Raw genomic sequence first — 72,089 nt, 5'->3', positions numbered from 1 at the left:
GCCAATCCCGCATGCTTTTGGTAAACGCAGGAGTGAGAAGAGGTTTTAAATTAATTAGCGCCCCGGCAGCTATTCAAGGAAATACGGTAGTTGAATTGTGGAAGATTGATGAGCCTTTTGTTTGCAGTTGTGTATTGCTGCACCATGTTGGGGCCATTCGGAAGTGCCGTTGTCTGTGGCTTTATATCAATATTTGCCTGTACTTATTTGACAGGTTTTAAAAAAAATGTTAATTCATTTATTTATTATTATTATTTGTTGTTTTTTTGGTGAGGTGGCGACTTGTCCAGGGTGTACACCGCCTTCCGCCCAATTGTAGCTGAGATAGGCTCCAGCAACCCCAAAGGGAATAAGCGGTAGACAATGAATGGATGGATTTTTTTTGGGTGGGGGGAAAGAAGAACATTTGTATTGTATTGTATTGTATTTGTGTTCACTGTCTGTCCAAAAATTTTTGAAAACAAAAAAATGCTGCAGTCAGGATGATTCACCGGGTCTGTTAATCGGTAAGATATGTTTTTAATGGTTTGTTCCTCTGATTCAGTCAGGCACATCTTCTCCTTCGCACAAACTATCACAGTTCCGGTGGTTGAAGGGCAGGATTGTGTCGATTTAATTCAAAGCGAGTGATCGCCCAGGGCATGAATCTATCCAGGACCACATTTGTGTGAAAAATATCAATAAAGAAAAACTTCTAAGATTTTTGTTGAGGAAATGTATTAAAAAGTTATGATGAAGCTTCTTGACAAAACATTGTATACAGTTGGAAAGCCTGCTAATACGAAACATGCATTTGTAGGATAAGCAGCACAATTAAGTGTGTGTTACACCCTTACCCATACTTGCACCTATGCTATGTTGTGCTGACTGCTGCTCCAATAAAGTAACACCTTTATATGAAGGCAGTGTGACAGTGTTGGGCGGAACAACAGGTCTTGTTATCATTAAACGCAATCTCAATGTAGAGCAATATCAAAGTGAGATTCTGTAAAAAGGTGTGCATATCACCACGGTCTGGAACCAAACTTCATCCTCCAAGATGCCAGCACATTTGCCCCCCACAGGGTGGTGTTTATCAGAAACACTTCTAACCTCAACCCAAATGAGCTCTTGTGAAATCAAGTCCTAGTAATGCTAGTGAACAAGACAGTTGCGTTAGTGGACTTGCAACGACACCTGTATTTCACTCCTCAAAAAACCTGCTCAGTGGCCTTGTGGTTAGAGTGTCCGTCCTGAAATCGGTAGGTCGTGAGTTCAAACCCCGGCCGAGTCATACCAAGGATTATAAAAATGGGACCCATTACCTCCCTGCTTGGGCATCAAGCATCTCAGCATCAAGGGATGGAACTGGGGGTTAAATCACCAAAAATTATTCCTGGGCGTGGCCTGCTGCTCACTGCTCCCCTCACCTCCCAGGGGGGGAGGGTGATAGGTCAAATGCAGAGAATAATCTCACCACACAGTGTGTGTGACAATCATTGATACTTTAACTTTAGTGTGTGGCCAGCGTAAGTATTTAACAGTGGAAAAAGAGGGGAAATGGCGGGGAAGACCTGCAAAGGAATGAAAGTCAAGTGTGTGTGTGTGTGTGTGTGTGCTGCCACTCTTCAGGGACGGACGTGCTCTGTCACACTGGAAAAAATCCATAAATTAGCCACAACATTGTAAAAAGTGCAAGGTTCAAAGCGTAATAAAAAAGAAGTGGCTTATAGACAAAATCATGGTAAATATCTTACTAACTCAAATCTGTGTGAGTGAAGGTCTTTCAAATATGCTGCTCTCCAAGAACAGGTTGCATGCATACCACAGTTTCCATGGCAGTACAAAGACTGACCATTGGCCTGAATATTCAGTGTCAGCTCGCATCACATGCATCAAACGTGACAGCTGTTTCTTGTGTGTGTCTGTGTTCTAAAGATGAGTAATAATGGGTTAAATCAACGGGTATCCCTACATGGAGTATTTAGGCGGAAGATGCAATACATCTAAGTGTTTGGTCATAGCCAGCGGTATAAAAAACTATTCCCATCACAGCACCCATCACCATGACTTTTTTTATCGCCCCCCCCCCCAAAAAAAAGAACAAAATGCAATAAAATAAAATGCACTGTGGTTTCTTAGTGACGTAACAGGAGCGACAGTGACCTCTAGTAACATTAGAAGGCTCCATCTAGCATGCATCACTGATTCGATACTGTCTAATAAGAATAACCACCATGAAAGGCACCTTTCTTGCCACGGCACTCGGTTGGCATGCTGTGTCCTGGTCATTCATGGAGAAAGATGACAAGGACACAGAACACATGACTTCTTCCTGCACTCAGTCTGCTTGGACCTGATAAAGACAGATAATTAAACAGCTTCATTTATCTTTCAGCCTTAATTCCATCTCCCGCTTGTGATGGAGCCAACCCTTGCAGCTCAATTTCAGATAACATTGTTTCAAACATTTCATTCTGTATAGCATCATTTCAGGGAATGTGTATTGCAATAAAAAATAATTGTGTGTGTGATAGAAATGTTTGTTATTATTGGTCAGGAACTTAACACTTTTCTCCAGCCAGGATTTACATGTTTTGTCAGTGAATGGCTAATTAAAATACAGTAAATTAATTACCTATAATGTATAGTCCAAACACTACAAAACACCAAAGGTCGCTCATAACTCAGGGGCTCACTGTGACAAACATTGATTTAGTTGTATTTTGTTTGCAGAATTAATACCGATTAGAAGGAATCATACAATAAAATCTCAAATTTTAAAGCTAAGGCTCAGAAATGAGTGAAGCCACTCTTACAGACAGACCATTTCACACCATCAGCATCACTGCAAATATATTCTTCTGAAGCATGAAAAATGACATTTGCTCTGATTTCCCAAATGTCTACTGTCGTCTCCGCAGAAGATGAGTCCGTATGGAAGCCGACTGGGACATTTTCAAGGAAGCAGTGACATATTTTTTGTTACATGAGTCTCCATTGCGCTGTATATGTCATGTATCAGAGAAGGAAAGGAGGCGACAACCAGGGCAGGACTGCGGTTTTCAAGGTTTATTTTAAACCTTTGATGAATATATGGCGTGTGTATGCTACTCAAAGTGAATGAGTGTTGACTATGTGTAATATTAATAATGTAAATGTTACCATGAGTTGTTGTCAGCAAATGTTGGTTGTATCTTTCGTCGTTATCCAAAGGGGAAAGGCGAAGAGGCAGTTCATGGACAGGCAAGAGGTCGTGGGCAAGAGCAGGGCAGCGTGGTCTGGTTCCGAGCAGGGAGGTCGTGGATCGGGGAGAGCAGTCAGGAATCCGGATGGGTATCGAGTGACAAGGCACGATCACGGAGGACAGGGGAGTCACTGTGGAAATACAAAAGGGCATGAACCAGGAGGAAAACACGGAGAGATAGAGCAACCACAAGGACGAGGAAATCACCGGGAAAAGGGAATGCCAGACGTGATGCTTACTGGAAGGTTAGCGACGTTCTGGCAAAGGTTCCTCGGGTCCGCTGGTCTTTATGCCGCTCCCCCTCGTCAAGTCCAGGTGCGTTGATCATTGATTGCTTGCCCCCCCACCCCCCCTTATGCGAGGCCCCCGACGAGCGCCAGGGAGCATCAGGATTGGCATGGTAGAAATCCTCTAGAAGTGAGGGATCGGCAAGGTAGGAGGCTGGCACCCAAGATCTGTCTTCAGGTCCATATCCCTCCCAGTCGACCAGATAAACGAGCCCCCTACCTTGTCGACGGACCCTGAGGATTTCCTTAACCGTCCAAACCTGATCTCCGTTAGACAAGAACCTAGAGGGTGGGGGGGCAGGGACAGGAGGGGACAGAGCGCTCTCCGCTACCGGTTTAATCTGAGACACATGGACAACTGGATGTCGCTTGACCGAGGGTGGGAGAGACAATTTAACAGATACAGGATTTATGATCGACATGATGGAGAATGGACCAACATAACGTGGAGCCAATTTCCTTGATGGTACCTGGAGACTGAGGTCCTTAGTGAGAAGCATCACTTGTTGTCCAGGTTTATAGGATGGGGCTGGAATGCGATGACGGTTTGCGTTGCGACACATCTTCTCGGATGCCCTTTCCAAAGCTGCACGAGCGGCTCTCCACACCCTCTGACACCGTCTAATATGAGCCCTTGTTGAGGGCACAGCGATTTCCAGTTCCTGCTGGGGAAACAAGGGGGGTTGATAACCCAATGAGCACTCAAATGGAGACATACCGGTAGCGGAGCTCTTCAAGGAGTTATAGGAAAACTCCACCCAAGGCAGAAACTTGCTCCAGGATGTGGGTTGATGACTGGCGACACAGCGGAGCATGGTCTCCAAGCTTTGATTCGCCCTCTCAGCCTGCCCGTTGCTTTGGGGATGGTATACCGATGTGAGGCTGACCGAGGCCCCGATTCCCTTGCAGAAGGCTCTCCAGATGTGTGACGTAAACTGAGGGCCACGGTCAGAGACGATATCCACCGGGATACCATGTTGCTTGACGACGTGTAGATTGAGGAGATCAGAAGTCTCTGAGGCAGAAGGTAACTTGCGCAGCGGAATGAAGTGGGCTGCCTTGGAAAAACGGTCAACAATAGTTAAGATGGTGGTGTTACCTCTAGAGGCTGGAAATCCTGTGACGAAATCCAGGGCAATGTGTGACCAAGGACGGGCAGGAATGGAGAGAGGGTGAAGGAGACCAGCGGGAGGCCTGTGTGACGTCTTGCTACGGGCACAAGTAGAACAAGCAGCGATGAACTCATGAGTGTCCTTGGCCATGGATGGCCACCAAAAACGTCTTCGCAGCAGTGATAGAGTTCGTTGAAAACCTGGATGGCAAGAGAACAGGCTGGAGTGCCCCCAATCCAAGACTCTGGGCCGTAGCTCCCGATGGACAAATAGTTTGTTGGGTGGTCCACCTCCTGGTCCTGGATTGGAGCGCAGCGCAGATTTTACCAGATCCTCCACCTTCCAGGTTACCATTCCCACAATGGGAGTGGGAGGTAGGATGGGTTCCGCTACTGATGGACAAGTGGGCTCTCTTACGAATAAACGGGATAGAGCGTCAGCCTTAGTGTTCTTGGATCCTGGCCTGAAAGAGAGCACGTAATTGAAGCGGGAAAAATACTGCTGCCACCTTGCCTGGCGATTGTTGATTCTTTTGGCAGCTCGGATGTGCAGAAGGTTGCTGTGGTCAGTCAGGATCTGGAACTGGTGTCTAGCCCCTTCCAGCCAGTGTCTCCATTCCACCAGGGCCTCATGGACCGCCAATAATTCTCTATTCCCAGCATCGTAGTTTTGTTCGGCCTGAGTCAGGCGTCTAGAAAAGAAGGCAACAGGATGAATTAATTTGTCATTCTTGGATCTTTGAGAGAGAATAGCCCCAATCCCTGAGTCCGAGGCGTCCACCTCCACCAAGAAGGCAGTGTCCAAGTCAGGGTGGACCAGAATGGGGGCCGAAACAAAACGCTCCTTTAATTCCTCGAAGGCCTTCCTAGCCAAAAGAGTCCATACAAAAGGCACGTTAGTTGACGTGAGAGAATGGAGCGGTGCCGCAACCCTACTGAAGTCCTGGATGAATCGTCGGTAGAAGCCGGCGAAGCCGAGGAACCTCCGAAGTTCCGTCCTCGTGGTTGGTTGCGGCCACTTCACCACGGCCTCCACCTTCTTCGGGTCGGGTCTTATGTGACCCCTTTCGACCACAAATCCCAGGAACTCCACTGAAGAGGAGTGGAAGCAGCATTTTTCTGCATTAACAAATAGGCAATTCTCCAAAAGACGTTGCAGGACACGTCGAACATGTTGCTGGTGATCAGAGAGGTTACGGGAGAAAATCAAAATATCGTCAAGGTACACAACCACAAATTGATCCAGCATATCCCGGAGGATGTCGTTAACAAGTGTTTAAAAAACTGCAGGTGCGTTAGTAAGTCCAAAAGGCATTACCCGGTACTCGTAATGCCCCATATGGGTGTTGAAGGCCGTTTTCCACTCGTCTCCCTCTCTGATTCGTACCAGGTGATAGGCGTTACGAAGATCCAGTTTGGTGAAGATGGTTGCAGGTGCCAAGGACTCAAAGGAAGAGTTGAGTAGCGGAAGGAGGTACTTGTTTTTTATGGTAATGTTGTTAAGATGACGGTAATCAATGCAGGGTCGAAGGGACCCGTCCTTGGCCACGAAAAAGAATCCCGCCGCCAGTGGAGACTTGGACGGGGTAATGATGCCCGAGGCAAGGCCCTCTGTAATGTACTTCCTCATTGCTTCCTTCTCTGGAAGAGACAAATTGTAAAGGCGGGTGACGGCAGGGTAGCGTTAGGAAGTAGTTCAATGGCACAGTCGTAGGGTCTATGAGGGGGTAGTCCCAGAGCACGTACCTTGCTGAAGACCTCGGCTAGGTCATGGTAGCAAGCAGGAACCATGGATAGATCGGCCTGGGGAGTCGGGGTAGTGGAGTGGTGGACCGGAGGAGACGCTGACCCCAGACAATTGGCCATGCAGGGTGTGCTCCAGGCTAGGATTCTGCCGGAAGTCCAGGAAATATGGGGATTGTGGTGACGAAGCCAAGATCTTCCAAGCACAAGTGGGGCTACTGGAGCTTCCAGCACCCATAGGCTGATGGTCTCCTTGTGGTTACCAGAAATGGTCATGGAAAGGGGCTCTGTGCGGTACTTGATGGGGCCCAATGGCCGTCCATCCAGGGCCTGTGCTGACAGCGTTTTGTCCAGGGAGATCAGGGGAATGCCCATCTGCCGGGCGAATGTGTAGTCCAAAAGACTTTCGTCAGCTCCAGAGTCCACAAATGCTTGTACTTGAATGCTCCTCTTGTCCCAGGCCAGAATAGCGGGTAGCAGTATGTCGGGGTTTTCTTCATTACGGGGGAATAAAGTATGGCTCACCAGGACTGCCATAGATGTACTAGGGGAGCGGTCTGGTTCCACTTCTGCCTTGAAGGTAGGCAGAGTTTGGCTCCTAGAGGCAGCTCTCTGGTCTCGCTCTGCTGCTCGCTCACAAAGTCTTAGGTCAAATTGGAGGGCCAGTTCGATGAGATCTCTGCAGGACGTGGGTCTGTCCCTCAGTAGACCGTCCTTGATTTCCTCAGAAAGACCGCGACGGAATGCGCTTTGGAGCGCCCGGTCACCCCAACCGCTGTCTGCCGCCAAAGTCCGGAACTCTAAGGTGTAGGCTGCCACGGAGCGGGATCCCTGCGAGATGGAGTGCAGACGTCCGGCCGCGTCCCCCCCATCCTTGGGGTGATCAAAAACAGCCCGAAATTCAGCACGGAAGGCAGAATAGTCGGAGTTAAGCCCAACGGTCCTGTCGACTGCAGCTGTAGCCCACTTGAGAGCCGGACCGGAAAGTAAGGAAAAAATAAATGCTATTCTGGCGCCGTCGGAGGAATAACGGGAGGGCTGGTGACGGAAAATGAGGTCACATTGAACCAAAAACCCTCTACAAAGTTCAAAGTCCCCTTCAAAGGGTTTAGGGCTGGCAATTCTGGGCTCACGTGCAAAAATGCTGTTTTCGGGTCCAAGGACTGGAGAAGCACGAGGAGGTACCACCGGTCCAGGACTGGCCCCGGGGCACATGTTGTCCAGCCTGGGATATAGTCTGGTGAAGGCTCTCTCTAGATGATCCTCAAGGGCAGTAAACCGAACCTGATGTTCGCTAACAACGGAGCTAAGGATAGCTAGGTCGGAAGATATGGCTATCTGGGCCTGGGGCTTGCCGTTGTCGCCTGGTTCCGACATGTTGTTGGCCAGAACGTACTGTTATGTATCAGAGAAGGGAAGGAGGCGACAACCAGGGCAGGACTGCGGTTTTCAAGGTTTATTTTAAACCTTTGATGAATACGTCGCGTGTGTATGCTACTCAAAGTGAATGAGTGTTGACTATGTGTAATATTAATAATGTAAATGTTACCATGAGTTGTTGTCAGCAAATGTTGGTTGTATCTTTCGTCGTTATCCAAAGGGGAAAGGCGAAGAGGCAGTTCATGGACAGGCAAGAGGTCGTGGGCAAGAGCAGGGCAGCGTGGTCTGGTTCCGAGCAGGGAGGTCGTGGATCGGGGAGAGCAGTCAGGAATCCGGATGGGTATCGAGTGACAAGGCACGATCACGGAGGACAGGGGAGTCACTGTGGAAATACAAAAGGGCATGAACCAGGAGGAAAACACGGAGAGATAGAGCAACCACAAGGACGAGGAAATCACTGGGAAAAGGGAATGCCAGACGTGATGCTTACTGGAAGGTTAGCGACGTTCTGGCAAAGGTTCCTCGGGTCCGCTGGTCTTTATGCCGCTCCCCCTCGTCAAGTCCAGGTGCGTTGATCATTGATTGCTTGCAGGCTTGTTGCTGTGTATGGACTTGGAGAAGGCATTCGACCGTGTCCCTCGGGAAGTCCTGTGGGGAGTGCTCAGAGAGTATGGGGTATCGGACTGTCTGATTGTGGCGGTCCGCTCCCTGTACGATCAGTGTCAGAGCTTGGTCCGCATTGCCGGCAGTAAGTCGGACACGTTTCCAGTGAGGGTTGGACTCCGCCAAGGCTGCCCTTTGTCACCGATTCTGTTCATAACTTTTATGGACAGAATTTCTAGGCGCAGTCAGGGTGTTGAGGAGATCCGGTTTGGTGGCTGCAGGATTAGGTCTGCTTTTTGCAGATGATGTGGTCCTGATGGCTTCATCTGGCCAGGATCTTCAGCTCTCACTGGATCGGTTCGCAGCTGAGTGTGAGAAGCGACTGGGATGAGAATCACACCTCCAAGTCCGAGTCCATGGTTCTCGCCCGGAAAAGGGTGGAGTACCATCTCCGGGTTGGGGAGTAGACCCTGCCCCAAGTGAAGGAGTTCAAGTACCTAGGATTCTTGTTCACAAGTGAGGGAAGAGTGGATTGTGAGGTCGACAGGCGGATCAGTGTGACGTCTTCAGTAATGCGGACGCTGTATCGATCTGTTGTGGTGAAGAAGGAGCTGAGCCGCAAGGCAAAGCTCTCAATTTACCGGTCGATCTACGTTCCCATCCTCACTTATGGTCATGAACTTTGGGTTATGACCGAAAGGACAAGATCACGGGTACAAGCGGCCAAAATTAGTTTCTTCCGCCGGGTGGCGGGGCTCTCCCTTAGAGATAGGGTGAGAAGCTCTGCCATCCGGGGGGAGCTCAAGGTAAAACCGCTGCTCCTCCACATCGAGAGGAGCCAGATCAGGTGGTTCGGGCATCTGGTCAGGATGCCACCCAAATGCCTCCCTAGGGAGGTGTTTAGGGCACGTCCAACCGGTAGGAGGCCACGGGGAAGACCCAGGACACGTTGGGAAGACTATGTCTCCCGGCTGGCCTGGGAACGCCTCAGGATCCCCCGGGAAGAGCTGGACGAAGTGGCTGGGGAGAGGAAAGTCTGGGCTTCCCTCCTTAGGCTGCTGCCCCCGCGACCCGACCTCGGATAAGCGGAAGAAGATGGATGGATGGATGGATAGTTTCATGTATCGACACGAAAATCGAAGGACACGTCTATCATGACAGGACACACTTAAAAGTCTAAGGAAACATACCTGAAGGCCATCTTGGTTTTCATCTTCCATTTTTCGGCAAAAAAAGAGGTCGCACTTTAACAAACTCCTCCCAGGCACTTTGACCAAATGAGTCACGGTTAAAATAACAGATACTACACATATAGGCAATGATAAATTGAGAAAAAAAAGTCCTATGCAATACAATGTCGGCATGGTTTGGCGCCAAACTTTGGCTCTGATGGTTTTTGGCCATTTTTCAGTGCAAAAAAAGGTTGTCATTTAAGAACTCCTTCTGGGGACTTTGACAAAATCAATCGTGATTAAAATCACAGGTGGGTGGTTCACCTGTGAAGTAGGGTGGATTATTTTGGAAAATAAATGCTCACTATTACAGATTTGTGAACAATATTTGAGAGGAATAGGTCTTTTGTGTATATAGTAAGTTTTCGATCATTGAGTTAAACCAATAAAAAATGGGAGCAAAAACAAAAGTGCTTATATTTTTGTTTAGTATATATAGGTGGATGTATGGCAGCTAGAAAATGTTGGTGTCACATGATGTGACTATCAGGAGAATCATCTCTAGTTGTGCTTATTTTGTAACACACGTGATAAACAGATTAGTCATCAAATGTGATCGTAAGGTTCAACCGTACATATAGAGCGGTACTAATAGCTTTAAAAGCAGATGTGCATTAGGGTGGAATTTAATTTAAATCCAGACACGCACGGGAAGCTGTTTGCATGTTTGAACTTCCCTGCAATGCTTTGCAGAGATTCCCCAAAGAGATGACTTTTGCTTTCATTCTACAGCTGCCAGCGTGTGATTTATCTGATGGTGACTGCACTTTACAGTATGGCACTAATGAGATTTCTCTCCATCTCCATCCACCTGTGTCACTCAGTGACGTTAATGCCTCGGTTTCTTTAAACATGCAAATCTAAAACATTAATGCGGAACATGCTGGAAGAAAACTGTTCACTGTGTCGTCGCCCAAGTGCAGTTGCATGTTGTGTCAGCACTTGCAGTAATAAGTATTGTGATACACAATGATGTAGATGAACCTGATTGGATTGATAGTGTGAGACCTCACACCATGTCTGAAATGAAATGGAGGGGCGTGATCCATGAATAGAAAGTGGAGGAAGACTGCGCTCAGGAGACGCTCAGGTGTGAAATTAAACCGGAAGCAGACACAGGATTTTGCAACTCCTACTGAAGAGGACCTCCTGCATGTATAGTTAATGAAAATATCTCAAGTGTGGAGAATCATCAAGTGAATGTGATAAATATAACGTGGAATCCATTGAATGCATAATACATAAAGATTGATCTGGAACTTGTTGAACATTGAATCATATTGGTACCTCATTCACCTCAATGAGATCAACTTTAAAACAAACAACAAAAGTGAAAGAATATGTGCCGATGGCCAGCAGCAACCTAGTCCACAGCTCAGAAAGATACGAAGGAGAGAAATCACTCAGAGGGAAATGTAATCTAAAACAAAATGTAGGCAAAGTGAGCTATTAGTTGGGAAAGCCACAAAGCAAACCAGCAGCAAAGTGTGTGTGCGCGTGCGCGTGCGTTGTGTGTGTGTGTGTGTGTGTGTGTGTGTGTGTGTGTGTGTGTGTGTGTGTGTGTGTGTGTGTGTGTGTGTGTGTGTGTGTGTGTGTGTGTGTAAGAGAGAGAGAGAAATGAGGGAAACAGAGCATGTTAAATTATTGAGTTGCATTTTCACAAGCTGAAGGTCAGTGAGCTCTGAAAATATAGGAGAAAAAAAACGTGTCCGATTAAAAATATATGTTGTCCTATAGGTTACCATGCCATGTGCTATAATAAACCTCGCACAGATAATAATTCCGAGAGTCAACACTTTTCAAAATCAGCTCCCCTGAAAGAATACACATATAGGACTGATGATAGCAATAGGGGTGTATTGGATAACACGCATGACCGGGTCAACACATACAGTGGAACCACAAAGGTTGAACACAATTTCTCTTTGATTGTATTTTAAAACTAGACATAATTACCATTGAATAATTTAGTTCCAGAGTCAGCCTGTGGCCAGTATAAAACCAATAACTAAACCAAATTATTTAAGTAGCATTTAACATTGTGTATTCATAAGTTAACCAAATAAAAAAAATATCGTATTATATAAACACATGTTCAATAATATGGGCATACATTTAAGCATATTTTAAAAAATTAACCCCATATTTTTCATATATATATATCATCGGCGGTCACTCGAATGAGTATGACGATCCTCCTGGTAGGGGTGTATCCCTTTATGGAGGATGCCTGTGCGTGACTTTGTTTTACGTGGGGAGACTGGTGCACAGACAGTCACCACACAATCCTTGACAGAATCGGGTCAGGGTCCAGTGGCATGGAGTCCAAAACGACTGGGGACCCTTTTCTGCTGCAGCATTCTACTGCCATCGCAGCCGTTGTGATAGTTCTTAAATCTACCGTCTTCCGCCTGCTCCGCCGTTGAGGTCTTCACCATATCCCTGGCTAGGGGGCAGTCAGGTACTAGGCCTTTGCCAAGGGCCACCTGGGGTAACAGTAGTAAAGGGGTTGACCTCCTAGTGCCCCAAGACCCCATAGAGGAGCCTCCACTGGATGCACTTTAACGTCATGCCCAGGACACATATATATACATATAAATGTATACAGTAATTATATATACACATGTATAAATGCATATATACATTTATACATTCATGTACAGTATGTATACATACATATATTCATGTACAATATGTACAGTATTGTAAAAAAGATGATGCGGTCGTGTAAATTTGAATTAATTTTATTAGGTAAAATATAATTTCATATAAAAAAGTTTGGAATAAGATCTACTCATTGTAGTTAATAAAAACATAAGCATTATATGTATTTAGTTTTTGATAGAGAAAATATTCAGTGAAATCTAATTCATGTTATTAGTTCAATTTTAAATTAAACACACTTCCTGTCAAAGTGCACCTTTTTTAAATTCAGCAGACTATCTCGCCACAAAACATTTGAACAAGAGAGTACAGCCAATGAATGTTTGTCATCTTCCACATTGCTCATCTTGTAAAACTCGATGACTAATATAAGAAAATGGCTTTTGTTATCACTGGGCTAATAAGGAGAACGCATTTAATGGTCGGCTATTATACAATATAAAATGAGCTATCACAGAAAAAAAGAAACTATTACGGCTGCTGGTGCGCCGCGACCGCTCGCATCCCCCTATTTGTCGGGCACCAATGTGGCCATTCCGTCGTCGGCCACCTCGCCAGCTGCAGTGGCGGTCTTCTTACCGCTGCCATCTGACTCTTCCCCGCTGGCTGTGAGGACACACGGCTAGACGACCCACCGCCTTGTCCTCCCTCCTCCTTCCCGTGACTTTGGACTTTTTATGTTTTTTCTAAAACGCCTGGAATCCGTTTTGTTGGGGGGCCATTCTGTCACAAATGGTTACACCAGGCCACGCCTTATTGTGCGTTCGTTATTGTGCTCCTGTTTAGTGTGGTTCCTGTCCTGCGCTCTTATTTTGGTGGCACTTCCTGTTGGGTTGGTGTTTTTCTGTAACCGCTTCACATCTTCCTCTGAGCCATACTTGCCAACCCTCCCGAATTTTCCGGGAGACTCCCGAAATTCAGCTCCTCTCCCGAAAACCTCCCGGGACAAATATTCTCCCGAAAATCTCCCGATTTTCAGCCGGAGCTGGAGGCCACGCCCCCTCCAGCTCCATGCGGACCTGAGTGAGGACAGCCTTTTTTCACGTCCGCTTTCCCACAATATAAACAGCGTGCCTGCCCAATCACGTTATACCATACGAGGCGTCCGGTATACCGCCGATGAGCATGGTGCAGATGGAGAAGATCTTCTCTGCGTCCGTGTTGGCGCACACGTTGCCAAAGCCGACGCTGGTCAGGCTGCTGAGGGTGAAGTAGAGGGCGGCGATGTACGAGCTGCGCACCGACGGGCCGCCGACCGTGTTGTTGACGTAGGGCATCTCCAGGCATTTGCCCAGCTCATGGAGCCATCCTCGGGGAAGAGACGGGAGGACACCAGGGTGACAAGAACTAAATCATCCAGGCTATAGATACATTGTATTATTATGTTTATCTTACCTAAAAATAAATATATTTATTATTTTAAAAAATGTAAAAATAAATACATTTTTACTATACTTTGCTAAAAACATAAAAATTAATTGTATTTTTATTTGTATGTTTTCTGACTCCTTATTACATACAGCCATACATATTACATACATTAAAATAAACATATTTGAAATAATTAATTTTAAATGATCATAACAATTCATTTAAAATGACCATATTTAATTATTAAAATAATTGCTTGTTTATCAACAACTTTAGCATTTTATTCATTACATTTTGAAGCTCTCAGAAGCCAAGTTATGTTATATTCCTTAAGATTTATTTATGCAAGTTTGAAGTATCTATTATCTAAACACAGTTTTGTTTGCATATTTTCAGGATGTAGATATATATATGTATTCATATATATATATATATATATATATATATATATATATATATATATATATATATATATATATATATATATATATATATATATATATATATATGTATATATATACATATATATATATATATATATATATATATATATATATATATATATATATATATATATATATATATATATATATATATATATATATATATATATATATATATATATATATATATATATATATATATATATATATATATATATATACACACTACCGTTCAAAAGTTTGGGGTCACATTGAAATGTCGTTATTTTTGAAGGAAAAGCACTGTACTTTTCAATGAAGATAACTTTAAACTAGTCTTAACTTTAAAGAAATACACTCTATACATTGCTAATGTGGTAAATGACTATTCTAGCTGCAAATGTCTGGTTTTTGGTGCAATATCTACATAGGTGTATAGAGGCCCATTTCCAGAAACTATCACTCCAGTGTTCTAATGGTACAATGTGTTTGCTCATTGGCTCAGAAGGCTAATTGATGATTAGAAAACCCTTGTGCAATCATGTTCACACATCTGAAAACAGTTTAGCTCGTTACAGAAGCTACAAAACTGACCTTCCTTTGAGCAGATTGAGTTTCTGGAGCATCACATTTGTGGAGTCAATTAAACGCTCAAAATGGCCAGGAAAAGAGAACTTTCATCTGAAACTCGACAGTCTATTCTTGTTCTTAGAAATTAAGGCTATTCCACAAAATTGTTTGGGTGACCCCAAACTTTTGAACGGTAGTGTATATATATATATATATATATATATATATATATATATATATATATATATATATATATATATATATATATATATATATATATATATATATATATATATATATATGAAATACTGACCTGGTGAATTCTAGCTGTAAATATACTCCTCCCCACTTAACCACGCCCCCAACCACGCCCCTGCCCGTAATATCATCAAAAGGTTCCGAGAATCTGGAGAAATCACTGCACGTAGGCAGCGAGACTGAAAACCGACATTGAATGCCTGTGACCTTCGATCCCTGAGGTGGTACTGCATCAAAAAGCGACATCAGTGTGTAAAGGTTATCACCACATGGGCTCAGGAACACTTAAAAAAAAACACCGTCAGTAACTAAAGTTTGTCGCTACATCTGTAAGTGCAAGTTAAACTCTACTATGCAAAGCGAAAGTCATTTATCAACAACACCCAGAAACGCCACCGGTTTTGCTGGGCCTGAGCTCATCTAAGATGGACTGATGCAAAAGGGAAAAGTGTTCTGACAAGTCCACATTTCAAATTGTTTTTGGAAACTGTGGACGTTGTGTCCTCCGGAACAAAGAGGAAAAGAACCATCCGGATTGTTATAGGCGCAAAGTTGAAAAGCCAGCATCTGTGATGGTATAGGGGTGTATTAGTGCCCAAGGCATGGGTAACTTACACATCTGTGAAGGTACCATTAATGCTGAAAGGTACATACCGGTTTTGGAGCAACATACAGTATGTTGCCATCCAAGCAACGTTATCATGCTTATTTCAGTAAGACAATGCCAAGCCACACGTTACAACAGTGTGGCTTCATAGTAAAAGAGAGCGGGTACTAGACTGGCCTGCCTGTAGTCCAGACCTGTCTCCCTTTGAAAATGTGTGGCGCATTATGAAGCCTAAAATACGACAACGGAGACCCCGGACTGTTGAACAACTTAAGCTGTACATCAAGCAAGAATGGGAAATAATTCCACCTGAAAAGCTTCAAAAATTGGTCTCCTCAGTTCCCAAACGTTAACTGAGTGTTGTTAAAAGGAAAGGCCATGTAACACAGTGGTAAAAATGCCCCTGTGACAACTTTTTTTCAATGTCTTGGTGCCATTAAATTTTAAGTTAACTAACTAAATTCTAACTTCACTGGTTTTGTGTATACGTATATATGTGTGTGTGTGTTTATATATATTTATGTGTGTATATATATATATATTTATGTGTGTATATATATATATATATATATCAGTGACGTGCAGTCAGGAGAGGCAGGTGCCATTATGGAAAGAAAAAAAATGTAAAAAAAGAAAAAATGTATTAAATTGTTATATGTATCCAGTGATTATACTATAAAGTTATTTTCCATTTAACTTCACCAGGTTTAGATTATTTTTATTCAAAATCGCTGAATTTTCACATTTGCCGTTTAAATACTGAGAAGAGACTTGCGGTGAGTCACCAACCAGTTGAGCCTCGCCATGGATTGCGCAATGACTCGGCTAACTTACATATAGCATACTTCATATAGCATACTTCATATAGCATAATTCATATAGCAATACTAACGTATTGCTATATGAATTATATTATACATTTCCATAGTTTAGTTAGCTGAGGTATATAATGTACAGTGTATTTTGTCAACAACTGTATGTGTGTAACATATTTCTTGTGCTAAGCAATCATAAAACGGCTGCTAAAACGCACTGGCTGAGGCTCGCAGTAATCCCGCCTCCTGGTGGTAGAGGGCGGTAGTGATCCCAGAGATCATTCTTGCGACTACTCGGCTGCAGAAGAAGTGACAACAAGCAGCAACAGTTAGCTGCGATCGTTTATTTTTTCCTCTCGCCTGAACTTTTAAAATGGAGGATTACATATCTAAAATAAAACAGTTTTTGTTATGCCCGTTTGATTGTGGACTATTACTGACACCTTGTGGCGATGGGAAAATGCTGCGCGTCATCAGTTTGGGCACTTCCGGTTTAAGATGTTAGTTCAGTTCATGAGACAATAAGAAGTACACAAGTTGTGTTACGTCTTACAAGCCTTGGAAAAGATAAGTCTGTAAGTAAACTGTTTAACTTGTTTATGTGGCTCAATGTGAAGGTGGAAAGTGGCTAAATTTGATAGTAAGATGTGTATTGAAAAACGATTTTTGTGCACTAATTTAATGGATGTTTGAGGACTTAAAATGGCTGCTGGTCGTGTATTTCCACCATAGAAATAGTTTCAACACTCAGCAGTGTTTGTTTGATGGTGGTGCTGTGTATTTGTGTGGAGCTGATGTTTACATATTGTGTATTGCATTTCAGTATGTTAATTGAATCATATACTGTAGCTTATACATTGTCATTGTGTGTATTTCAGTTTTACAAAAAAATAAATAGAAGTCTAATGCAAGACAAAGCAAGATCAACAACAATAAAGAGCCTAAATGCATTCATCTGCTTAGGAACTTTATTAGAACGTCCTGGATTGGTTGTTAGCTGTCTGCCAAGCTGTATAACCTCAACACATATAGTGAGGGCAGAACAGTTTTCTAAACTGGACTTTCAATCGAAGCAGGAGGTAATAATTAAAGGAATATCTCCATCGAGACAGAGAGACTTTTAAAACTAAAGAAAGATAAGGAAGACTTCTATAAACAAGTTATCGATGCTTTGGTCATACTTGCCAACCCTCCCTGTTTTACCGGGAGACTCCCGGTATTCAGCGCCTCTCCCGATAACCTCCTGGCAGACATTTTCTACCGATAAACTCCCGGTATTCAGCCGGAGCTGGAGGCCACGCCCCCTCCAGCTCAATGCGGACCTGAGTGGGGACAGCAGCGACAGTCTGTTTTCACGTCCGCTTTCCCACAATATTAACAGCGTGCCTGCCCAATCACGTTATAACTGTAGAATGATCGAGGGCGAGTTCTTGGTTTCTCATGTGGGTTTATTGTTAGGCAGTTTCATTAACGTCCTCCCAGCGCGGTAACAACACACAACAACAGCAGTCACATTTTCGTCTACCGTAAAGTAGTTTGTCTGCCGTAAACAGCAATGTTGTGACACTCTTAAACAGGACAATACTGCCATCTACTGGATAGCCTCCAGAACACTGACATTCAAGTATTTATTTTATTTATATGTATAATAAAATAAATATATATATATATATATATATATATATATATATATATATATATATATATATATATATATATATATATATATATATATATATATATATATATATTTGCATATATTCTGAAGTATCTCTGTCTCCTGCTACACAACATGGTTAGTTACAGTATCATAATCATCTACATGAGCACCTCATAAGGTCTTTGAATAGCCAATGAGATTTATGTCTCTTGAGCAATGAAACGTCATTCCAATAACAAATCTTCCTCTGGCAGGATACATTTTTTGTGGGTTACGGTAATTGGATTATCAGTGGAAAATTTGCAGAATGACTCTGCTTTGCTACTTGTCCTTCTAATGAGCGTTGTCCTCATAAAAGTATCATGCGCCTTCTTTTATATGGCCTAACTGATATTTCATTAGAACCTTTCTATTTAGGCTCTTTTAATGGCTTGTCCTCTTACATTGGAGGGCAAAGGCTGTTACTAGCACTCGCCGGAGGTTCTATGCCAATATACTGTCAGCTTCAATGTGCCTACTGTGAGATCTAGTAAAACAAAGAAGCAGAATTTATGTTTTTACCCTTTGGAGACTGGTTTGCAAGAGTCATTAAGCAGACAATATGTCCTGTCTTTCTAGTAGAGCACATGCAGAGTATGTGTGTGAGAACTCGAGGTATCAAACTCCCTTTAGAACAACAAAAATCTTAATATCCTTTTAGGGAATCCTCTTGGCTTTCCATATGCTAAAAGACACTAAATGACACATACGGCTCATCAATGTTATATTAAGAGAGTACAGCATTCCTCCGGTAATTCCAAAGGTTTCACACTTTCTACAATTTTAAACCTGCATAATTTTATCATTACATTTAACATGGATACTCACCAGTGAATGATGACAATAATTAATTAACTGATCAGTGCTGACGACAATTAATAAATGGATGGCGAATTTCCACCTTTTTGTTGCTTTAAAAAATGTTTTACTAAAAATACGGCGTCCTTATATATTATTTTCTTCCTTCATGTAGGAAACTGAAGCTAAATGGAGCCGATAATGCTAACTGAGGCTAGTTCCTTTAGCATAGCAGCAAGGACATGCATCTTCAGTGCCAGAAGACTTAAAGACTTAAATGATAAGGCTTGAAATAAATGTGATTTTTTTTACAAAAATGTATCAAAAACACATTAACAACATTGCAATAATAGCGCTGTCAGAGAAGGCATATTTAAGGGTAGATAAGCCAATTAGCTCCCACCATACAGAACACCGTGCTCTGGTTGGTCACCTTCCACCAATAGTGTGGGCAAAATAGTGTTAGCGTTGCGTCGTAACAAAAATATATTAAAAAATTACCTATTAACAATTTAAAACTGCTATACAGTGAGACCATAATAAATAAACTGCAAAGTGGTGTGGAAACGCTCTCCATTCAAACAATGCTAAACATCTAAAGTTCCATATGGAAGAGGTGGGCCAGGACATGTCACGATTAATCATACACACACGCAATGTTGTCATTTTATTTTTCCTTTCATTTAGAAAAATCGGAAACCAGTAAGTTATCGTAAGCATGAACATGTTCATGCTTATGGCCTCATGATTGGTGAGGGGCACTGTGTTAGGATCCGCTGCTCGGATCACAGTTTGTTTACAGTTTAGTGTCACGTGTGTTTTGTTTCTGTTGCCATGACGGCAGATTTTGCTCACCTGCCTCTGGTTAGCGTTTCGGGACGCGCACCTGTTGCCCGAGCGCTAATCAGAGGGCTATTTAGTCTTCGCCCGGGCAGCACTCTGCCTGGCTTCCTAATTTGCTTTCATGCAACAAGTTACGACCACTTTGTTTCCTGCTAGCTCTCATGCTACATTATTTTGCTTGCTAGCTCCCACGCTAGTCGTTTTTGTTTTTCTCCTGTCTGATTTAGTTCTAAAATAAATCATTTTCCTACCTGCAAGCTGTGTCCGAAGCCGTCTGCATCCTTGGGAGAACACCTCGCACCACGATGCGTCCAGGTCGTCATAGTAGGAAGCCAGCAAGAAGAAGTTCTCCCGCAGCGAGCACGTCGGAGGAGCTGGACGAAGGTACGTGGGAGGTGTTGCGAGCGATGGAAGCCGAGACGCTTCGCTATTCGACGGAGGAGAGGTCGAATCTCATGTGGGGAGCTGGAGGCTCTCTTATCCCCATCGACTCCCTCTGGTCGGAAGACATCGCCGCTACACCGCAGTACCGGGCGCGCCGGCAAAGACGGAAGCCGGCCAGAAGGTCCTTCCCTCGCCGTCAAGACGCGCCGCTCCCGCAAGCTCCTCCCCCGGACCGAAGCAAGCTACAAGCTTCCCAAGCTTCCCCTCAGATGTTTGGCAACCCTATCGACCACTTTGCCAAACATTTCACCGATTGGGCTGTCAGTCAGCTGGAGACCCACACGGATGACGTCATCCCGCCCACTTTGGATGACGTCATAGACAAAGACTTTTTTAGACATTATGTCAATTCTTCCTGCCAGCCATTTTCAAGTAACCTTAACTCTGCGATTAATCATTATCAGGACATTTTTTTAAGGACTAAATCTAGTCAGTCCCAGTCTCAAGTGTGGGGTGACAATAGACAGTTTGGACAATTTAGAGGAGAGGATTCAGCCCTCCCCCCGACCTCCCTCCACCCACCCTTGAAGACGGTTCCAATCCGCAAGGAGCGCGTCTGGGATCCGCTTTTTGAGGGGGGGGCTAGTACTGGGAGCTGTGCGAGTGGGGTGGCACAACGGCGTGCTAAGCCGCAACCTCCTGCTCGGCCACCGCCACCAGTCCGACGGCCTGCTAAGCCGCAACCGCCAGCTAGGCCACCTGCACCTAAGCTAGCGCCAAGGCTAAGGCTAGCACCAGCTCCACCACAGGTACCAGTACCTGCACCTCGACTGGTTCTCACACCAGTACCTGCACCTCGGCTGGTTCCCACACCAGTACCTGCACCTCGGCTGGTTCCCACACCAGTACCTGCACCTCGGCTGGTTCCCACACCAGTACCTGCACCTCGGCTGGTTCCCGCACCAGTACCTGCACCTCGGCTGGTTCCCGCACCAGTACCTGCACCTCGGCTGGTTCCCGCACCAGTACCGGCACCTCGGCTGGTTCCCGCACCAGTACCTGCTCCACGGCTGGTCCCCGCACCAGTACCCGCACCACGGCTGGTCCCCGCACCAGTACCTGCACCACGGCTGGTCCCCGCACCAGTACCTGCACCACGACTGGTCCCCGCACCAGTACCTGCACCACGACTGGTTCTCGCACCAGTACCTGCACCACGACTGGTTCTCGCACCAGTACCTGCACCACGACTGGTTCTCGCACCAGTACCTGCACCACGACTGGTTCTCGCACCAGTACCTGCACCACGACTGGTTCTCACACCAGTACCTGCACCACAGCTGGTTCTCGCACCAGCACCGGCTGCCACGACAGCGACTCCGGCTGCCACGACAGCGACTCCTGCTGCCACGACAGCGACTCCTGCTGCCACGACAGCGACTCCTGCTGCCACGACAGCGACTCCTGCTGCCACGACAGCGACTCCTGCTGCCACGACAGCGACTCCGGCTGCCACGACAGCGACTCCGGCTGCCACGACAGCGACTCCGGCTGCCACGACAGCGACTCCGGCTGCCACGACAGCGACTCCGGCTGCCACGACAGCGACTCCTGCTGCCACGACAGCGACTCCTGCTGCCACGACAGCGACTCCGGCTGCCATGACAGCGACTCCGGCTGCCACGACAGCGACGTCGACTCCTCCGGCTGCCACGACAGCGACGTCGACACCTACGGCTGCCACGGCGACGTCTCAGCGACCTCGAGTGGTCCGGCTGCGCAAGCGGCTCACTCAGAGGTCAGGTAATGGACGCCAGTGGCGCAAACAGCAGCAACATCCAAGACTTTGTTGCAGGACTCAGAGGCTGCTGAAATTCTGGCGCCACTCACGCCCACCTTCTCGGCGGCCACGAATGTGGCCTTACCGTGGTCGCCCGCCTCGCCCGCCTCGCCAGCGGCGGCGGCGAATGGAACGCCGCCGCCACCTGACCCTTCCCCGGTGGATTCGGGGACACGTGGCCTGGCGACCCACCACCAAGTCACCCCCCCGCCCGCCCTTGACTCGTGAACTATGGCTTGTTTTTTTTTTGGGTTCCAGTTGTTTTTTTTTGTTTTCAAGGGACATCTGGAATCTGTCCTTTTAGGGGGGGGTACTGTTAGGATCCGCTGCTCGGATCACAGTTTGTTTACAGTTTAGTGTCACATGTGTTTTGTTTCTGTTGCCATGACGGCAGATTTTGCTCACCTGCCTCTGGTTAGCGTTTCGGGACGCGCACCTGTTGCCCGAGCGCTAATCAGAGGGCTATTTAGTCTTCGCCCGGGCAGCACTCTGCCTGGCTTCCTAATTTGCTTTCATGCAACAAGTTACGACCACTTTGTTTCCTGCTAGCTCTCATGCTACATTATTTTGCTTGCTAGCTCCCACGCTAGTCGTTTTTGTTTTTCTCCTGTCTGATTTAGTTCTAAAATAAATCATTTTCCTACCTGCAAGCTGTGTCCGAAGCCGTCTGCATCCTTGGGAGAACACCTCGCACCACGATGCGTCCAGGTCGTCACACACTGTTTTGAGTAAAGAAGCATTTGTAAAATGTAAATGAATGAATGACAAAGTCATGCAATTGGGGCGGTATAGCTCGGTTGGTAGAGTGGTAGTACCAGCAACTTGAGGGTTCCAGGTTCGATCCCTGCTTCCGCCATCCTAGTCACTGCCGTTGTGTCCTTGGGCAAGACACTTCACCCACCTGCTCCCAGTGCCACCCACACTGCTTTAAATGTAACTTAGATATTGGATTTCACTATGTAAAAAGCGCTTTGAGTCACTAGAGAAAAGTACTATGTAAATATAATTCACTTCACACTTCACAATTAGTCGTACAAGTTTTTGAATGTTGTAATTATGTGGAATTTGTTGTTTTGCACTGAATAAATTATAACATTAACAATTTAGTTCCCATTAATTTGTTTTAGTACAAAACATGCACTAATTTAATTCAAGTTTGATTGAAAAAGTTTTGTTTTTTTCATAAATAAAACAATTTGAAAAAAAGGTAATGTGGCCCAAAATAAAATTCTACTCAGGGCCAATTTTTCATGGAAAAACAGAAATGCAGTTGCTCCTCAGATCTTAATGATGCAGATAACTGCAACATTTCAAAATAGAAAAATTAAATATCATTGCTCAAAATAATCCGCAATTAAAACCCACAGCACACTTTCTTCAACATAAGAGCACATAATGAAGTTGTGTCTTTACAAAAATGCTATCGTTCAACCCATAATTAATTACTGATAACCACCATCTTGAACAATATAAATAACCTTAAAAGCCTACTGAAACCCACTACTACCGACCACGCAGTCTGATAGTTTATATATCAATGATGAAATCTTAACATTGCAACACATGCCAATACGGCCGGGTTAACTTATAAAGTGCAATTTTAAATTTCCCGCCACACTTCCGGTTGAAAACGTCTAGATATGATGACGTATGAGCGTGACGTCAATGGTTGATACGGAAGTATTCGGACCCATTGAATCCAATACAAAAAACCTCTGTTTTCATCCCAAAATTCCACAGTATTCTGGACATCTGTGTTGGTGAATCTTTTGCAATGTGTTTAATGAACAATGGAGACTGCAAAGAAGAAAGCTGTAGGTGCGATCGGTGTATTAGCGGCGGACTACAGCAACACAACCAGGAGGACTTTGAGATGGATAGCAGACGCGCTACCGTGAGTACAGCTTTGGCTTCCAAACATTTGATCGCTTGCCCGTACGTGCGTGTCGCTATGTGCATGTCACGTACGTAACTTTGGGGAAATATATGTTTCTTGCCGACTCTGATGGCGGCCGGGGTGTCGTCGAAAGCTACAAAGCCCGCCGCCGCCGCCGTCCCGTAGCTAAGTTAGCTTCAATGGCGTCGTTAGCAACAGCATTGTTAATCTTCGCCAAGCTGGAAATTATTAACCGTGTATTTACATGTCCATGGTTTAATAGTATTGTTGATCTTCTTTCTATCCTTCCAGTCAGGGGTTTATTTATTTTGTTTCTATCTGCATTTGAGCCCGATGCTATCACGTTAGCTCAGTAGCTAAAGAGCTTCGTCGATGTATTGTCGTGGAGATAAAAGTCACTGTGAATGTCCATTTCGAGTTCTTGACTCTCATTTTCAAGAGGATATAGTATCCGAGGTGGTTTAAAATACAAATCCGTGATCCACAATAGAAAAAGGAGAAAGTGTGGAATCCAATGAAGCCTTGTACGTAATTTACGTTCAGAGCGAAAAAAGATACGTCCTGCACTGCCTCTGTAGTCCTTCACTCTCACTTTCCTCATCCACAAATCGTTCATCCTCGCTAAAATTAATGGGGTAATCGTTGCTTTCTCGGTCCGAATCTCTCTCGCTGCATTGTAAACAATGGGGAAATGTGAGGAGTCCTTCCTCCTGTGACGTCACGCTACTTCCGTTATAGGCAAGGCTTTTTTTTATCAGCGACCAAAAGTTGCGAACTTTATCGTCGTTGTTCTCTACTAAATCCTTTCAGCAAAAATATGGCAATATCGCGAAATGATCAAGTATGACACATAGAATGGATCTGCTATCCCCGTTTAAATAAAAAAAAATCATTTCAGTAGGCCTTCTAAATATTCCACAAAGTCAATACAATTACAGTAACATAGCAGAATAGAAGTCATGGGATAAGCAAACGGGCCGAAGTACACACATATATATATATATATATATATATATATATATATATATATATATATATATATATATATATATATATATATATATATATATATATATATATATATATACTGTATATATATATATATATATATATATATATATATATATATATATATATATATATATATATATATATATATATATATATATATATGTATTTGAAAAAGCATCACAAGCCTTGACAGTACCATGTTGCTTTGCAAAGTTCTGTGGAAGTTGTTTTTGGTCCAAGTACTTGCTTCTCTTCTTATCAGAGACAGTCCTGTATAACACAGTTTTTTTGCATAGCACATGTTCTTGCTCCTGGCACTACTCTGTCTCCATCAGTCAGTGGAGTGGCCATGTCTGTCACAAACATATAATATTTTAGAGTGTTAGTTTTTTTTTGGCAAAATTGTAGCATGAATAGTTAAAAAAAAATACCAGAAGGTTTTATAAAAAAAAACACTTAACCATTAGAGATATTGATGCATGCAAGGTCAATGTCAACATTAGTCAATGGTAGACATTTAATTCCGTGCCAATCATGCAGCGTTATTTTGCATAAGTTGGAGTTGTGAATGTATTTCTTTGGCCAAATAATGCTGCAATAATCGAGATGCGACAACACCAATGATGGTAAACCTTTTTGGTTTAATAATGACTCATAAAATAGGCACATCTACCAATACCAGAAACAGTCCTGCCCATTTTGGACACAATCTTGTTTATATGACAAGACCAATTCAGTTGGTAACCCCAACAGCTCAGTTTCATGCACTTACCCCAAATAAATACCCTAATAAAATACTTATGTTATTTGAAGATACATGTAATGGAAAGTTATCTGCATACATAGTTTTAGATGCAGTCTTCTCATCAATATGTTTAACGCATATGGGACACCATTCTTCTTAAGTGAAAAAAGGTGCGCAACTGCGCATATTCTGTCTCCGTGGCATTCATCCATCCATTTTCTACCGCTTGTCCCTCTCTAGGTTGCAGGGGGTGCTGGAGTCTATCTCAGCTGCATTTGAGCGGAAGATGGGGTACACCCTGGACCTTCGTATTGTGAGGCACACGCACTAACCCCTATGCCACCGTGTTGCCCTCCGTGGCATTCAGAACCAGAAATACTTTATTATAAAAATACCTTATTCTCCCCCTCTACTTGAGTCTGTCATTTAGGGCGTTCCCTGTCAGATCTGCATTTTGCGTATTCTCCCATCGCCTTAAGTATACATATGTTCTTACGCGACACTGAGGCTGGAATAAGTCCAGCTCCTCTGAAAGGTGAAACATTACATTGCACTTGAAGTTTAGATGCAGTGTATACCACACTAAATAAAATGATAAAAACAACTTTGAGAAAACTATTAAATCTTTTCTGATCACTTTAATTGAGACACCTGGAAACATCCAATGAGATGAGAATAAAAGGACCATAGGGCCACTCTGGGTCATGTTATCATTATTTTCTACATTTAAAACACTTCCTTGTGATATAATGTGATGTAATGGTGGTTCTTTTGTGGCCGTTTTTATTTACATGGTTCTGCTTCCACGTTGTAGTTTTAGCGCTTCCATATCGAGTCTACTGACAGCTACCTTTTGTCAAAAATGGCAACAGCAATGTATGCAGGTGCATTTACTAGCCAGTCTGCCCTACAAGAAACGGATCGCAAAAAACAAGGAGCTTATTGACAACATTGACGGACTGCAAAGCACTTTGGTTTAAATTTCTACCATATAATGAGATGTCCGCTGGCATCACATTCGGAAAAAAACATTTTAGTGTTGCCAATCAACCTATCCCCAGGTGCATGTCTTTGGAGGTGGGAGGAAGTCGGAGTACTCGGAGGGGACCCACGAAGTCGCGAGAAGACTTATACAGCTTATATCAGTAGACTACAACATGGCTGCCTGGGTGAAGACGCAGTCAAAGATTGAGGCACATAAATAAGACCGCCCACAAACAGCGCATCCTGAAGAGACGGTCAGAAAGCGGCTTGAAGACTGTCTGTAAAACATCATTGATGCAAAGTTTTGACAAAAGAACCACCACTACAATTATGTAGACCACAAGGAAGCGTTTTAAATGTCTGAAAAAATCATAATATGACCCCATTAAGCACTTCTGCTGCATTTAGGCGGGGTGGGCGTATCTGCAGGCTGGAGAGGAGAATACGAATAACACAAACATGTGTAACTTCAAGTGCGTAAAAGAAGAACAATTAAGTGCAAATGGGAGAACAATTGTTTTGATTTTCATATCTTATTCAGAAATCTGATGGCGTCTTCTGCCATAAAAGGCAACCTTACTGATAACACAACTTTCTCACTGTTAATCTAAAATTCCTTCTCAGCAGGATTGCATCACGACAACTCTATTTGATGTAACGTCCCTTGTTGTGTGATATGGCATGAGCACTTGTAACCACCACCACCCAAGCCCATTCCTCCTGATCACTGCCTCTTTGCAGCTTGATGAATGCTGACGGTGGACGTGGAGCTTGTAGTCAGGGATGGATGCGGTGGCGATACGGATGGTCAAGGAGGGTGTTGAAGTGCAATGAAGGGTAACTTCTAAAGCGCTTAATAGATTAATCCTTTCAAAAGGACCCTCTGTCTCCTGCACCTTTCCTGCGCTCATGGACCGCGTGACAAGCGGCCCCAGAGTCCACTTTCTATTCCTCTACAGCGTAATTTGTTCGCTGGACGCCCACATAGAGCATTATGGCGGCGACAGCGGAAGGCTGCAGACCTCATTAGGTGTTCAGTCAGTCCTGTGAGCTCACAGATGAGTAAGAGAATGATTCAGTTCTGACAAAGTCAATCAATTGACTGATAACAAGCCTGGCTCTAAAAAAAAAAAAAAAAATTGTGTTGTTACATGCTGAGGCTGCTTTACAAATGGAGGCAAAATATTTGGTTTGAACTTGAACAGCGTGGTTGTTGGGGAGCATCCACAGTTCCAGTGCATGACGGGAGTAGAGGGTGCAAGCATGGATCAAAGCAATGAGACGTTGATGAATGTTCTTCATTAGGAGAACCCAAGTGGTTTTACGAGGGAGGACATGACAACATCACGGATGAAAGCCAAAGGAAACAGGGGGAGGGTAAAAAGATATAACTGATGTATGGCATGTGTAACACTATGCAATAATATAGCAATCTATGTTTATAGTCCTATAGATCTTTGACTTGTAGTTTGTACAGTGACCACTGGGTGGAGATATTTATCCTCCAGGTCCTCAAAGTCCAACAGTCATTGCACTTACTCAATCACCCACATTTTATTTGACCTGCCCCGTTTTTAGGAATTAATCTAAAATAAATGATTGTGTCTGAGCAGGGAGTGATGTGTTAATCTGAGGAAATGAATAAAGTGCAGTTTTTAAACACAGACATTCTGCCGAAGCCTCCTGACTGATTGGGTTATGGATGAAGGTTGACACACTACAACAGATGAACTCCACGTGTGTTCATTAATAACTACAACATGATTATGAAGTTAAACTCAAACTGTTATTACTGCATAGGAAACCTGAGGTGATTTTTCTTAGAGGGAGTGTAATGGCCGCCATGTGGAACTCGGTGGCCTAGTGGTTAAGGTGTCCGCCCTGAGACTGCAAAGTCGTGAGTTCAAAACCCGACTGAGTCATACAAAAGACTATAAAAATGGGACCCATTACCTCCCTGCTTGGCACTCAGCATCAAGGGTTGGTATTTGGGGTTAAATCACCAAAAATGATTATTGGGCGCGGCCACCACTGCTGCTCACTGCTCCCCTCACTTCCCAGGGGGTAAACAAGGGGATGGGTCAAATGCAGAGGACACATTTCACCACACCTAGTGTGTGTGTGACAATCATTGGTACTTTAACTTTAACTTTAACCTTAACTTTAACTTTAACTTTAACAATAACTTGTCGCTGATGTTTGCTGCTGTATGAATTAATTTGGCATGTTGTCCGCCTGCAGCTTTGGTAAGAATATGGAGATGTCATAAATATGTCTTTTTGAAATACCTGGTATCCAATTTAGGAGATATGAATGCCATTCTCAAATCTAAAATTAAATGGATAGTAAAGAAAATGGGTGTCTGTGCCTTTCATAAGACTACTTGGTGCTTCCATATATAGTCAATTCAATTCCACTTCCAATACTCCACTCAGGTATAGAAGTTTAGGTACATACAGGATATGTACAAATAGTACAAGAAGCTGTGGTATACATAATATCACAGTATTGTCTGTGATATGCATTGGCTAGATTATATTTTTATGACAAAAGAGGAGGGCCAGGAACACTTCTGAAGCCCAACTCTGCACCTAGTCATTTTTCTTCATATGCACAATTAATTGCAAAGTGTTTCCCCCTCCTCCTTCCTTCTTAAAGGGCATCTCATGAGTGATAAACTCTGGATGCAAAAGGGTTTTGAAATGTGCTGAAGTGGTTTGAGGGATGAAGGCACACGGGGAGGCTTGGTGATAAACTGTGCAGAGAGGTTGCAGTTGGATATGGGATAAATGCAGCGAAAAATAGGCACATAAAAGCGAGAGAGAAAATAAAGAGGGGCCACATACTGTATAACAGTTGTCTCTTAAAATATATTTGGACACTAACTTCTGGTCAGCAATATAGTAGATGGAAGTGTCATGATGAGGTGTTCTGATTGGCCTCCTGATTCTGTGTGAAAGAATAATGACAAATGGTATTATATTTCATTTCTTTCAGTGCAAAATTGTTCTAAATTACAACTTCATGCTATGGGAAAAATGCTCATTTTAAGAGTTTTACATACACGTGATTTTGCGTCACTCTGAGATGTTAACAACCCAGTCAGTCAATTTAGATCTTACATGCTGACATTCCCAAAGACACATTAATAGTTAATATGAACACTTTAAGACAGTGATTCTCAAACTGTGGTACCACTAGTCGTATGCGGACTCCATCTACGCCAAACAATCACTTGATTAAAGTACAATGTTTTATTTTCCTATATTCAAACACAGTGTAACTGTTCTAACTGTGTATGATATTGCAGTGGCCAAAAATATTAAATATACTTGTTTAAAAAAACCTTTCACTTGTTTTTATTAATACTCAGGCCTACTACGCTACTGTATTTTAATGTTGGTCATTATGGTGGGACTTGGAAAGCCAAGTGTATTCTGAGATAATACTTGGTGAAAAAGGTTTGAGAACCACTGCTTTAGGATATGTTTTCTGCATATACAGTACTTGTTCCGCCCAACAAAATTCCTCTTAATTATTACGAAATTGCCATCATTGTAGAAGTGTAATAATTCCGACTCACTTCAGACTAATCTCCAATTCCGTCCCATTGTCCCTAAATATGCGTGTTAGTTTAATCGGTGACTCTATATCAAGAATATTCCACTAAACTGTTTTGGGGGCTGAGAACTGGGGGGCCTGACTTCTCCCTTCACTATCATTCTTATTTTGTATATTATGAAGAACCAGTGATTGATTTTATTCTGGTTTATTTATTTTGTCTAAGTTACAGGAGCGCTTTGCTGGTTTTAGGAATCTGCTGCAAAAAATTCTCACAAGTTTGTTTTTAACTCGCGAGGCACCTGTGGAATAGCCCACATGACAAAAAAGAGAGGACCCAAAATGGAACTTTGAGGTTAACTAAAGAACAGCTAATGAAGGATGGTGGTTTAGATATGCTCTGTTAAAATCACCTAGAATAATGATCAGGGAGTTAGGATGTTTTTTTTCTCCAAGTCTGCAATATGGTCAGCCAGGTTTTGTAACGCCTGTGTTACGCAGGCCTGAGGTGGGTTATAATCACTGGCCATAATAAGTTAAAGTTAAAGTCCCAATGATAGTCACACACACATTAGGTGTGGTAAAATTATCCTCTGCATTTGACCCATCCCCATGTTCACCCACTGGGAGGTGAGGGGAGCAGTGAGCAGCAGAGGTGGCCATGCTCGGGAATCATTTTGGTGATTTAACCCCCAATTCCAACCCTTGATGCTGATTGCCAAGCAGGTAGGCAACGGGTCCCATTTTTATAGTCTTTGGTATGACTCGGGGTTTGAACTCACGACTTTGCAGTCTCAGGGCGGACACTCTAACCACAACTCCCGCGGTGAATAAACCGGTTTACAGTTTATTTAAAAAAAAAACTCTCCAGATGTGGGCTACACGTCTGCTTCAACACTGTTGACATCTATGTTGATGTAGAACAGGGGTCACCAACGCGGTGCCCGCGGGCACCAGGTCGCCCGTAAGGACCAGATGAGTCGCCCGCGGGCCTGTTCTAAAAAAAAAAAAAAAAAATTTTTTAAATATAAAATTTTTTTTTAAATCTACATAGAAAAAACACAAGATACACTTTCAATCAGTGCATCAACCCAAACAACCTCCCCCATGCACACTCATCCACACCCACTCACACAAAAGGGGTTATTTATTTCTGCTACCAATATTCTGGTTCCCACAACATAGACAACACATCTGCAAGGGACACAGTCCCTGAAGCACACATGATTGTATAGGCTGCTGGTCCACTAACATTTTCATTAATTACTATTTTTTATGTAATTATTTTTATATTGTTTTACTTTCTTTTGTATCCAAGAAAATGTTTTTTATTTATTTATCTTATTTTATTTTATATTTAAAAAAAGGGCCTTATCTTCAACAGACCAGGTTGTCAATGAAATTAGATTTGTTTAAAGGGTTTTTAAAACCAGGCCCAGTCCAGATAATGTCCAAGTCGGACTCAGCAACACACACCTTCATTCATGTACACAGAAAAAAATTAGGGAACACAACAGATTGCATATAATTTATAAACAAAATTACATTTTCAAAATAAGCATTTATGTACAGTCCAGATTATGTCCAGGTCACTCAAATTAGGAAACACAACAACAGATATCATATAATCTATAAACATAATTATACTTTCAAAATAAGCCTTTGAGGACTTCTCATCTTTTTTTAAATGTTTTTTGGCATCATTATCGTTTTCAACCATGTAACTTTCTAAAGTTAGAAAATACTGAATAAATGTTTTAAAGAAAGTAATACTAAGTGAATATCTGTTTTTGGCCTTAAAAATAAAAATTTTACCGAGTACTATAATTAAATTGACTAAATCATGATTGTCAATGAACTCTCCTAAAATAACAGAAACCACATTTAGCTTCATAAACAAACCAATCCTTAAACACATTTTTTCAACTTCCACCCAAAACAAAGACACAATATGACAATACCAAAACAAATGCAGGGTGGATTCAGGCTCCTGACAACAAAATCGGCAATCATCTGACTCTGTCATATTCCATAATTTTAACATTTTCCCTGTGGGTAAGAAGTTATAAATAATTTTAATTTGAAAATAACGATTTTGCACATCGATAGTAGTTTTATAGATTAGTTTGAATATGGCATCCCATGGCAACGGGCGGTCAAAAAAGTCCTCCCATTTTCCATATGTGTTGTATGAGGCAGCCTTCAAAGATTTCTTTATTAAATAAAAATTATATATTTTTCTATTTATTTTAGTTCCTTTTTGCCAACTAGAATTTCTTATTAGAGGTTTACAAACTAATAATTTAGTAGTTCCATAATTAATTATTTGTTTCCATCTTTTCCCAATTACTCCAGTTAGTTGATAAAATGAAAAGCTTGAGCAAGCATCACCATACATAGCTCTAAATTCATCATACTTCATAATTTTACCATTCTCATTGATAATACGACCGACTTACGATTCTGGATGTGGAGAGATCGGGCCATTTTGGGCTGATAGATGCGTGTACGATGGACCTGCTCGCTAGCTTGGGAATTCTTCGCGAGCTACATCCAGCAGTGGCCTTTGAAGCAGCGGCGTCGACTACCAGCGGAGACCGTCAGCGAAAGAGACGTAAGCGATGCGCTCGGAAGCAGAAGCGGGGGTGTCGGGCGGGGCTAACAACAAAGCTAAATGCTTTGTTGTTAGCGGGGCTAACGAAAAAGCTAAATGCTAATCCACAAAGAAGCGCTAATAAGGAGTCTGTTAAGCTAGAACTAGCCAGCGCCAGGCTGGATAATCCCTGCACACATAGCAATTCTTCTAGAATAATATACAACTCACATAATGTTTTTTCTGCGTCAGAGGTGGACATGCATTTTACTGAGGTGGCAAACAATCTAAAAATTCCTGTCATATCAATTCCTAGATATGGTCGAAATTATTTAAAGTGCACTATGCATAATAAACGTAACATTATTAATATTGCTACTACGGATACTTTCAACAAAAACTCCTCAAAACAGCCCACTACCTATAATATGGGCTTTTTAAACATAAGGTCATTGTCTTCCAAAACGTTATTAGTTAATGAAGTCATCAGAGACAACAATCTTGATGTCGTTGGTTTAGCCGAGACCTGGCTCAAACCAGACGAATTTTTTGCGCTGGGTGAGGCGTCTCCTCCTGGCTATGCGGGAACGCATATTGCCCGCCCCATTAAAAGGGGTGGGGGTGTTGCACTAATATACAACAAAAACTTTAGCCTTACCTCGGACCTAAATAATAAATATAACTCGTTTGAGGTGCTCACTATGAGGTTTGTCACACCGCTGCCTCTCCACCTGGCTGTCATCTACCGCCCCCCTGGGCCCTATTCGGACTTTATCAATGAATTTTCAGAGTTCGTTGCTGATCTAGTGACGCACGCCGACAATATAATCATAATGGGAGACTTTAACATCCATATGAATACCCCATCGGACCCTCCATGCGTGGCGCTCCAGACTATAATTGATAGCTGTGGTCTTACACAAATAATAAATGAACCCACGCATCGCAACGGTAATACGATAGATCTAGTGCTTGTCAGGGGTGTCACCACCTCTAAAGTTACGATACTCCCGTACACTAAAGTAATGTCCGACCATTACCTTATAAAATTCGAAGTTCTGACTCATTGTCAACAAACTAATAATAATAATAATAACTACTATAGCACCCGCAACATTAATGCTGCCACAACGACGACTCTTACTGACCTACTGCCTTCGGTAATGGCACCATTCCCAAATTATGTGGGCTCTATTGATAACCTCACTAACAACTTTAATGACGCCCTGCGCGACACCATTGATATTGTAGCACCGCTAAAGCTAAAAAGGGCCCCCAAAAGGCGTACCCCATGGTTTACAGAAGAAACTAAAGCCCAGAAATTATCATGTAGAAAGCTGGAACGCAAATGGCGTGCGACTAAACTTGAGGTTTTCCATCAAGCATGGTGTGATAGTTTAATAACTTATAAACGCATGCTTACCTCAGCTAAAGCTGAGGTATAAAATATTACTCAAATCTCATCCACCTCAACAAAAATGATCCTAAATTTTTGTTTAGTACAGTAGCATCGCTAACCCAACAAGGGACTCCTCCCAGTAGCTCCACCCACTCAGCAGATGACTTTATGAATTTCTTTAATAAGAAAATTGAAGTCATTAGAAAAGAGATTAAAGACAATGCATCTCAGCTACAACTGGGTTCTATTAACACAAATACGACTGTATATACGACGGACATTGCCCTCCAAAATAGTTTCTCTCTCTTTGATGAAATAACATTGGAGGAATTGTTAAAATGTGTAAATGGGACAAAACAAACAACATGTTTACTTGACCCAATTCCTGGGAAACTTATCAAGGAGCTTTTTGTTTTATTAGGTCCATCAGTGTTAAATATTATAAACCTATCACTTTCCTCTGGTACTGTTCCTCTAGCATTCAAAAAAGCGGTTATTCATCCTCTACTCAAAAGACCTAACCTCGATCCTGACCTCATGGTGAACTACCGGCCGGTGTCCCACCTACCGTTTATCTCGAAAATTCTCGAAAAAATTGTCGCACAGCAGCTAAATGAACACTTAGTGACTAACAATCTCTGTGAACCTTTTCAATCCGGTTTCAGGGCAAATCACTCTACGGAGACAGCCCTCGCAAAAATGACTAATGATCTATTGCTGACGATGGATTCTGATGCTTCATCTATGTTGCTGCTTCTTGATCTTAGCGCCGCTTTCGATACTGTTGATCATAATATTTTATTAGAGCGTATCAAAACGCGTATTGGGATGTCAGACTTAGCCTTGTCTTGGTTTAACTCTTATCTTACTGACAGGATGCAGTGTGTCTCCCATAACAATGTGACCTCGGACTATGTTAAGGTAACGTGCGGAGTTCCCCAGGGTTCGGTTCTTGGCCCTGCACTCTTTAGTATTTACATGCTGCCGCTAGGTGACATTATACGCAAATACGGTGTTAGCTTTCACTGTTATGCTGATGACACCCAACTCTACATGCCCCTAAAGCTGACCAACACGCCGGATTGTAGTCAGCTGGAGGCGTGTCTTAATGAAATTAAACAATGGATGTCCGCTAACTTTTTGCAACTCAACGCTAAGAAAACGGAAATGCTGATTATCGGTCCTGCTCAACACCAACATCTATTTAATAATACCACCTTAACATTTGACAACCAAACAATTAAACAAGGCGACTCGGTAAAGAATCTGGGTATTATCTTCGACCCAACTCTCTCGTTTGAGTCACACATTAAGAGTGTTACTAAAACGGCCTTCTTTCATCTCCGTAATATCGCTAAAATTCGTTCCATTTTGTCCACAAGCGATGCTGAGATCATTATCCATGCGTTCGTTACATCTCGTCTCGATTACTGTAACGTATTATTTTCGGGCCTCCCTATGTCTAGCATTAAAAGATTACAGATGGTACAAAATGCGGCTGCTAGACTTTTGACAAAAACAAGAAAGTTTGATCATATTACGCCTATACTGGCTCACTTGCACTGGCTTCCTGTGCACCTAAGATGCGACTTTAAGGTTTTACTACTTACGTATAAAATACTACACGGTCAAGCTCCTGCCTATCTTGACGATTGTATTGTACCATATGTCCCGGCAAGAAATCTGCGTTCAAAGAACTCCGGCTTATTAGTGATTCCCAGAGCCCAAAAAAAGTCTGCGGGCTATAGAGCGTTTTCTATTCGGGCTCCAATACTATGGAATGCCCTCCCGGTAAAAGTTAGAGATGCTACCTCAGTAGAAGCATTTAAGTCTCATCTTAAAACTCATTTGTATACTCTAGCCTTTAAATAGACTCCCTTTTTAGACCAGTTGATCTGCCGTTTCTTTTCTTTTCTTTTCTACTCTGCTCCGGGGTGGACCGCTAGCCTGTCCATCAGATGGGGACATCTCTACGCTGCTGACCCGTCTCCACTCGGGATGGTTCCCGCTGGCCCCACCATGGACTGGACTTTCGCTGATGTGTTGGACTTTCACAATATTATGTCAGACCCTCGACACCGAGGATGTCGTTGTGGCTTGTACAGCCCTTTGAGACACTTGTGATTTAGGGCTATATAAATAAACATTGATTGATTGATTGATTGATAATATCATTGACAAAAATGATTCCTCTTTCAAACATATTTTTCCAACAGAAAGGCTTTCCATCTATTACAATATTAGAGTTAATCCATATTATCTGCTGCAAAATATCGTCTCTTTTTTCTGGCACATCAAATTGAAAACTCCACTATGAGTGGATTGTTTCCTTTATGAATGTTTCCCAGCAGACTCTCTGGGAGGGGATCACTTGTAAAAAAGGATACAATTTCTTTTGATACAGTACATGTTTTTTGTCCAACAGGACATTTGTGTATTACCCAATGTTTAAATACATCTTTGGAACAATTGATGCTTTTAAAGACAGACACATAGCTTCAAGGTTGAGAAGTTTCAGGCCCCCATATTCATACTCATTGTACAAAACCTTTCTTTTAATATTTTCTGGTTTGCCGTTCCAGACAAAATCGATGACCCTCCGCTCATAAATCTTAAAAAAGTTTTGTGATAGAGCTGGTAATGACAAAAAAAAATAAATAAATTAAGGAATAATTAACGAGTTGGCAATAGACATTTTACCATACAAGGTTAGGGATTTCCCTTTCCATAATTGAATAATTGTGTCCAGCTTTCTTAGTCGATTATCATAATTTACTGAGCCTAGATCTTCCAGATTTTCTGGGACAACAACACCAAGTATGTTAACTGGTCCATCTGTCCACAAAACAGGCACTTTGCATTCCATTCGAAAGGACGTTCCCTTTAGATTTCCGATCCTTAACATTTTACATTTATCATAATTAAGCTTAAGGCCAGATTGCTGTGAAAATATGTCCAAAAGATTAAGAAGGTTCTGCAAACAATGAGGAAAAATCTTATCTTTGTGAATCAGCCTTTTCTGACATGAACTTCATCAAGAACAAACACAGAACACGCCTCACTGATGCACATCTGCAAGACTCACTCAGAGTTGCAGTGTCAAGTTACACACCAGAGTACAACACACTAGTTAACAGCATGCAATGCCAGGCTTCCCACTAACTGACAAAGAAACAGATAACAGATTTGGTGTCCAGTTCAAAGTGTGACATGATTTAAAAATTTGAGAGTTTACTTTTGTATTTTACATGAGTTATTATTTGTACAAACATGGTGCAAAGTAATTCATGATTTGTTAAAAAATGTTAGTGGCTAGCTAGTTAAAATGGGATATTGTGATTTCACAAGACGGTCTTAGAAGTGATCATTTGAAAATGTTCAATTTGAAAAATGTGCACTTGGAGAAAATATAAAAATAAAGTGTTGCATATTGATATTTATCTGTTTCTATATATATTTATTGTGAGAAATCATTAAGATGATCAGTGTTTCCACAAATATAAATATAATTAATTATTAATAATAACAGAGTTAAAGGTAAATTGAGCAAATTGGCTATTTCTGGCAATTTATTTAAGTGTGTATCAAACTGGTAGCCCTTCGCATTAATCAGTACCCAAGAAGTAGCTCTTGGTTTCAAAAAGGTTGGTGACCCCTGATGTAGAAGCATACAGTAGACCGCCTCCGTTCGTCTTCCCTGGGAACTATTTTACGCGGCCTGCTCTGAGGAGCTGATAGGTATAGTGAGCTATCCGGGATGTGTTCACTGAGCCATTTTTCCGTAAAACACGGGGCGGCGGGTCTGCAAAAATCTGTGATTCTGGTGTTTAGGAGCAGCAGTTTGTCCATCTTATCAGCAAGGGAGCAGACATTCGCCGGGTGAATGGATGGAAGTGCAATTGTGCGTAATCCCCGCTGCCTCAGTTTAACAAGTGCGCCTGCTGAAAGAAGTTCGAGGGAGGACTGTCCAATGTTTCAGAGTTCTTCTCTGGTTAAATGAACCAAAAAAGGGAGCAATCAACTGTAAAAATAAACAAAAACACAACTAATATTTTAATTCATTTTATTTAACACATACATAAACAGGACATATAGGCAATGAATGAGAACGTCTATATCTGTAACGACACATTTATATACCTGTATATATATAAACATAAATAACTGAGATGCATGGGAGTCCTCATGCTGCTTAAACATAAACTGCATCATTTGAATCTTCAGCACACACAAAAACAATATATGTTATTTACATGCTGCACCAAGCACACTATTCACTGTAAAAAGTAATTGTTGATCATCACAATAGAGTCCATGTCCTTGATGCCCCTCATAATTCTGCCTGGTGCAATAAAAAAGCTTTGGTCAAAGTCCAGCAGCTGGGAGCTTTTAATGCCCTCAGCAAAGTATCTAAAAATGCTGTCGGTCATTTTCTCACAAACCAACGAAATGCAGGTGTGGACGAGCCTGCTTTCACTCAATTGTTGACTTAGGCAGAAGCATGAAGTTAGTGCCTGTTTCAGCATTCTGCAAATCACACTGGGAGCCTCAGCCCTTCTTGTCAAAGGCGCTGAAGTGGGGTCCTGGCCTCTGTGCCAGTCAGCAGGTAGCTCCTGGATATTCAGGAAAACACTGACAGTATAGTTCACCACCTCTGCCAGCAAGTGGGCAGTTGCGAGTTGGAACTCAATGTACGGCATTAACTTCTCAAGCTCGAGGCCGTTGACGTTAAACAACGCCTGCAGCCCGTTGAAGAGTTGCTGCAACGACGTCTCAACAAGTCGCTCTGCTCCCGGACACATGATTGAAAAAACCAATGTTACACCTTCCAGTGTGACCTTCAAGAGAGATAAAGACAAATGAGTCGGAAAATTATTCCAGAACATTTTGATTGGACTAAACCAATAAAAAGAAAGGCAAAGAGAAATAATAACAAGTACGAAGATCAATAAAACTACAACGTAATTTGAATTATACTAGTCGTGAGTTTTATTTTGGCTTTATTTTAGCTGGACCGACCATTTCAAAGATACTTGACCAAACCAAACCTAAACATTTTAAAGAATGTTAAAAGTGACTTATTAAAGAAGATTTGTGGACTAGAGAACGACCGATGTAGGTTTTTTTCAGGGCAGATACAGATTATTAGTTGTCAAGGAGGCCGATAACCGTTATTCGATATATGGAGCCAATATTCGCAGTGAAAGTTATTCAAACATGAATAATATACATCAGTAGACAGCTGGACAAGGCTTTAAGTTTCAGTTTCAGTTTATTTTGAACATGCATACGATACAATATAATGCATCACATATTTCCAGTTGTTTTATTACAGCATGTCCGAAAAGGAGTAGGAAGAAGCAGAGTTTATTTAATTCTAACCCTTTTCATATAATAGCAGTTTTATCCCATTTCCTTGTTCTTTCTTTTGTAATAGAACAGTGAATAAATAAATAATAAGTAAACAAATATTAAATACATACGTAATCATTGTCATTTTATTTTTAAAAAGGTTCAAGATGTTCATCATAATTGTTCTTATTTGTACTTTGTGAGCACTTGTAATTTGAACAATCTCTTAAACTGAATCATATTGGTGCGTTAAATGTTTTTTAACAATATTTTTTGGGTAACGTCAAACCAGTAGCGACATCATTTTATATGCGGTGCTGATGTAATGTAGGTAATTTAACACCAAAAAACATCAGGAGAGTGTCTATTGCTGCGGGTCAGAGGAGCATCAACATTTGCATTTCGGAGTATAAAAATATAGGACTTCTTTACATCACAATAACTTGCTATCTAATGTACTCAATTGTGTTACATTTTATAGCAGTATATGAATTTAATACAATGCATGGTTTCTTTGTGCATGAGGGACCCTGAAATTTTGCAAACATTTAAATGAAACCAATTTGTGGTTCTTTCACGTAGCTTATAGGTGAGACATTTATCAAGCTGACTGACATAATTTATTCCTGGATGTTATAGAAAGTATGAGAATGTGTGAGCTGTTGCCTGCTCTTCTTTATTTGTATAATAATCTCCTATTCGTCAAGATATTTAATCAAAGTTTGGATTTTTGGTAGAGATATCTTTCTGTCGTCTTCATGTTCATCTATCTCTGATGCGTTATTTGTTTGAATCACAGAACATAAAACTCGACGCGCTCCTTTAATGAACCCACATTCCGAGTGTTGCCCATGACAAATATGATTTTGCTTATTAGTTTTGATGACCCGTCTTATCTTGCCTCTGATTGGCCAGTCCGTAATGTTTCACCATAACCTTAGCCAATTGTGACTCATCATAGGAACACCACCCAATAATCATGGATTTTCTCTGAATGTATGGATTTCATTCATCCAGGTGTTGTGAGAATTGCCTTGGTTGTCCATCCTTGGCCACCGTAGGTCACGTGAGGTGTCTGCTTCACGAGAGTTGCTAATGTTATCCAAGTTAGCTCTTGTGTTGAACTGTAAAATACTAAAATAAAAGAGTCGTGTATTAAACAAGTTCAACTTCCGCATTAACATGACACGGTGTCAGAGTTAAGGACTACACGCCTACAGTGATCAAAGAATGGCAAAGCATTGGCCCCCAGAGCTGTTTGAATTTGCCGTCCAGCGAAGGGTCCTCCATGAAGGCAGCGCTTTTGAGCCTGACAAGACATTTTGTGTCCAGTTTGAAAGACAGAGAAAGAAAATAAACGCACATAATAGCCATTTATCGATGACCGCTGATATATGTATCGACAGTTGATGATTATTATGTTTACTTTCATTTATCGTTTGATTGAATGACGTATTAACTCTCGGCCCAGTCCTACAAATGTATAACCTTTTTTTTGTTGCCTCTGGACATTGTATTTATTGCTTTTAAATGCCATTTAGGCCTTAATTTTCACAAAATCCATTTAATCAATCAATCAATCAATCAATGTTTATTTATATAGCCCTAAATCACAAGTGTCTCAAAGGGCTGTACAAGCCACAACGACATCCTCGGTACAGAGCCCACATACGACTAATAACTTTGAATACTTTTTAATGCTCCGTGGAAACCCATATATATATATTGTATCTGCTGATGTAGTGATGTTGTAGTTATATAAAAAAAGGCAAATACTAATAAAAAGATGGTCGACACCGATATATGTCAAAATGCCAAATAGGCGCCAATAATCAACCAGGCCGATAATCAGTCGATCTATAATGGACTTTGGTGACAAATGTATGACTTGCCGTGAGACAAACATTCAACAAGTGTACATAATAATTTCCTTACCCTCCTCCCAAGCAGCTGTGAAAGGTGCATCTCTTCAATGAGATCCTTATGGACTTCTTTCTCTAGCTGGTCCAGAAAGCAGAACTTTGATTTGATCCAGGCCTGTAACCAATCACTTTTTATTCTCTGGCACCTTTAAAAAAGAATGTGGATTTAGTAATTGTCACCCTTTTAAAGTCATCTGGCATTCATGGCTGTACTGTTCTCACTTGTCCAGGGAGATTATTTGAGCCAGGAGCCACTGCTTCATGTGGTCCACAGTGATATGTCCAGGAACTTTATTCCACTGCTTCATAAGCACAAACTGCCTAATATGCATCTTCTGCAAACACAAAGACAATGTCGTTTTTTTCTGTGCTCCAACAAGAGAGAAGAAATCATTTGAAATGAGGCGTGAGCATGCTGCTTACCTCTACTGTATACGGATTTTCACTAAAGAGAGAAGATAGTAATCGCTGCCAAATTTTCTCATGGATTCCATTAGTGTCATAATTGAACAGACTGCTATAGGAAAGAGAATGACAAGAGACTTAGGATGTTGGTAACATATATTTCCATGTAAAAAGATCAGCAAAATGATTGCAGCACTACTTTTGGTAATAGATATGATAAATAGATGGGACATGCTCTTTTGAGATGCGTGACTATGGCGAGCCTAATCTAGTAGGGGCAAAGTTTTAGGGCATTATTTTTTGGTTATAGAAGGCACAACAAGGAACTGAATAAAACAAGAATGCCTGCACATTGTGCTTTATACGTTTGCACACTACGCCGTTCTGTCCTGTTGAAACAAGCACGCTTTGAATAACCTTTCTTAAAAGTGTTGTGTACAACTTCCTCACTGTAACATTTTTCAAAGCAAAATAGATAACCAGAACACCACTAGCTATCTTATTTAGACTTAGACTTCCTTTACTGTCATTCAAATTTGAACTTTACAGTACAGATAAGAACAAAATTTTGTTGCATTAGCTCGTGGTAGTGCAGGATACAAGAGCAATAAGGTGCAGAGTGTTTGCATTTCCAAAATAAGGTGCAGATTTAAATAGATAGATAACTGTACAGAAATATATATATATATATATATATATATATATATATATATATATATATATATATATATATATATATATATATATATATATATGTATATATATATATATATATATATATATATATATATATATATATATGTGTATATTGCACTTTTGCATATGCATCCACGTTTACAGATGTATGTTATATTATTTTTATAGTCCAGCGAGTTAATCTGTTTTTTGGGGGGAATTGAGGGAGTTTATTGAAGGGATTATTATAATGCGTTCAAGCGTCTTTTTTATTTTGTATTTATTATATTACCATTAGTTGCCTAACAGGACACAATTGTTTGACAACTGTCTATATTTTTCACAATTACAAAGTTTATGTAATACATTTTTGTTACCGACCAAATAAAATGATTGGTGTTTACAGCTGTCACTCACCCTGTCTAGTCAACACGTATGCACAGAGAGCGTGTGCACAAATACAAAACTGAAAAGCAATCAAAGACAACCAACAGTTTGCAGTCATGTTGTTGTTATGATAGGATATACATTTAATGACCGCTAACGCTAGCTATCCAAATTGCTATTATTAACTGAAGTCAACTAAAGCTAATGTGTGTGCATGTGTTACGTACATACGTAATTACATCATTATGTAGGAGAAACCATTAGAGGGTGGGATATACTGTGCAAAATACATTGGAAAGTTGACGCCCTCTAAGCTCCTGTAAATATGTTTCAAACAGCCCCTTTAAGTAAGGAAAAAATGTTTTGTTACAATTATGTTTTTGATTATTTACAAAAATATTACATTAATCATGTATACATGCAGATGAATCACGCAATTTATTTTAACAGTACATGCTCCTTCACCTTAACTTCTGATGGTTACCTGAAAGGCGGCATGGGTTTTTATACGGTCACTGATCAGGTCAATACGTACATCAGTGCAAAGATGAGTGAGGAGACTCTGATTGGTGTGCTCACTGGAAAATTTAACTCCCCAAAACTACTTGACAAGACTTTAGAAAATACTGTGACTGTGTTTTGAGCAAAAAAATGACGTACACTCAAATCAAACATTTTAAAACTGTTTGTGATAGACATTCTGACAATAACATTGCATTTGTATCAAAATATTGGGGTCTTCTTTGAGGTCAATTTATTAAAGTGGAACTGCACTTTTTTGGAATCTTACCTATCATTCACAATGGGAGACAGAAGGACAAGAAGAATATATCTTTTTTAATGCATCTTAACTTGTAAATAAACGTAAACAAAAGTCCGCTTACAATAGAGTATATATACATACGGCCATAAAGCCCTCCATATAACCATCCAAAAAACGCCAGCAGTACTCCATTTACATCTCGTGACTGAATATTAACCAAGTATTAGTGATATTAATATTATAAGCGCTAACACAGACAAACTATTTATAGCGACACCGTGATCATAAACAGCCAACTAGCTTGTTCTGCTATGTTGACATCATTGGCTGGTGAGCTGCTTTCACCTCAGAGCTCGTGGAAGTTTATAGTAGATCATAAATAATGCCTCTTACCTTGATAGTAGAAGGATGAGGACATAATCTGATAAATTGGTACACTTTGACAGCCAATTTAGACCCGGAATTGGAAAAAAAGACACAAAAAGACGCTCGTCCACCCCTCGCCCCTTTTTTTTCTACTTTGCGACGATTAATATTATTATTCATTTAAATATAAATATATCAACATCCTATCAGCGGGCATCCCAGTGAGAGCAGACCTTATACAGTAAGTGATGTTTTAGTTATAATCAGTGATGTTGAAGAAAAAAGCAAACGGTGTGATTCATTTTTTTTTTAATTAATGAGCTGCTGTATGCTTAAAATGAGCAAAATGCGTAAATCTTAAATTTTATTATGAATGTGCCTGTTACTACATTACATATATATTTACAGCAGTTATATACAACTTTGACGGAGATGTTTTAAGGGCTTTATAGGAAGAATAGAGCAACTCCCATAAGCTCCATTGGCAGCTGATTTTTGATTGCATTTATTTATGAGTTAGAATGCATAAAAAAAGAAAAACAGTATTCGCTTGTCCCCTTTTGATTTATGTATGCAAGTAATTCACTGTGCATGATTAATCACGATGAATCGAAATTCAAAAGTGTGATTAATCCAATTTTTTTAAAATATATTTTAACAATAAAACATATTTTGACATTGGCAATAAAGTATACTGCATGAAAATCGTTTGACAAATCAGCAAGTTATGATGTATTTTTAATATACAGGTACATGCATTTACCTTTCCAATGGAAACAAAAGTGTGCCAGCAGAGGTGCCAACAGTACAATATACGTATTTGTGCAACAATTTTTACACGCTGTACAATGTACCACCCATATTCCCTCAAAATCCCAAAATGAAGGATAGTTTGACCCGTTCAACACATGGCTGGTGGCAAACAGCATAAACCCCCACATTGCGTCTGATATTGTGCATGAATTGTCTTAGCAGCCTCTTAACTGCCAGGTGGAGGCATCGTTCTGCCAGTGGCAGCTTCTCCTAAGTTTGCTGCTAGTTTATTTAAAAGTAAGACTGCACTACAAGCCACGTTATTTATATATTTACTGCAGCTGATGGACCTGTGCAACGTCAAATTGGGACAGTCCCAATTATTGGGTACCGGTATATATGATCATTTTCCTCAAACGGTTTATGCTCCGATAATTTGTCATTTACCACCTGGCAACGCTGCACCCGGGAGAGAAGCTCCCAACCGACTTGACACCGCCGAAAGGTAATGTCCACTTTGTCCATGTTTTATTACTAGTGTAGAATGGTAAAGATCCTTGTACATGCCTACCATTATACGGCTTGCTACCGACATTAAGACAAATAAGCCGTTTGTTTAACCTTCGTAGTTCACGTACAGACTCAAAGTTTATTGAATAAACTAAGTGGCATCATCATGCTAGCCGATAGCTGAATAAACTTTATTCAGCTATCGGCTAGCATGATGATGCCACTTAGCTCTAATCAGGTCACAAATTGGAAATAAATGAATACATATTAGCTCGTTATTACCGTTATTAAGCGTTTAACGACAACAATTAGTGGGCGCAAAAGTCAACCGTGTCAAATGATATGTTAAGCACACCTTCGTTCGTCCTTAGTGCGTTAAGAGCAATTTGAAATGTTCCAGCTGTACTTGGCATACAAGTACATAGTAACCGTGGATTGTAAAGGTAATAATACTAATAATACAATTGTAGAGGTAATAATACTAATAATATATTCGGTGTTAAAGGTACAACTTTTACTCAAGTAAAACTCTGCTAAGTTTTATATCTATGTTCATGATAACAGTTTGTGCTTTTTTTTTCAAATCAATAAAAGTTATGTTAAGACTTAACTCACCTGTTTGACGATGAAATCTGCATTGTTGAAGAAGTGGTGATGGATCTGATGGTGCTAATAGGATGAAACTTCTGCTCGATCGGACCTTAACTGAGTTATGGCTGGACTAGACTCAGTGTCCCAGTTTGTGACGTCAAAGGCCTCTTTTATGTCACTGGCACGTTGGACCTCTTTGATGTCTCACATCTTCCAACTGAAGATGCTCTGCTTTTGAAAAACAACAAATCGTGTCATACACGTTTTGGGTATGATAATGTAATAATAAAAAAATAAGTGGACAATTTTTTATTATTTGGGCTTTTCTCAAATTTTCACAGTCTCTTATTGAAACATAATTTCAAATCAAACATCAATTTTACTCATTTTGGACTAATTATTTGATTGCAAAGGTGATTGTTAATTGGGCTTATTTTTTTAAATTGTAACACATCCTCTAATATAATAGGGCAGCACGGTACGAGAGGGGTTAGTGACAGTGACAATACGAAGGTCCTGGGTTCGATCCTGCGCTCGGGATCTTTCTGTGTGGATTTTGCATGTTCCCCCTGTGACTGCGTGGGTTCCCCACAGTGTGAATGTGAGTGTGCATGTTGTCTGTCTATCTGTGTTGGCCCTGTGATGAGGTGGCGACTTGGCCAGGGTAAACACCGCCTTCCGCCCGAATGCAGCTGAGATAGGCTCCAGCACCCCCCATGACCCTGAAAGGGATAAGCGGTAGACAATGAATGGATCCTCTAATAAGCTTGGTTAAAATTTCCATTTGCAAGTTTCACTTTTTGATAACCATCAACAAGCTTGTGGAATAATTCAGAGTGAATATTTACTACTGAGGAGTTGCAGTGTTTATTTAAATAATTTAAATATATTACACAGACTTTCTTTCCATTGAGTTGAAGGCAAGAGTTTTTGGGAAACCATTTCAAAGGTTTAATTTCATAGAATCATATACTACTGTGATTATATGCATTGAGTGTTAATTCAAGGCCAAGACAAAATATCGAGATATATATTGTGTATCGTGACATGGCCTGAAAATATCGAGATATTAATAAAAGGCCAGCCCTACTTCCAATGTGTTTGTTACGTATTTTGTGGCTTCAAGTTGTGTGGCAGCTTTATATTATTGTTTTGTGTTGTTTGCCTTTGTTGTGGCTTTTGCATTTGTGCTGTAGCTGAAAGTTTTTGTGTTGTAATTTAAGATTTTGTCTCGTTTGCGTTTCTTGTGATCTTTCTCGACCACTGTAGCTATCCGCTATTTTTGTTTGATGACGTCACAGTAGGGCAAATAGATTTAATATTTAATGTCCTTATTTTTATAAGCACAGATCAATATACTTTAAATTTAGGAATATAAATTGATATATTGATCAATAGTTACACCCCTATTATTTACGATCACCTCATCTCACTTTGTTTGCAGCCTCGGAACAGGGTTGTAATCTGTCTTTTGTATACAGTACATAAAGCAGTGGTTGCTGGCATGAAGTAGCTTCCTGGAAGGGTGAGTACAAAACAAACACAAAGTAAACATTTGTCAGATTGTTTACTGAAGCGTTCAAACATCAGTACAAACACACACATGCATGCATGCAGTGGCGCTGACTGTTATGTGATCACTCCTCTACCCTTTTACAACAAGGTTTGTCAACTCGCGGCCCAGAGAAAACATCTGGCCCATCAGAATTGTATTATAATGTCTATCTATAAATATCCATCCATTTTCTACCCTGCTGGTCTTCATTGGGGTCGTGGGTAAGCTGATGCCTATCTCAGCTGATTTTGCGCAAGAGGTGGGCTATATAAAGAAAAAAAAACAGTCACACTTATGGACGATTTAGAGCAGGGGTCTCAAACACGCGGCCCGCGGACCAATTGCGGCCCGTGAGACGTTATTTCGCGGCCCCTACCTTAATATGAAAGTTTAATGTTAGTGCAGCCCGCAAGTTTTAAATGAATGGCGCTTGACAGCGTTGTGTGCGGAGCTGAAGGAATCTACCAATCACGGTGTGGTATGTGGCTCTCAACAATATTGAGGGCGTGTCGTGATGGCACTGCCTCTAGTGTTCTCTAGAACCTGTCGCACCGTCTTTTTCTCCATACAAACAGACACATGTTGTATGAGGCTTCTGCAGGCACACACAAGTGATTGCAAGACATACTTGAGCAACAGCCATACATGTCACACTGAGGGTGGTTGTATCAAAAACTTTAACACTGTTACTAATACGCGCCACACTGTGAACCCACACCAAACAAGAATCACAAACACATTTCAGGAGAACATCCGCACCGTAACACAACATAAACACAACAGAACAAATACCCAGAATCCTTTGCAGCCCTAACTCTTCCGGGCTACAAAAACACCCCCGCTACCCCAAACCCGCCCACCTCAACCCCACCCACACACACCTCACCCCCCCGCCCCATCTCCCGAATCCGGAGGTCTCAAGGTTGGCAAGTATGTATTGACGTCACTTGCGTGATGCAAGCAGAGAAACATTTTGCCGCTTTTCCACGACACCCGCACACGCTATTCCTCCCTCCCTTCCTGCCTCCCTCGCTCGCCCGCCTGCTCGCTCCCGCCCCCGTTGTAAACAGTCCGGGCGGGGAAGAAGAGCGGTCCGGTAGCTTCCAAAGCACTCCGCCGAAGGACCGAGCGACAATACAAAACTGTGGTGCACTGGACCCCAGCGCTGATACTCCGACAGAGAGTCGCTGGGCGAATCAGACGTGTAACACGTTAGTGGTGATGTTAGCCCGTTCGGGGATAATTGTGCTACCGTAACTGTAAACTCCACGGCGAGCCCCCCCCCCCCCCCCCCCTTCCTCCCGTTGGCTCCAGACAGAGACGATTTTTGTTATTTGGGTCCAAAATACCCCTGCGTTAGTGGAAAAGCGGCAAATGAGTGAAAGCGACAGAAACGTTGCCATGGAGACGAGGGTTTTCTTACGTGCTGCAGTCACACCGCGACACCTGTCCGTCAGTAATAAAGTCCCTGATAACCTGGACCAATTCAAACCGTTATTTGAGTTTGAGTTTGAGTTTATTTCGAACATTTGTTTTCTTTTTATTGTTTAATTTGCCTGCGATGAGGTGGCCCGATTGTAGCTGAGATAGGCTCCAGCGCCCCCCGCGACCCCGAAGGGAATAAGCGGTAGAAAATGTATGGATGGATGTTTAATTTGCATAGCCTCACACGATGAACAGTACATATATTTTTATATGACGCCGGATAACACAATTCGGGAGTGTTGCGTTTGACCAGATGTTCCTCCAAGTGGGATGTAAAACGCTGGTCAGTCCCAAGTTCCTTAGATGACTATAAACTGAACTCAAAAGTACCACCAAGGACAGGATAGGTATTTTGTAATTTATTTTCAAATATTTGAGAATAGAGACCAGCCTCGAACAACACATATAAATGCGGAGCCCAAGTTGATCTGAAAACTTCCCGTAAAACACTCTCCTCTTCAATACCTCCCCCCCCCTGCCCTCACTTGTCTCACCTCAAACACATGCTCATTGTGCTCCTTATCTAGAGTCGGCCTGAAGGGAAGCAAGGAGGATTCCTTCTCTCTGCCTTCCACCCCAAGGCCATCCCCAGTGCAAGCACTTTGTCATGAGATGATTAGAAAAGCAAAGAGTACAATATGGAACATTAGCTATATGTAATATGACTATTAAAATTAATAAGTAACACAAAATATGGATATATGAAGATATATATATATCCTTCAGGAGCCGTCCCTTTTTTTGCGCTCGCGATCCCGGTACTTTCCGCCGACCGCCGTGTTGCTGTAGGTAGGAAAAGCGGAACGACACACATTGCGGAATTAACATTGTTCTCCGTGCGTTGGCTAAATACCAATATATTCCACAATCCCAAACATGTCTTTTTCAAAGCCTGCAGTGAAGAGAAAGGTTAGTGATGAGCAAAGAAATTCCAGGAAAAGTGGGAGATGCAATATTTCTTTGTTGAGCACAGGGGCACCCCGACGTGTCTTATTTGCACAGAGAAAGTTGCGGTGCACAAGAAATACAATTTGAAACGTCATTATACAGCTAGACATGCTGAGGAGTATGCAAAATAACAGGGAGATGAGAGCGCGAACCGGGTTGCAAATTTTAAAACCAGTCTACTGAGGCAACAAGATTTCGTCAAGAAAGCAAGCGAAAAAAGCGATGCAGCAGTCAAAGCTAGCTACATGGTGAGTGAGATGGTTGCTAGGGCGGGAAAGCCATTCAAAGAAGGTGAATTAATTAAAAAGTGCATGTTAGATTTTTTTAAAGAAATCTTTTCTTGCGGCCCAGCCTCACCCAGTTTCTGCATCCAGTGGCCCACAGGTAAATTGAGTTTGAGACCCCTGATTTAGAGTCTCCAAATAACCATGTGCTTCTTTTCAATTATTTTTTGTTACACCCCTCCTTAAAAGAAGAAACTATGTCAACTGTCAATCAACATATTCTTGTCTCTATAGAGCCACACATTATAACACTATGCAATAATTTACTTTAAAAAATAATTGGCTTCATGCAGACAGACTCAGAGCTTTTGTCTACACCAGGGGTGCCCATAACGTAGATAGCGAGCTACCGGTGGATCGCTCAGGGTCTGTCAGTCGATTGCCAGCCAGGCATTAAAAAAATAGTCCTAAATATTAGCGATCATCAAGCTTCACTATGGCGTCACTTCCGTCACTTGATTGACACTCCCGGCACCCGAGGATCTTGTGAGATGACGCTGGGTGCTGTGAGCTCAGTATAAATAACAAAACGACTGACAGGAAGGCGAGAAACACTTTTTATTCCAACAGACTCTCACGCCGTACCTGCTGTCAAAAGCCTATAGACTGACCGCACAGCATCTGTCTTCACAATAAAAGTGCTCCATCCTGCCTGCGCTAACAAAATAAGAGTCTCACGAAGCTAGCAAGCTACGGAGTTTGCCGTCAATATATTTTTTGCAATGTGTTTGAAAACAATTATGGAAGCCGGATAAACAACATGCCAAAAACCAAACATTTTCATGTCGTATTGGGCAGTAAAGAGGAAATGTTTCCCCTCCACAATGTAAATTCGAAAATGTGGGAGTTATCAGCACTCCTGTGAATCCCGTCCGATTCCAATCAATGCAAGTCATCCGAATAAGGTAATACACCAATTTATATTTTTGCCTTCATAAAAGAAAATAATCTATATGTTATGGTTATGGTTATGTTTTGAGTTTATTTCGAACATGCATACAATTGCAAACATGCTTGTATTTTTATAAAAAACCTTTAACATGTTAACAAAAAGATCTGTTTCATAAATAAATGTAAATATATATATATATTAAGGCTGCAGCTAACGATTATTTTTCTATCGATTAATCTATAGATTATTTTTTTCGATTAATCGGTTAATCTATATATTATTTTTTCGATTCATCTATAGATTATTTTTCCTTTTACCGATTATTTTTTATTTTATTTTATTTAAAATGAAGATGAAAAAATAAAAGTAGGCCAGTTTTTTCAAAAGGCATGGCTTTTATTTACAAAAAAAAAAAGTATGGCCACTCAGTCAACATTGACAACAACATGAGAAAATATTCTGTAACAATGTAAACATTTAAAACTTTTAACATTTAACAACATTAAAAGTAGCTTATTTGCTTTTTAATGTGCAAATATAAAAGTCAACATCCAGTGCAAATCTTAATATTCTGCAATAGTATAAGCATTTCAAAAGTAAAAGTATTGCTTATTTTGCTTTAAAATGTGCAAAAATAAAGATAAACATCCAATACAAAAAAGTGCAAAACGAAATATTCTGTAACAACAGTATAAACATTTCAACAAAAGTGAAAGTATTGCTTATTTGCTAAAATGTGCAAAAACAAAGATAAACATCCAATACAAAAAAGTGCCAATCTAAATATTCTGGAGCACTGTAAACATTAAGTATTGCTTTTAAAATGTGCAAAATAAACATCCAGTCCAACACAGTACACAATAACCAATTCTACTCATTCCAGTGAGTGACTAACAGTTGTAATGAAGAAAGGTTAGCATGTCTACTTGCTTTGCTTCTTTTCTTGTTTACAATATTCCCAGCAGCTGAAAATAGGCGCTCAGAAGGGGTCGATGTGGCTGGAACTGAGAGGTAATTAGCCTTCACCTCAAACCAGGACTGCGAGCGAGCTGAGCTGCAGTTTAAGTTTCTAGTAGGTCAACGGGCTCATAGTGATGTTACTAGTAGTTGACTGGGAGGTGTTTATTATCATTTGGGGAGAGTCCGCTGCCTGATGCTCACCTGCTAAACACCTATTTGCTCGACGCTGAAGCGCTGACTACATGCGCTATGAATACGCACTGCTGATTGGCTGATAATGCTTCGTGTGTACCAATCAGATGGTTGTGTGGGTGGGACAATGCTGCATGTGTACCAATCAGATGGTTGTATGGGTGGGACAATGCTGCGTGCTGAGACAGAGGCAGAGGAGCAAAGCAACTTGTTAAGACTTTAGCAGCTAAAGTTAGCTTTAGCTTAGAAACTCGTTCGGTACACCCCCGTACCGAACCGAAAGCCCCGTACCGAAACGGTTCAATACAAAACACATACCGTTACACCCCTAGCAGATACAAATGACACATTCATGTTTTTGTGTAATGATGACAACATATGCTAACGTGGACGATTGACTATTGATGGTTTTCTTTTCAAATGTTCGTTCATAGCCGTTGTGCTGCTATGATAGGCCATTTCCGCTCGACACAGTGTGCATACAACAACATTATTAGGCTGTGTATTGAAATACTCCCACACTTTTGACGACTTTTGGCGTGCGTTTTTCCCCTCGCTCGCACAGTCTGCTTTGCGCTCCGCCATGACGGTAGTGTGACGTAATTATGCGACGCGTCAACGCACAAAAACGGCGTAGACGTATTTACATAACCGATGACGTCGACTACGTTGACGCATCGTTTCAGCCTTAATATATATATATATATATATATATATATATATGTATTTGTATATATATATATATATGTATATATATATATATATATATATATATATATATATATACATACAAACATATATATATATATATATAGATATGAAGATGAGGTAGCTCGCCTGCTGAAAAAATGTGGGCACCCTTGGTCTACATCATGCTCTTAAACTGAATAAATAACTGATAAAAAAAAAAAATTATACCGTAATTGTAATGTAATGTAATAATACATAATAACAATACAAATAAACATTTTAAAGAATACAAACTTTTATTTCTAATTACATTGTCCTGTAATTGGAAGGTATATAACTTTGTTATACAACATTTTTTATTTTTGAAATACAAAAATAAAATAGACTCATTTCTGTTAGCAAAAATTTAACCCACATAAATATTGAACATCTCAAAGAAAAAAAACATTTCTAGTTGGAAAAACGAGATCAAACATTGTCTTTTGTTTATTGTCATCATGTGATCACAGCATTTTCGCTCGTTTGTCCGTGTTGATGGACGCGTATTTTCCATTCCATTTGAAGCTGAAATATTACCACAACGGGACATTTGGCTTTCTAATCATTTTTTCCCCTCTAATTTTTGTTACTTTGCAGCACTTCTTAGTTCTAACTGGCGAGTCGCGAGTAAGGACGCTGTTTGAATGTGCTTCCTGTGTGTGTGTGTAAGTGAGCTGTCTCGCTCTCCGCCCACCGAAACAAAGACTGAGTGACTGTAAAGAGGGCTGACTGCGTTCAGTTAATTCTGCTGTTAAACAAATGCGCTCAGGTGCAGAGAGCAATGGAGAGAGTGAGACGTCTTTCTCCCTGTTTGAAGCAAGAGACAAACAACATGAGGCTTAAAATTTCTGATTGGCGAACATGCCTGTGAAATGCTTTGACAGCGGAGAAAGAAAATAAAAACCTCAGCCTCTTGCAGTTATTTATTGCACTAATGAAAACCTCAATGTCGATTTAATGTCAGTCCTAGACTGAATCAACCTAACATGCATATTTTTCGAATGTGGGAGGAAGCTGGAGTTCCCAAAGAAAACCCATGCATATACGGGGAGAACAGGCAAACTTCATACAGAAATGCCCAAATAGAGATTCAAACCCGATATCTGGACTGTACGGCCAACATGCTAACAACTATGCCAGTGTCCCCTTAATAGGCGGCCACACCCGGACCGGTCCACAAAGTTTTATACCATGTATCACCCAAATGTAAACTATTCAGTCTTATTAGATAAGTGATAATTTTTGGAGGACTTCTCATGAATCTGTCTGTAATGATATGACACCCCTCTTAGTTGAAACATACCACCCATGTAAAATTTTGTTTAAATTTGTGTATTTTTTCAAGCAGTGTACAATGTTTTGGCCCCAATATAGCTCAAGAATTTGGATAGTTAGCGTTAGTTGTCATATAATGAATATTCTATCATAACGACAACATGACTGCAAATGGTTTGTTGCTTCTCTTGAACAACTTTTGTATGTGTGCACATGCTTCCTGCTCGTATGTGTTGACGAGGTGGGTGAGTGACGGCCATAAACACCAATCATTTTATTTGGGCCGGTAAAATATTTTATTACAAAAACTTAGTAATTGTGAAAAATATATAGACAGTTTGAAAACAAATATGGTCTGATAAACTGCTAATAGTAATATCCATCCATCCATTTTCTACCGCTTATTCCCTTCGGGGTCGCGGGGGGCGCTGGAGCCTATCTCAGCTACAATCGGGCGGAAGGCGGGGTACACCCTGGACAAGTCGCCACCTCATCGCAGTAATAGTAACATAAGATAGACAATTATACTTTTTTAGTTTAGTTTACCACACAAAAGGTTTCTCCACACCTTTTGTCTGCGTTTTCAGTTTTTTTCCCACCTTTTGTGTACATCCTTAGTTTTTTTTTCTCACTCCTTTTTGAGTGTGGTTTTTGTTATTTTTCTTATTATTTCTTCTCTGCGCTGGGGTCTTATTCCGGCAAAGCCGATCGTGACAAATCTACTTGCAAACATGAAAAACAATGCCTCTACTCTGCGCTCATTAACTTTGGACAGACTTTCTATAATCACAACCAGCTCCTGTGTGATTTGACTGCCGCCTTCCAGCGTGTTGACTCATCCGGAAAGATGTGACGCTGGGACCAGGACGTTCCCCTCTCCTCTCCCGGCTAGTCCTCCGACACACGGGAGTCCAATATTTGTCACTCTCCCCATTTAACCGGTGAGTCTAGTTCCTGCGAGCAGTTCCTCCATCAGTACACATTGGTTTTTGACCAGCAGTCTGTTTCCAATTCCTCTGACCAGGCTAAAATAGCAGTTATCATGAGCCTATTATCTGACAAAGCCACTGCCTGGTCCATGGCAGTTAGTAAGAATGCTCCCGCTGCTTACTAAAGAAATTATGAAGTTGTTTGATCACCCCCTAAAAGGCTGCGGATCAAGGCAAGCTCTCTGTGGCCGCATACTCCGTAGATTGTCCGTATTCTAGCTGCAGACAGTGGATTTGGTTACGCTGTTTTATGCAGCATTTTTTGCAAGAGATTAAATTGTCGAATCAAGAACGAATTTGCTACCCGTGACGAAACTGCTGGCCTTGACACACTCATTAACTTAGCTTTTTCTCTTGATGACAGAATTTGCGAGTGCAATAGAGAAGATGCGGCCGGAGTCAACCCTGTAATCATTCCTGCCATACCACCACTCGTCAGCCTAACAACGCTGTGCCAATGCAGCTCGGGGCACAAGTCACCACTGCGGAGCGAGCTCGTCTGTGAAGATTACGCCACTGTCTTTTCTGTGGAAGTCCGGATACCATATTTTCAACTGCTCCATTGGTCCTCCCAGCCAGACATAGTTACCTGTTGCTAGACTCTATAACGTGTCAGGTCCGGACCAGTCCGTATTAAGTGACTATATTTCCTCGTCTCACGCAGTGGGTATCATTCGCCCTCTTCTTCTCCGCTCTGGGCCTTTTTTCCATTGAGAAAAACATTTAATCTTTGCGGCGCTTTAATGACTATTATTGTCTAAACGACATAACTGTGAAAAATGTTGTCTTGGAAAACGTTTCGCCATTCATTCGAGTAGGCTTAATTTGTTCGTGCTCATAGACTTAGATTGGTCAGAGCTAGTCCAGCGGTCGGTGCCAAATCCCCCAATATTTATACTCCAAAAACCAGGAGGGTGTGCCTGGGCAAGGATGGTGTCGCCCTATCGTAGTTAGAAACGTTTTTCAGCCTTGACATAGATGGCTTCCCTCACTCCTCTTCCGTACCATCCGTTCTCCTTGTCCAGAATCTGTACATTTTTGTTCTCAAAGGAGTGCTGTTTCTCCATGAAGTACAAGTAGACAGCTGAGTCTTGGCCTGAAGAGTTTGTTTGTATGCTGTGCTATGCGTCAGCTTAGTGGTTGTTTTGTTTCCCCAATATATGAATAAGTGCATTCATCATTACACTGGATTTTTTTTGTGTGTGTGGGGTGTCCGTCCTATAGGATGCACCCATATCTGTCTCAGGGTGTTGCATGGTTTGAAGTAGGGCTGGGCGATATATCGATATATGCGATATATCGCGGGTTAGTCTCTGTGCGATATAGAAAATGACTATATTTTGATATTCGTAAGCGCACCTTCTTACATACGTCACATACTGTCACGACATACGTCACATACGTATACGCCCTCCTTGAGCAGAGAGGTAGCAGCATGGCTAAAGTTAGCTGTGATGCGAGTGGTAATACGAGAGAAAGAAGGTGCGAATCTGGTAACAAATGAAGGAATAATCAATTCCCAAGAAAAACAGCACGGGGTCCATCGTCTGGCGGTGGTTTGGCTTCAAGTGGGAATATGTCGAACAGACAACCGTAATTTGTCAAGTGTGGGGCGAAAGCGTTTCTACAAAAAGTAGCATTACTGCTAATATGTAGCATCATTTGAAAAGTCACCTGCTAGAGAATGAAGAGTGCTTACTCCGCATGTCAAGATCTCTGTTCGGTGCCACACCATCAAAATGCCCAGGCAAACATTTCCACATCAACACCGTATGATAAAAAGAGTCAACAAAAGGAGATAATGTCCGCTGCCAAAGGGTCTGAGGGAAGCCCCATCTGTGTGTATTTTTGGAAGGCCATAAATACCAGCAATGGTATTTATGACCTCGGATAAGCGGCAAAACGTCTTCCAAGACAAACCAAGTGGTCCAGTTGTGATCGATTTTCACTGAATTAAGACTTTTGCAATGCTTATCACCTGGGGAGAATTAAGGAGGGAGATGAGTGGAAGAACGCTTATAACACCCCTATGGGGTATTTTGAAAATGTAGTTCTGTCTTTTCTCCTAACTAATGTGCCCACAGTTTTCCAAAATCTAACGATGTCCTCAGGGACTTGATTAATCAATTCTGTGTTGTGTACTTTGACGACATTCTTATCTTTTCCAAAAATCTCTAAGAACATGTCCATCACGTCTGTCTCGTCTTAAAGCGGTTATTGGAGAATCGGCTATATGTCAAAGCTTAGAAGTTCAAATTTCACCTGCCATTGGTGTCGTTTCTGGGGTTCATCATGAAGAAGGGCCATCTTAAACCTGACCCTGCCAAAATCCAGGCAGTGGTCGAGTGAGAGTCTTCAGTCTTGTGCCTTACCACATCGCCTCACAGCAGCTGAAAGGAACTATGATGTGGGGAATACAGGAGTGGAGGCACTGGTTGCCAAAGACTTAATTTCCGCCAAGCACAATAGTCACTGTTTCTCACACGCTTCAACTTCTCTATTACCGACCGACCTGGCTCTCGTAACACTAAGAGTTTACGGTTCTGCCGCTGAGGAAACCACACCGGAGACCATCATACCTGTGACTCTAATGGGAGTTGGAGAGAAGGGTATCCAACAAAGGTCCAATACAAAGGTCCCCGACAACGTTCCTGCGGGCAAGCTGTTTGTACTTAATGAACTGTGATCTGAAGTCCTGTAGTGGGGACACGAGTCAAAAGTGTCCGCTCATCCTGGCGTGAGTCGGACTCTGTTTTTATTCTCACAGAGATTCTGGTGGCTAGCGATGGGAAGAGACATCAAGGACTTTGTGAATGCCTGCTCCGTCTGTGCCATAGGAAAGGCCTCTCATCGCCCTCTAGTCGGTCTTCTTCATCCTTTACTTATTCACTCAAGACCGTAGTTCTCCAAACCACTCTGGATATCATTACAGGCCTGTCAGTTTCCTGGGGAAAGTCTGTCATACTCAATTTGGTCGATGGGTTTTCTAAGGTGGCTCACTTCATTCCCCTGTGCAAACTACCTACATCACTAGTGACTGCCCAACTTGTGGTCAAACATGTTTTCCGCACACGTGGTATCCTGCTGGACGTGGTCTCGGACAGGAGACCCCAGTTCGCAGCTCAAGTGTGGAAGGCTTTTTGCAAGGCATTAGGGGCTACCTGGAGCCTCTCATCAGGATACCATCCCCAGACCAAGGGCCATACGGCGTGGGCTAACCTGGACCTGGAGGCTGCACCTATTGTCCTGGTCCTCCCACCTCCAATGGGTGGACTACGCTCACAATTCCCTCACCTCTTCCGCTATATTTATGTCTCTTTTTAAAGTTGCCTACGGTTACCAGCTACCTATTTTTCCTTTTCAGGAGTCCCTCCACCAGCACATTCGCCGAGCTCATCGGGTGTGGCGGGATACTAGAGTGGCTCTGTCTTGGACGGCAGCCTGAAACCTTAGGCTGGCAGATCGCCACAGAACACCTGCCGCACTTATCAACCTGGAGAAGATGTATGGCTGTCATCTCGGGACTTACCATTGGCTGACTCTTCAAAGAAGCTTTCTCCCAGGTTTGTGGGGCCTTTTGAGATCACCAGAATTATCAGCCCTGCGGTGGTCGAACTCCAGCTGCCCCATCTATCAAGCGTCACCCTGTTTTTCACGACTCCAAACTCAAGCTGGTTACCACCAGTCCGCTGTGCCTTTTTTCGACGCCTCGTCCCCCTTCACGCATGATCCATGGTCACTCAGCTTATACCAGACCTGGACATTCTGCGGCCGCATCCGGCCCTTTGTACGTCCCTGTCCGGCCCGCGTGAGGCCAATCATAAATTACAAAATACATTTAAAAAAGTATCTATTTCGAGTGTGCAATACAACGGTGCTGCTTTTGTTTTGAAAAGCGTTATTTGTATTACTTCCGTGTGGACGTATGCTCGTGCGCGCAGCGGCAATCACAAATTACAAAACAAATTTAAAAAAACATCTATGTCGTGCGTGCAATACAACTGTGCTGCTTTTATTTTGAAAAGTGTTATTTATGGCCGTATGTCCTGTGAGTGAAGGTGCACAGCGACAAGTGATGCCCGGTTATCCCCGAGACGCTAAAAAAAGAAAGGTTGATGACGAATGGTGTGTTTTCAACAAGACATGGACTGCACAGGTTGCTGTGTTTAAAGAATATAGTGTAACGACCTGCTGAAGTTGATGTTGTGTTGCGTAAATGAGGAGTGAGGATGGACGTGCGTGTGGAAGGAACGAGATAAGTTGAGCTGTGTTAGTATAGGTTGTAAGGCTGAAACGACGCGTCGACATAGTCGACGTCATCGGTTACGTAAATACGTCGACGCTGTTTTTGTGCGTCGACGCGTCGCATATTTACGTCACACTACCGTCATGGCAAAGCGCAAAGCAGACGATCAAAGCAGACGATGCGAGCGGTGCGAGCGAGGGGGGAAAAGCATGCCAAAAGTGGTCAAAAGTGTGGGAGTATTTCAATAAACGGCCTAATAATGTTGTTGTATGCACACTGTGTCGAGCAGAAATGGCCTACCATAGCAGCACAACGGCTATGAACGAACATTTGAAAAGAAAACCATCAACTAGTCAATCGTCCGTGCGAGCATACGTTGTCATCATTACACAAAAACATGAATGTGTCATTTGTATCTGCTAGGGGTGTAACGGTACGTGTTTTGTATTGAACCGTTTCGGTACGGGGCTTTCGGTTCGGTACGGGGGTGTACCGAACGAGTTTCTAAGCTAAAGCTAACTTTAGCTGCTAAAGTCTTAACAAGCTGCTTCGCTCCTCTGCACGCAGCATTGTCCCACCCACACAACCAATACACACGCAGCATTGTCCCACCCACACAACCATCTGATTGGTACACACGCAGCATTGTCCCACCCACACAACCATCTGATTGGTACACACGAAGCATTATTAGCCAATCAGCAGTGTGTATTCAGAGCGCATGTAGTCAGCGCTTCAGCGTGGAGCAGATAGGTGTTTAGCAGGTGAGCATCAGGCAGCGGACTCTCCCCAAATGATAATAAACACCTCCCAGTCAACTATTAGTAACATCACTATGAGCCCGTTGACCTTCTAGAAATATAAACTGCAGCTCAGCTCACTCGCAGTCCTGGCTTGAGGTGAAGGCTAATTACCTCTCAGTTCCAGCCACATCGACCCCTTCTGAGCGCCTATTTTCAGCTGCTGGGAATATTGTAAACAAGAAAAGAACCAGAGCATGTACACATGCTACACTTTCTTCATTACAACTGTTAGTCACTCACTGGAATGAGTAGAATTGGTTATTGTGTACTGTGTTGGACTGGATGTTTATTTTGCACATTTTAAAAGCAATACTTAATGTTTACAGTGCTCCAGAATATTTAGATTGGCACTTTTTTATATTGGATGTTTATCTTTATTTTTGCACATTTTAGCAAATTAGCAATACTTTCACTTTTGTTGAAATGCTTACACTGTTGTTACAGAATATTTCGTTTTGCACTTTTTTGTATTGGATGTTTATCTTTATTTTTGCACATTTTAAAGCAAAATAAGCAATACTTTTACTTTTGAAATGCTTATACTATTGCAGAATATTAAGATTTGCACTGGATGTTGACTTTTATATTTGCACATTAAAAAGCAAATAAGCTACTTTTAATTTTGTTAAATGTTAAAAGTTTTAAATGTTTACATTGTTACAGAATATTTAGTCATGTTGTTGTCAATGTTGACTGAGTGGCCATACTTCTTTTTTTTGTAAATAAAAGCCATGCCTTTTGAAAAAACGGGCCTACATTTATTTTTTCATCTTCATTTTGAATAAAAAAATAATAGGTAAAAGGAAAAATTAAAATTAGTGGGGTAATCGTCGCTTTCTCGGTCCGAATCGCTCTCGCTGCATTGTAAACAATAGGGAAATTTGAGCAGCCCTCCAGCCTGTGACGTCACGCTACTTCCGGTAGGGGCAAGGCTTTTTTTTATCAGCGACCTAAAGTTGCAAACTTTATCGTCGTTGTTCTCTACTAAATCCTTTCAGCAAAAATATGGCGATATCGCGAAATGATCAAGTATGACACATAGAATGGATCTGCTATCCCCGTTTAAATAAAAAAAAATCATTTCAGTAGGCCTTTAAACAACTGGTTAAACTAAGGAAGAGTAAATACAGATGTAAATAGTCCACTGTGTAAAGTTGTTTATGAATGTCTTCATTACTTTATCTATTAATATACTATACATTAGTACATAGTTTGCTATATTATTGCAGATACTTTCAAAATGTGCACTTAATTCTTACTATACTTACTCTCACAAAAGTTTTGAGCAAATCAATGACTTGCAGTCAGGGGCGTCACTAGCTTTGAAGGACAGGGGGGGCTTAGCCACCAGGAAATGCACAGGATGCGAGCGAACATAGCGCACGAGCACAAAACTTCACAAACGGCTAACAAAGACTTAGAAATTATTCATTGTTATTATTATTATTTCAGTCGGTTTATTTTCAATCTGTGTTCAGAACAACAACAAACATGGGTTTGCACAGTGATATTTTGTTTACAGCATCAACAAGAAACAATTACTTGGTGAATGGAAGCATCAAAGAATGCCGTCTGTTTTTAAGGGTGGCAAATCGGTCTATCACTCTGTTGTGACTCAGATGCTGAAGCTCGTTTTTTTCAATTGACATGACTGCAAGACTGTGAAGTCTTTTCTGACCCATTGTTTGACGCGGCCAGGAATGCAGCTGACGCAGTGCACTAAAGGACCTCTTACTTTATATAGATTGTACAAGAAGCACAAAACTTAAAAACTAAATTATTTACAATTGCAGACACAAGGTTTCGTGCAGCTTCACTCATTGTAAAGGAAGATGGAAGTCCACTCAGGAGAAAAATGACTACAAAGATGGTGTCTGGGTTTTTGTTATATATATACGTATTAGGTCTTTATATATATATATATATATATATATATATATATATATATATATATATATATATATATATATATATATATATATATATATATACACTACCGTTCAAAAGTTTGGGGTCACATTGAAATGTTCTTATTTTTGAAGGAAAAGCACTGTACTTTTCAATGAAGATAACTTTAAACTAGTCTTAACTTTAAAGAAATACACTCTATACATTGCTAATGTGGTAAATGACTATTCTAGCTGCAAATGTCTGGTTTTTGGTGCAATATCTACATAGGTGTATAGAGGCCCATTTCCAGCAACTATCACTCCAGTGTTCTAATGGTACAATGTGTTTGCTCATTGGCTCAGAAGGCTAATTGATGATTAGAAAACCCTTGTGCAATCATGTTCACACATCTGAAAACAGTTTAGCTCGTTACAGAAGCTACAAAACTGACCTTCCTTTGAGCAGATTGAGTTTCTGGAGCATCACATTTGTGGGGTCAATTAAATGATCAAAATGGCCAGAAAAAGAGAACTTTCATCTGAAACTCGACAGTCTATTCTTGTTCTTAGAAATGAAGGCTATTCCACAAAATTGTTTGGGTGACCCCAAACTTTTGAACGGTAGTGTATATATATATATATATATATATATATATATATATATATATATATATATATATATATATATATATATATATATATATATATATCAAATAAAACAAATGGCTTATCGATAAGCCATTTTTTATTTATATATTTATTACAACGCCAAAATTGGCCTAACAACGCCAATGGTTATAATTCTGTAGCACTTTGAGATTTGGAATCAAATGTAAAGTAGATTACAAATAAAATATATTATATAAATAAATTATATATATATATATATATATATATATATATATATATATATATATATATATATATATATATATATATATATATATATATATATATATATATGTGTGTCCTTATGTAACATTACCGGAATGATTGACAATTAGGAGGACCAATAGTCAACATGATCCACCCATGATTGACAGTTTAGCCTGCGTAGGCATACACACGTTGCATGTGGAATTAAAATGAAGGAGAGCGGCTGTGTGTTTCCCCTGCAATGCTCTCCTTTGCGGGCGATTCGCGCCACTGGCACTGGCAACACTGAGGTTGACTTTTGACAGAAGAAGTCTGGAACCTAAAACGTAGACGTGTCTATGAATTTTCTCAGTCATCCATGTCATTGTCATCTCAGGGCATCCAATCGATCGCAACTGGACTGTTTGGTTTGTCTTAAAAGACATTTTGCCGCTCATCCAAGTAGGCTTCATGAGTTCATGCTTATAGACTTAGATTAGTCAGATTTAGTCTTAGATTTTGATTTATACTCCAAAAAACAAGTGGGTGTGCCTGGGCAATGATGGTTTCACCCTTTCGTAGTGAGAAAAACAACTGTTTTGATGTAAATTAACAATCCTAACTGTCAAAGCCAACGACAGTCATTGAAATGGAATTTCCCCTCGTTAGCGTTGAAGTATTGTGTGGCAGAACGATCGCTGTGGATACACGACTACCATTCCAAAATACTCTGAATCCCCCACGTAAGCATTCCATTCAGTTGTAAACAAATGGTACAAATGGCATTCTGGTCAATGATGAAGGCACTGATTCATATATTGGAGAAACAAAATAACCACTAAGCCGACGTATGGCGTACCATAGACGGGCAAACTCTTCAGGCCAAGACTCAGCTGCACCTCAGGGAGAAATAGCACTCCTTTGAAAACAAAAATGTACAGATTCTGGACAGGGAGGACAGATGGTACGAAAGAGGTGTGAGGGAAGCCATCTATGTCGAGGTTGAAAAACTATCCCTGAACAAAGGAGGTGGTCTGCGACATCACCTGTCTCCCACATACAAGACTGTCCTTTCAACCATTCCTAAAATACTCTGCAATTTAGCCTCCAACAAATAACAGAATGTTTCTAACAGGACTTAGTTAATTAGAGTTGTTTTTTGTGCCATTTGTTTACAACTGAATGGAATGCTAACATGGGTGATTCCGAGTATTTTGGACAAGGATCGTTCTGCCATAGAATACCTCAATGCTAACAAGGTGAAACTACACTTCAATGACTGTCGTTGGCTTTGACAGTAGGATTGCTTGTTTTTGCATCAAAGCACTTGTTTTTCTTACAACGATAGGGCGAAACCATCCTTGTCCAGGCACACCCTCCTGGTTTTGGAGTATAAATATTTGGGATTTTGGTACCAGTCACTAGACTAGATCTGACCAATCTAAGTCTATGAGCATGAACTGATGAAGCCTACTGAGGTATTGGCACCTGCCACTAGACTAGATTTGACCAATCTAAGTCTATGAGCATGAACTGATGAAGCCTACTCGGATGAGAGGCGGAACGTCTTCTAAGACAAACCAAACCATCGATTAAAATCCCTAAGATGTAAAAGCAGGCCAGCAGTAAGCTACACCCTTTTCTTCTTTTTCTTACACGGACACACACGGAAGGAGGTGAAGTGGCAGTACTTAATTAAATGTTTTAAAAAAATTATAATCATACATAAAATACATGTGTAACAGTTAAATATACATTTAATATATTTTTTTATGGTTTTATTATGTTTTTTCCCCCAAAATGAGAAGCCTGCTTACCCTCACCGCATGTCCATGCTTCAGTGTTTTTATATTTCTCCAGGCATATTCTAATACTAAGGAGTGGATGCTGTCTGTTTAGCTAAAAACTAAATTGGACTGCTTGAATGACATCTGTGCTAACCATTTTGCAAAGTGGTGGGGAAAATGTAGCAGTCCAATGACAAAGGGTTAGCACATTTTTAAAAAGGTGTCATCTGCTCTGCTGAGATAGTGATAGTGAAAACTGAGTGGATCTCTGTTCCGTTTAAGCAGGTCAACGCAATCAAGAAAAACTAAGCCCTTGACTAACAATTCTCTTAGGTGTGGACAGGGTCCAAACGTAACAGCAGCATTTAACTTTGATTGTGCCGTGAAACAAATTTAAGACTCGTATTGCTGGTGCGTTTATAAGGGAAAGTCTGTGCCTTTTGACCAGTTATGGGGAACAGTTCTAGTAAAGAAGGATCCCTAGGGTAACCTTTGTTGGAACTTATGACTATGAATGGTTACCGGAAGTCAGTCCCTACATCCCTATATTGCTGCCTCATTTTGGTGCTAAATAAATGCATTTACACAGAAGTGCAGCAAATCCAGACAAAGATTCACAGATTAAAGGGAAACTGCACTTTCTAGGGAATTTTGCCAATCGTTCACTATCATTATGAAAGACATGATGACGGGTGTATTTTTTTTAATGCATTTTAAATATTAAATAAATGTAAATAAAAGTCAGCTTAAAGCAAAGCCAATGAGAGCTCCATTATTTCGGCCATAAAATCTGATAAATAAATATTCAAAAAGCGCCAACAATACTCCATCTGCATTCCGTGATTTGAATATTAACCAAGTATTAATGATATTGGTATTATAAGTGCTAACTCATACTAACTATTTATAGCGACGCGGTGATCACAAGCTTGTGTGCCGATTAGAAATGATGTTCGAAAACCGGATCTCCCGATGCTTCGATAAGAAAAGAACCGATTTCATGGATTCAAAGCCGTTATCGACGCCACTATACCGTATTTTCGCAACCATAGGGCGCACCGTATTAAAAGGCGCCGTGTCAGTTACGGGTGCTATTTCTGTATTTAACACATAAATAAGGTGCAGCGTATTTTTGGGCGCAGGCATGGTTAAACATACGCTAGCTTAAAACACACGCTAGCATGCATGGACACTGTTTTAAAAAGGCAGCAGGAGCAAAGCTGAGTTCGGTTGTACTTTATTGAAGTATTTCTCAATGTACTCACATTATTTTTTGATCAATCCTCATCCACAAATCCATCAAAGTCCCCATCTTCTGTGTCCGAAATGAACAGCTGGGCCAGTTCCCCATCAAAAACGCCAGATTCCCTCTCGTCATTTTCAAAGTAAGTCTCTTTGCCGTGGAGCTCCTCAGAAAAGATGCTGGCTTTTGCGAAAGCTCGAACATCACTGCAAGCAGACACGTTAGCTCAAGCATCCACGATCCATTCACAAATTGTGGCGTAACTCGCCCGACGCTGCCTCCCAGTTTTCTGTCATCCATCGCTCCCATGACGCTCACAACTTCACTTTGAACGTCCTGTTTACACCCATGTCCAGCGGTTGGAGTTCCTTCGTCATGCCTTAATGATGACTACAGTTGGAAACTTTTCTTTCGGTAGCGTCTTCCCCTTGAAAATCAGCATAGGTCGCAGTTTCTGTCCATTAGCATAGCAAGCTAGCACAACAGTAAAAGCCGACTTCTCTTGCCCCGTTGTGCGTATCGATTCGCTACCGTCCTGGTCCCCTTCTTCTCCACAGTGTGCTTCACCGGGATGTCGAAAGTCAGCGGCACCTCTTCCATGTTGGTGATGTGTTTTTCTGCAATTTTTTTTATTTACAACGCACATTGCAGCACTATATGCTCACTGGGGGCGTGCCTTTAGTGTCCTCTCTCACCTAAAACCTTCACCCTTTAACGTCCGCATGCTGTCCTCAGTCACGTCCGCTTTTCGTCCATATAAACAGCGTGCCGGCCCAGTCATATAACATCTATGGCTTTTGGAACTCAATGCACACACAACGACCTATCTGGATTCGATAAGAGATTCGATAAGGAATCTGTTCGATAAGAGGATTCGATAATGGCATCGACATAGATAATTTCTTAACGAACATCATCCCTAGTGCCGATGTTTACATCATTGAGTGGTCTGCTGCTTCCTCGCTTCCTTGCTCCCTGTAAATTCATTGTAGATCATAAATCATGCATCTCACCTGAAAAGTAGATGGCTGAGAATATAATCTGAGAAGTTGGGAGACTTTGACAGCCATTTAAGACCTGGAACTGGCAAGGACGACACGCAAAGTGTTTGTCCCCCCTGCGTCGTCTCCCCACCCCGTTTCTTTGCGAAGATTATGAGACAATTTTCACCTAAATGGGAATCTATGAACATCCTAGCAGTCGGCACCCCAATGACAGCAGACCTTGCACAGTAAATTATGTTTTTATTGTGTTTGTTGGTTCTCAAAAAGTCTGCAGTGAGCTGAAATCAGTGTTAAAGAAAGAAAAAGCAAACGTGATGCATTTTTTAAATTAATGCGCCGCGTATGCTTAAAATTATCAAAATACGTAAATATTAAATGGTATTACAGATGTGCCTGTTACTACATTATAGGGTTGTTCGGTATACCGGTACTAATAAAGTACCGCGATACTCATTGATTGAAATCGGTACTATACTGCCTTGGAAAAGTACCGGTACCGTTCTTTCATCTGAATCCCCGCTGTGTGGCGGTGACTACAGAGCCGAGGCGCATGATGTTGAGTGTATCAAAACGCACATACAAAGTGCATACAGCAATAACATCTTGGAGAAGAGGAATGGCAAAAAACGACAATTCTACTGGTTAATAAAGAGTGTGCGTGAAACACAAAAGGGAGGTATTTGGGCTTCAAAACTAACGGTAAAGGGGACACTTTAAACACGGAACCGCCGCGCTTCAAGTGTTGTTTTAAAGCACGCCTCGCCAAATGTGGCAATTAGTATTACCACCTTCGCTTCAAACTTAGGTAAATATTTAAATAATAAGCATTCAGATATGCACAAGGAGTTTAAAGAGTGACAGGTAATGATGTTGTTGTTACACTTTTCCTGCTGTTTGGCTCCGGTGTAGATGTTCCCTTCAGGGTCGATGTTTTCGTAGGGTTAACACACTTCACTTTACCCGTCATTGGGTATGCTAAGCTCCACTTTCACGTCAGAATGACGAGACCGCCGATTTGTGACAATCTGGTTGTTTTATTATTAGTTTTGCAGGACACAACCGGATCTGTTCATCCTTCTACCGCGCAGTGCAGGCGCTACCGCTCTCTCTCTGTGCTCGCCCACTCACTCACTGACATCACTTAGCCAACATGTTGCCAATCTCTTTAACACACATACACTACTCCCATGAGTTAACCTGCTCCTCTGTTGTGCACATGTAGATACATAACATGTAGATACATAACATGTAGATATGAAGACGTTCACACAGCTGCTTGGATTGATGCCAAATATTAGCGGAGTTAAAACTGCCCAATTAGCAGTCAACTAATATAAGTGAAACGACTAAATTTTGTAACAAATTGCTACAATTTGTGTTTCATCTTTAACAAAAGTATGTTTTACCTGCTACATGGCTTATCTGTGTACATGTATCCATAGTTTTTTTTTTAGTACTTACTAATAATTGTTTTTGTTTTTCTTAAAGCACAGACCAGGAGTGGTAACCATAAATTATAAATTATGAAACATTTTGTCACGGCCTGGACTCGAACCCGTTTTTTGTCAGCTGCCATGATCTCCGCTGACAGCACGCTCAGACACGCCCCTGCTCGCGCGGAGAACAGCACGCCCACGCAGCGACAAGCCTGCAGACAATCGGCAATCTGCACACCTGGGACTGATGAGGGCGAGCTGGATAAAGGACCAGTGGACCCAGGGATCCTTGCAGGAACTTAGTTTCTCGATGGTGAACCGTAAGCGACAATCTTTATGCTCTCTCCGTGTTCCCTCTCCGTGGCTTGATTTTTCCCATGTCTTCTCCCTTGTGCCCGCAGTGTTTTCCTTCCGTTGCCCAGGATCTCGACTGCCTCCCTCGATTCTCGAGCCTATCCCTGCACTGGGATAGGCTCCAGTAGATTTATGCTGCTTTAACATCTGCTGACTGAAGAATCCTCCATCAAGTCTTTTATTGGGCGCCAAACAATCATCCATGCCACACCCACTTCAAGTCCAAAGTGCCATCAGCACGTTTGTGCTGAAGGCAAACGTGCTGGTGTGACACCCCCGCCACTAAATATCGCTGTGGCGACATAAGCCAGCTTGTATTTGTGTTCAATGATATAACATTGTTATTTAATATGCTCGGTATATGCAGGACACAACCGGATCTGTTCATCCTAGAAACTGCTCTAGAAACTGAATGAACAGTTTCTAGAGCAGTTTTGTCCATGGAGTGAGGGGAGAAGCGAGCGTTATCCTGCCACACCGATCCTGCCACACTGATCCAAGTCCACTACTTCAAGTAGTGGACTTGAAGTGGGTGTGGCATGGATGATTGTTTGGCGCCCAATAAAAGACTTGATGGAGGATTCTTCAGTCAGCAGATGTTAAAGCAGCATAAATCTACTGGAGCCTATCCAAGTGCACCTTGACACTGGACAGGTGAAATGACAAACAGGTGTGTGCATCAGTCGCGGCGCGGCGCCAGGACGGGCTGCCTGCAGACACGAACCTTGTCGCCTCTCTCTCTGCCCCACGGACCTCACTTGGATCACAGACCCCTTTCGCCTAGCCCCCTTTGGATTTGTCTGCTTCCTCATCCAACATCACAGTAACACACAACAGTTAATTACACACATAGTTTAACACCACACATTTTTGGATTTTGGTCACACACCCCGTTTCCATATGAGTTGGGAAATTGTGTTGGATGTAAATATAAACGGAATACAATGATTTGCAAATCCTTTTCAACCCATATTCAATTGAATGCATTACAAAGACAAGATTTTTGATGTTCAAACTCATAAACTTTTTTTTTTTTTTCAAATAATAATTAACTTAGAATTTCATGGCTGCAACACGTGCCAAAGTAGTTGGGAAAGGGCATGTTCACCACTGTGTTACTTGGCCTTTCCTTTTAACAACACTCAGTAAACATTTGGGAACTGAGGAGACACTTTTTAAGCTTTTTTAAGCTTCTCAGGTGGAATTATTTTCCATTCTTGCTTGATGTACAGCTTAAGTTGTTCAACAGTCCGGTGTCTCTGTTGTGGTATTTTAGGCTTCAAAATGCGCCACACATTTTCAATGGGAGACAGGTCTGGACTACAGGCAGGCCAGTCTAGTACCCGCACTCTTTTACTATGAAGCCACGTTGATGTAACACGTGGCTTGGCATTGTCTTGCTGAAATAAGCAGGGGCGTCCATGGTGACGTTGCTTGGATGGCAACATATGTTGCTCCAAAACCTGTATGTACTTTTCAGCATTAATGGCGCCTTCACAGATGTGTAAGTTACCCATGTCTTGGGCACTAATACACCCCCATACCATCACAGATGCTGGCTTTTCAACTTTGCGCCTATAACAATCCGGATGGTTCTTTTCCTCTTTGGTCCGGAGGACACAACGTCCACAGTTTCCAAAAACAATTTGAAATGTGGACTCGTCAGACCACAGAACACTTTTCCACTTTGTATCAGTCCATCTTAGATGAGCTCAGGCCCAGCGAAGCCGACGGCGTTTCTGGGTGTTGTTGATAAACGGTTTTCGCCTTGCATAGGAGAGTTTTAACTTGCACTTACAAATGTAGCGACCAACTGTAATTACTGACAGTGGGTTTCTGAAGTGTTCTTGAGCCCATGTGGTGATATCCTTTACACACTGATGTCGCTTGTTGATGCAGTACAGCCTGAGGGATCGAAGGTCACAGGCTTAGCTGCTTACGTGCAGTGATTTCTCCATATTCTCTGAACCCTTCGATGATATTACGGACCGTAGATGGTGAAATCCCTAAATTCCTTGCAATAACTGGTTGAGAAAGGTTTTTCTTAAACTGTTCAACAATTTGCTCACACATTTGTTGACAAAGTGGTGACCCTCGCCCCATCCTTGTTTGTGAATGACTGAGCATTTCATGGAATCTACTTTTATACCCAATCATGGCACCCACCTGTTCCCAATTTGCCTGTTCACCTGTGGGATGTTCCAAATAAGTGACCTGTGGGATGTTCCAAATAAGTGTTTGATGAGCATTCCTCAACTTTATCAGTATTTATTGCCACCTTTCCCAACTTCTTTGTCACGTGTTGCTGGCATCAAATTTTAAAGTTAATGATTATTTGCAAAAAAAAAAAGTTTATCAGTTTGAACATCAAATATGTTGTCTTTGTAGCATATTCAACTGAATATGGGTTGAAAATTATTTTTAAATCATTGTATTCCGTTTATATTTACATCTAACACCATTTCCCAACTCATATGGAAACGGGGTTTGTACATTATTGAACATTACTTCCCCCTGGTGTCTGAGCCGTCAACTCCCTCAGCAAACATAACAGTAAGTTCCTGCCAAAATTATTAGGGACTTGACGATACAGTACATTAGCCCCGCCCACAGTGACTCTAGCTTTGTTTCCGGCGGGACGCACCACGGCGCCACTCGCGTCCACCTTCTCGACGGCCAAAAAGGCGACTTTTCCTTGGTCGTCCGCCTTGCCGGCCGCAGCGGCGGTCTGCTTGCCGCCGCCACCAGACTTGGGCTGGCGACCCACCGCCAGTTCTCCCCTCCGCCCTCCCTTGTTTCTTGATGTTATTGTTCGGTTTTCTGTCGGAGGACATCTGGAATCTGTCCATAAGGGGGGTACTGTCATGGCGTGGACTTGAACCCGCTTTACCTCGGCGGCTGGAGCTACCGGGACCTCCGCAGACAGCGCGCTCGGACACGCCCCTGCTCGCGCTGAGAGCAGCACGCCCACACACCGACAAGCCTGCAGACAATCGGCAATCTGCATACATGGGACTGATGAGGGCGAGCTGGATAAAGGGCCAGTGGACCCAAGGATCCTTGCAGGAACTTAGTTCTCAATGGTGGACCGTAAGCCTACTCTCGCTTTATGCTCTCTGTCTTTCTCTGCGTTTTCCCTCTGTGCCTGACATCCTTGTTTGTTTCCCCCTCAGTTCCTTCCCAAGTCTTACCCCTTGGAGAACCCCGGTGTTTTGCCTTCCTCGATCCTCGACCCTCGCCTGGACACGGACCTTGTCACTTTTTTTCCTGCCCCTGGATCATCTGCCTGCGCCACGGACTGCCTTGTTCTTTTGCTCTCATCAACACTCGGTAACACACACTTCAGCTAACCTCACACATAGCCTCACACATACACACTACTGGTTTTGTCACACT

At 41.7% G+C, this 72,089-nt stretch overlaps 1 protein-coding gene and 1 long non-coding RNA gene across 4 annotated transcripts; one reads left to right on the top strand and one right to left on the bottom strand.

The window, feature by feature from the left end:
• Positions 1-38,120: 38,120 nt before the first annotated feature.
• On the bottom strand, positions 38,121-45,932 carry LOC133646600 (uncharacterized). Of its 2 annotated transcripts, none has more exons than XM_062042140.1 (5): positions 45,792-45,932; positions 41,741-41,831; positions 41,540-41,652; positions 41,331-41,463; positions 38,121-38,881 (listed from the first exon to the last, which is right to left on the bottom strand). In XM_062042140.1, the coding sequence occupies exons 1-5, from the start codon at positions 45,812-45,814 to the stop codon at positions 38,318-38,320; spliced, it is 924 nt and encodes a 307-aa protein (XP_061898124.1). In that variant the 5' UTR covers positions 45,815-45,932; the 3' UTR covers positions 38,121-38,317. The 2 variants fall into 2 exon arrangements, with proteins under 2 accessions (XP_061898124.1, XP_061898123.1); XM_062042139.1 differs by having other exon boundaries at positions 41,741-41,834; positions 45,792-45,926.
• Positions 44,933-68,846, top strand: LOC133646601 (uncharacterized). Of its 2 annotated transcripts, none has more exons than XR_009825322.1 (4): positions 44,933-45,171; positions 47,212-47,292; positions 68,473-68,659; positions 68,741-68,846. It is a non-coding gene; the product is annotated as an uncharacterized LOC133646601 (long non-coding RNA). The 2 variants fall into 2 exon arrangements; XR_009825323.1 differs by having other exon boundaries at positions 68,397-68,659.
• The last annotated feature ends 3,243 nt before the right edge of the window (positions 68,847-72,089 follow it).

The sequence above is a fragment of the Entelurus aequoreus genome, linkage group LG03, assembly GCF_033978785.1.
Source record: "Entelurus aequoreus isolate RoL-2023_Sb linkage group LG03, RoL_Eaeq_v1.1, whole genome shotgun sequence".
Lineage (NCBI taxonomy): Eukaryota > Metazoa > Chordata > Actinopteri > Syngnathiformes > Syngnathidae > Entelurus > Entelurus aequoreus.
Note: the sequence above shows the minus strand (reverse complement) of the source record. Positions and strands in the feature narration are given on the sequence as shown.

What these genes read in the sequence shown, in the direction of transcription:
- LOC133646600 (XM_062042139.1), bottom strand. Translation starts at nt 45,814, where the DNA reads ATGCAGATTTCATCGTCAAACAG. An exon ending in CAGATTTCATCGTCAAACAG is followed by an intron (nt 41,835 to 45,791) that starts GTGAGTTAAGTC and finishes TCTTTCCTATAG; the next exon opens with CAGTCTGTTCAATTATGACA. An exon ending in CAAATAATCTCCCTGGACAA is followed by an intron (nt 41,464 to 41,539) that starts GTGAGAACAGTA and finishes TCTTTTTTAAAG; the next exon opens with GTGCCAGAGAATAAAAAGTG.